Genomic DNA, 70556 nt, shown 5'->3' with positions numbered 1-70556 from the left:
ACAGGTACAGCACGGGGTTAGATACAGAGTAAAGCTCCCTCTACACTGTCCCCATCAAACACACTCAGCAGGTACAGTATGGGGTTAGATACAGAGGAAAGCACCTACACTGTCCTGTCAAACACTCTCAGGGCAGGTTTAGTATGAGGTTGGCTGCTGCCTGATTGGGACTGCTGAGCGCAGCAATGAGATTCAACTGATTGTGTGCTGAGGCTGTGCAACTGTTGCAAGGAGGGAGGGATTGAGACTGGAAGGAGGTTTTTTCCACTTATTTTAACAACAAAGGAAGGCAACACAAAGCCGTAAGAACTGAAAGCTCTTCTGTGAGTTTGGTTTTGAAGTATTTTTCATTAATAATTGGGGAGGGGGAAAGAAGAGGCCAGAACACCTAGTGTTTGGCTGCTTATTTCAATAGGGGGTTCTGTGTTGTTTGACACCGTTGAACAAGGAGCTCTCTCCCCATGCCAACTCTCTGACCTGGGACAACTGAGGCTGCCTGGGTGAAGAGACTTTTTCTCTCCTACCATCGGAGGAGGAGTATGCCTGGGCAGCTTCAGTGGACTCTCTGGGGGCCTTTGCACAGCAGATTCTATTGTCCAACTTCTCTCCCTTCATTCCCAGTGAGCTCCTCCCCCACTTGCACCATCTGGGGAAGGTGAGGTCTGGGATCACCCCAGTCCTGCTTGGTCTTTGGGAGAACAGCTGATCTGATTGGAACTTCAACTCCACATTTCCAGCTACCCCCGATAACCTTTCACCCCCTTGCTTATCATAATCTATCTACCTCTGCTTTAAAAATATTTAAAGACTCTGTTTCTGCTGCCTTTTGAGGAAGAGAGTTCCAAAGACTCATGATCCTCTGAGAAACATTTCTCCTCATCTGTCTTAAATGGTTGATTCCTTATTTTTAAAGTGACCCCTAGTTCTTGATTCTCCCACAAGAGGAAACATCCTTTCCACGTCCACCCTGTCAAGACCCCTCAGGATCTTTTATGTTTCAATCAAGTTGCCTATTACTCTTCTAAACTCCACCCATTAGAACAAAGAACAGCACAGGAACAGGCCATTTGGCCCTCCAAGCCTGCGCCGATCTTGATGCCTGCCTAAACTAAAACCTTCTGCACTTCCGGAGACCGTATCCCTCTATTCCCATCCTATTCATGTATTTGTCAAGATGCCTCTTAAACGTCGCTATCGTACCTGCTTCCACCACCTCCCCCGGCAGCAAGTTCCAGGCACTCACCACCCTCTGTGTAAAGAACTTGCCTCGCACATCCCCTCTAAACTTTGCCCCTCTCACCTTAAACCTATGTCCCCTAGTAACTGACTCTTCCACCCTGGGAAAAAGCTTCTGACTATCCACTCTGTCCATGCCACTCATAACTTTGTAAACCTCGATTATGTCGCCTCTCCACCTCCGTCGTTCCAGTGAAAACAAGCCGGGTTTATTCAACCTCTCCTCATAGCTAATGCCCTCCAGACCAGGCAACATCCTGGTAAACCTCTTCTGTACCCTCTCCAAAGCCGACCAGGTCCTTCTGGTAGTGTGGCGATCCGATCCTCATCACTATCTGCAACTCCACCAACCTTTATAATGCACGCTGAAGGGCAGCTTAGATGAATCTAGTCAGGACAGCTGGAATTCGCAGGTGGTCTTGATGCCTAAACCTTGTGGGTTGTCTCAAACTTGCAAAGACTATAGAGAAGTAACTGCAGTAAAGAAGGCAGACTCCTACCCAAATTCTCATTTGGAAGATTGTATGAACAGAGTGGCCAATACCACGTGTCTTAAAGAGACATGTGTTGGAAGGATACTGATAAGAAAAAGTCAGCCTCTGTTACACCGGACAGGGTTTTCCAGTATCAAGTGATGCCACGCAGGTTAAAGGGTACTCGAGAAACTTCTCAGAGAATAGTGAACCCAGTAGTGGTCAGTGCTCCTAGCTGTGCAGTTCACCTGGCTGAGGTGATGGACAATAGGGACACTTGGAAGGAAAACATGAAACAATTGGAAGACTATGCTTGGAAATTTGAAATGGGTTAATTGGGACATCCTTTTGAAAATTTAAAGCCGAAAATGTTCTGGTGGAATCTCAACATTTTAAAAAAAGTTAGTATTTATAAATGCGAGGAAAAAATATGTTAGCATTTTTGCAATTTGTATTTTTTTTGCATTGTAATGAAACACATTTCGGGAATGAGCCGCACAGTTCCGGTACCAGCCTTTGCTGAGTAATCGGAGTACCCCTGAGACAGGGAGGAAAGGATCAGCTTCATGGTTTCTGCTCCTGATTTCAACACCAACTTGTATTTCTATAGCACCTTTAACATAGTAAAATGCACCAGGGAGCTTCACAGGAGAGTTAGCGAACAGAATTTGACATCGAGCCACATGAGGAGATATCAGGACAAATGACCATAAGAATGGTCAAAGAGGTAGGTTTTAAGGAGCATCTTAAAGGAGGAAAGAGAAGTAGAGAAGCAGACAGGTTTAAGGAGGATATTCCAGAGCTTAGGGACCAGGCAGCTGAAGGCATGGCAACAATGATGGAGCAATTAAAATAAGGGATGCGTAAGAGGCCAGAATTGGAGCGTGGAGATCTTGGAGGGTTATAGAGCTGGTGGAGATTCCCGAGATAGGAAGGGGCAATGCCATGGAGGTATTTTGAAAGCAAGTTTGAGAACTTTTAAATTGAGGCCAGACCAGAAGCCATTCTAAGTATCGAGCACAGGGTGATGGGTGAATGGGTCTTGGTGTGCATTAGGATTTGGGCAGCAGAGTTTTGGATGTGCTGTAGTTCATGGAGGTTGGAAGATGGGAGGTTGGCCAGGAGCACATTGGAATAGCCAAGACGAGAGATAAAAAGGCATGGATGAGTGTTTGAGCACCAGATGAGCTGAGGAAAGGGCAGAGTCAGGTGATCTTATGGAAGTTTCCTATGGTTGATATTGAAGACAACATGGATCCCAGCAAGGTCCATCCCTTGACTGTACTGATTGCGTTCATCTTGGCTAAAGCAGCTTTACCTTCCTTGCTCCAAGGTTAGGAGGATCAAAAGCAGCCAGGGTTCCCATTCCAAATAATTACATAGCAACTCTTTTTCTTTTCCCCCACCTCCTCCGTCCTCTGGAAGTGTATGTATGTGGGTGCTGAGTGTTACAGGATTGGATTTAGCTGTGGATATCTAGCTGATGTTTGCTGTCCAAGTTTACATGTAACTAACGGCAGCTTGGGAACAGTTCTGTATGGTGACTATCAGCTGCAGAACCATACATATCCCGGTGAGAGTCATTTCCTTCAGGGCAGGAGAGAAAAACAAATGGATTGTTCTGTAGACTACATATTACTGGGAAATCTGGAGCCTTTAAATTAAAGGGGGTGGCACTATCCCTTCTTTATGAGGTGCTATGGTAAAGACTCAGAGGGTGCAATTATGATCATTTGAGGTTATGCAAGCCCTATATGCAGTGGCATGATATGTTTGATTATTGTAGTCACGTTCTCTGCTCTTAAATGCTGATTCATCCAGAAAGGGTAGGAAGGAATGTTGCTAACTGGGATTCTGGTGGTTTATTGCTTAGATTTGTAATTAGCATGACTTGTGACTGCTGATGCACACGGCTGTGGTCTAAGAGCCATGAATGTAACCACCTGCTGCTTTTTGCATTAATCCATAGAACAGAAATTCTGATAGAGCCAAGTTTTTACCGGCCATAATATTGTTTCGACATTCCACCTTTTCAGTGGATGCAATGTGTCGTGGTAGACGAGGAACCATTTTGACCTTGAATTCTCCTGCTGTGTGTTCACCCTCCTTTTTGAAAGCACTCTTATATTGGGTTTCACAGGAAGTGCCTCTAGAAAGTTCTGGATTTCGATACAGCCCCTTTTACAACCCAAAGCACTTAACAGCTAATGAAGTACTTTTTGAAGGGTTGCACTGTATGGAAATATAACAACTAATTTGTGCACAGCAAGTTTTCACAAACACCAATGTGATAAGATAATCTTTTTTGTGATGTTGGTTGAGGAATAAATATTGGCTGGGATACCTGGGAGAAGTCTCCTGCTCTTCTTCAAATAGTACCATGGGATCTTTTATATCTGACAGGGCAGGCGGTAAAACCTGGCTCGGGTATAAAATTAAAACCCGACCCAGGCCCCACCTGACAACAGTCAACCCGAACCCAAACCCAGCCCGAGTCCTTTTAATTTTTTTAAATGCCCGACCCGAGCCCGACATGTAGTCGGACTTTACTGCAGAGTGCGGAGTCTGGACTGCACGTTTCCTGAATGTTCATTTGAAGATTACTACCTGGAGCAAGGCAGCACTATCCACATCCGGCCCGACCTGACCTGAGCCCGAATGCTGGACCCAGAAGAGAGACCCGATCCGACCCGAACCCGACACGTCATCAGGTCTGGTCAGGTTCGGGTCGGGTAGCAACGCTTCAGCAGGCGGGCTTCAGTTTAACATTCCATCTGAAAGATGAAGCCTCAGATGGTGCAGCGTTCCCCTCTGTGGTCGGCCGACATTATGCGCTCAAGCCTCTCAAGTGGGACTTGAACCCGCAACCTGAAACCATTCTCCTTTGGCTGAGTTCGGTGATGCCGCAACTGCAGAGGGCACACTTCTCTCACATGTTAGTTGCAGCACCTGTCATAGTGATGTGCTAGGCAGCTGCCTGCATCATAGATGGTGCAGATCTGGGAAAAGCACAGTGGGCGGCGCAGTGGTTAGCACCGCAGCCTCTCAGCTCCAGGGACCTGGGTTCAATTCTGGGTACTGCCTGTGCGGAGTTTGCAAGTTCTCCCTGTGACCGCGTGGGTTTTCGCCGGGTGCTCTGGTTTCCTCCCACAGCCAAAGACTTGCAGGTTGGTAGGTAAATTGGCCACTGTAAATTGCCCCTAGTGTAGGTAGGGATTATGGGATTACTGCAGGGTTAGTATAAATGAGTGGTTGTTGGTCGGCACAGACTCGGTGGGCCGAAGGGCCTGTTTCAGTGCTGTATCTCTTAATAAAAAAAAAAAGGAGGGAAAATGCATCTGCCAGGTTAGAGAGCGAGGTGCCGAGTCCTGGGGGAGTGAGATGGCGCGTGGTAGACCGTGGCTGGAGACCAGAGCACAACAAGGAGTGCAGGAGAGGGGGCAAGCGAGAGGCGTCGGAGGGAGCAGGGCAGCAGCAGACAAGACAGCTTCCTGAGCAGCAGGCAGTGAGAGGCAGAGGTGGAGGACTAACCGGCACGCTGTGCAATGATGTCACCACTCGCAACGCAGACCAGTCCAGGCACTGACTGACACACCAATGATTTCAGCGGTGGGAGAAACAACGCAAACGCTGGCAGACGCAGTGTGAGCTGAGTGCGCATGTGCAAAGATGCCTGGCTGAACGGCATCAGGAGATCGAGTGAATATAAAAACGAGAGAGACAGTGAAAAACTGCCAATGAGAGAGAGAAGCTGGCAAAACCTGCAATTGAGAGAATCAGATTCACTTTCTGATGGAGGGAAGGAGAGAATCTGAGAGAGGGGGAATCTGCTCTCTCTGTGTCTCTGTCTCCATGTCTCCTCTGGTTCTTGACCCTTACTCCATTGGAAACAGTTCTTCTTTATCTACTCTCTCTGACCCCTCATGATTTTGAACATTTCTATCAAATTTCTTCTTAACCTTCTCTAAGGAGAACAGACCCAGCTTCTCTAAACTGTCCGCATAACTGAAGTTCCTCATCCCTGGAACCATTCTCGTAATTCTTTTCTGCACCCTCTCTAATGCCCTCACATTCTTCCTAAAGTGTGGTGCCCAGAATTAGACACAGCATTCCAGTTGAGGCCAAATTAGTGTTTTATGGAGGTTCGCCATAACTTCCTTGTTTTTGTAGTCTATACCTCTACTTATAAAGCTCTGGATCCTGCATGACATAAATTGCTTTCTCAACCTGCCCTACCACCTTCAGTGATATCTGCACATGTACCCCAAGTTCCCTCTGCTTCTGCATCCCTTTTAGAATTGTAGCCTCTATTTTATATTGCCTTTCATCATTCTTCCTGCCAAAATGAGTCACTTCACACTTCTTTGCATTAAATTTAACGTGACAAGTGTCCACGCATTCTGCCAGTCTGTAGCTTAAGGGCATATTTACACACCGGAAAGCCTTCTATTTGATATGCGATCAGCCGAGTCTGCTGGAACTAACAATTATCCCTGTGTTACTCTGCTGGAGCCGGGGTTTAACTGTGGGTTATTCTGTTTGTGCCCCTTTAGTAGAGGCATTGCAAAAATAGAATAAAATCTATAAAGGGCAGTGATAACATTTCTCTGAAGTACCTTTTAAAGATAATTTACTATATTACTAATATTTACTGTTACTATGATAGTCAGCATGGATTTGTTAGGGGAAGGTCATGTCTTACTAACTTAATTGAGTTTTTTGAGGAAGTAACAAGAAGGATTGATAAGGGTAGTGCAGTGGATGTGGTCTACATGGACTTTAAGGCATTTGACAAGGTCCCACATGGCAGACTGGTCAGTAAAATGAAAGCCCATGGGATACAGGGGAAAGTGGCAGGTTGGATTCAGAATTGGCTAAGGGCCAGGAAACAAAGGGTAGTAGTTGACAGATGTTTTTGTGAATACAGAACAAAGAAAATTACAGCACAGGAACAGGCCCTTCAGCCCTCCAAGCCTACGCCGATCCAAATCCTCTATCTAAACCTGTCGCCCATTTTCTAAGGGTCTGTATCTCTTTACTTCCTGCCCATTCATGTATCTGTCTGGATACATCTTAAAAGACGCTATCGTGCCCGCGTCTACCACCTCTGCTGGTAATGCGTTCCATGCACCCACCACCCTCTGCGTAAAGAACTTTCCACGCATATCCCCCCTAAACCTTTCCCCTTTCACTTTGAACTTGTGTCCCCTTGTAATTGAATCCCCCACTCTGGGGGAAAAAGCTTCTTGCTATCCACCCTGTCTATACCTCTCATGATTTTGTACACCTCAATCAGGTCCCCCCTCAACCTCCGTCTTTCTAATGAAAATGATCCTAATCTACTCAACCTCTCTTCATAGCTAGCGCCCTCCATACCAGGCAACATCCTGGTGAACCTCCTCTGCACCCTCTCCAAAGCATCCACATCCTTTTGGTAATGTGGCGACCAGAACTGCACGCAGTATTCCAAATGTGGCCGAACCAAAGTCCTATACAACTGTAACATGACCTGCCAACTCTTGTACTCAATACCCCGTCCGATGAAGGAAAGCATGCCGTATGCCTTCTTGACCACTCTATTGACCTGCGTTGCCACCTTCAGGGAACAATGGACCTGAACACCCAAATCTCTCTGTACATCAATTTTCCCCAGGACTTTTCCATTTACTGTATAGTTCACTCTTGAATTGGATCTTCCAAAATGCATCGCCTCGCATTTGCCCTGATTGAACTCCATCTGCCATTTCTCTGCCCAACTCTCCAATCTATCTATATTCTGCTGTATTCTCTGACAGTCCCCTTCACTATCTGCTACTCCACCAATCTTAGTGTCGTCTGCAAACTTGCTAATCAGACCACCTATACTTTCCTCCAAATCATTTATGTATATCACAAACAATATCCTGGGACTGAGATGATTGACCTCCAACAACCACAACCATCGCCCTTTGTGCTAGGCATGACTCTAACCAGTGGAGAGTTCCATCTCCAACCTCCCCTTTCCTCCCCAAACAAAACTCGTTTTCACAGCCACATCTCCTTCCTCAGTGACTGTCTCCGGCTCCGACTTATTCCACGTGGATTCCAACAGCAGTTTCACCCATCATGCTTTGAATCCACCCAGGATCACAGGTATCTCTAAGAAATACAACGTTCCTCGGACTGCTACTCTCGCCGCATCCTGAGATCCACACTCAGTGCTATGCGCCGCCACATGCACACACTGGACCTCTCTCTCCAGCAGCACCGCCTCACCTTATCTCAAAGCTGTTCTACTCCGCAGTTTCATTTCATCTTTCGTCTCATCCGACGCATTAACAAAAAACTTTTTTTCTTCCTTTCAGGTGTCAAGGAATGCAAGCTCCAGCAGCTGATGGGGACTAATGCCCCTCCAGATCCTCCTCCCGCTTCACTTCCCTCTGACCCCACCCCTTCTGATCTGACCCCTTGCCGTGTATTCACTATACCCTCTGACCTCCCCCTCTCTGATGCTGAGCGTTCTGTACTCAGCAGAAGTCTCAGTTTTATCCCCTTATGCCTCCACCTCAATGAATTTCGCGCTCGGCATGACTTTGAGCTCTTCTTCCGTCGCCTCCGCCTCCGGGCTCACTTCTTTGACCAGGAGTCCTCCCCCCGACCAGCAGAACCATTCACCCGCCTCCAGCATTCTCCCTCTACCTGGACCCCTCCCCCTGGCTTCTTACCCACTCTTGATCTCTTCATTGAGAACTGTAGGCGAGACATTGGTCATCTCAATTTCTCTGCCCCCCTCACTCACTCTAACCTGTCCGACTCTGAACTTGAGGCACTCCGTTCTCTCAGGTCTAGCCCCGACATGGTCATCAAACCTGCAGACAAGGGTGGTGCTGTTGTCGTATGGCGTACCGACCTCTACCTTGCAGAAGCTCAACACCACCGAACATCAAGCCACCGTCCAAAGGACTGTCACTGACCTCATCTCCTCTGGAGATCTTCCCTCTACAGCTTCCAACCTCATAGTCCCACAACCCCGGACAGCCCGCTTCTACCTCCTTCCCAAAATCCACAAACGGGACTGTCCCGGCAGACCCATTGTGTCAGCCTGCTCCTGCCCCACTGAACATATTTCTTCCTATCTTGACTGTATCTTTTCTCTGCTGGTCCAGTCTCTTCCCACCTACATCCGTGACTCGTCTGACGCCCTATGTCATTTTGACAATTTCCAGTTTCCTGGTCCCAACCACCTCCTCTTCACTATGGACGTCCAATCGCTCTACACCTCCATCCCCCACCAGGATGGTTTGAGGGCTCTCCGCTTCTTCCTGGAACAGAGGCCCAACCAGTCCCCATCCACCACCACCCTCCTCCGCCTGGCTGAACTTGTTCTCACATTGAACAACTTCTCCTTCAACTCCACGCACTTCCTTCAGGTAAAAGGTGTCGCTATGGGTACCTGCATGGGTCCCAGTTATGCCTGTCTTTTTGTGGGATATGTCGAGCATTCTTTGTTCCAGTCCTACTCAGGCCCCCTTCCCCAACTCTTTTTCCGGTACATTGATGACTGTATCGGTGCCGTTTCCTGCTCCCGCCCCGAACTGGAAAACTTTATCAACTTTGCTTCCAATTTCCACCCTTCTCTCACCTTTACATGGTCCATCTCTGACACTTCCCTTCCCTTCCTCAACTTCTCTGTCTCCATCTCTGGGGATAGGTTGTCTACTAATATCCATTATAAGCCCACCGACTCCCACAGCTACCTCAACTACACTTCTTCACACCCTACCTCCTGTAAGGACTCCATTCCATTCTCCCAGTTTCTCCGTCTCCGACGCATCTGCTCTGATGATGCTACCTTCCATGACGGTGCTTCTGATATGACCTTTTTCCTCAACCGAGGATTTCCCCCCACTGTGGTTGACAGGGCCCTCGACCGTGTCCGGCCCATTCCCCGCACCTCTACCCTCCCCCCTTCCCCTCCCTCCCAGAACCGTGACAGGGTTCCCCTTGTCCTCACTTTTCCCCCCATCAGCCTCCATATCCAAAGGATCTTCCTCTGCCATTTCCGCCACCTCCAGCATGATGCCACGATCAGTTGCATCTTCCCCTCCCTTCCTCTGCCAGCATTCCGAAGGGATCATTCCCTCCGCGACACCCTGGTCCACTCCTCCATTACCCCCACCACCTCGTCCCCGTCCCATGGCACCTTGCCCTGCAATCGCAGGAGGTGTAATACCTGCCCATTTACCTCCTCTCTCCTCACTATCCCAGGCCCCAAACACTCCTTTCAGGTGAAGCAGCGATTTACTTGTACTACTTTCAATGTAGTATACTGTATTCGCTGCTCACAGCGAATACTCTACATTGGGGAGACCAAGCGCAGACTGGGTGACTGCTTTGCGGAACATCTCCGCTCAGTCTGCAAGCAGGACCTTGAGCTTCCGGTTGCTTGCCATTTCAACACTTCCCCCCCCCCCCCCCTCCCCCCCCCCTGCTCACATCTCTGTCCTGGGATTGCTGCAGTGTTCCAGTGAACATCAACGCAAGCTCGAGGAACAGCATCTCATCTACCGATTAGGCACACAACAGCCTGCCGGACTGAACATTGAGTTCATTAATTTCAGAGCATGACAGCCCTCCATTTTACTTTCGTTTTTAGTTATTTTTTCTTCCTTGTTTTTACAATCTTTTTTTCTATTTATTTCATTTCATCTTAGTTTGTTCAGTTTGCTTACCCACTCTTTTTTTTTCAGGTTTGCACTTGCTGCTGTTCAATATTCAGTGTATTAACACCTAATCTGTACTAATGCTTTGTCTTTCAACACACCATTAACATATTGTTTGCCTTTGCTCCGTGACCTTTTGGTCAGCTATGTGGCCTTGTCCAATCTAGACCGCTTTTGTTATCCCCCGCTTTTGCCCCACCCCCACCTCACTTGCTTTTCACCTGTGACTTTTCTAATATGTGTCAGTTCCGAGGAAGGGTCACTGACCCGAAACGTTAACTCTGCTTCTCTTTTCACAGATGCTGCCAGACCTGCTGAGTGGTTCCAGCATTTCTTGTTTTTATTTCAGATTTCCAGCATCCGCAGTATTTTGCTTTTAATTTAGGTGAGGGGCTGGTTGAATGCCCAGTGCTGTCTAATTATTATGCAAATTACCAGATTCTCCTGTAATAGTTTCCAATCTTGAGATCATAAGATCATAAGAACTAGGAGCAGGAGTAGGCCGTCCGGATCCTCGAGCCTGCTGCGCCATTCAATAAGATCATGGCTGATCTTTTCGTGGACTCAGATCCACTTACCCGCGCTCCCACCGTATCCCTTAATTCCTTTATTGTTCAAAAAGATATCTACCTTAGCTTTAAAAACGTTTACTGACGAAGCGTCAGCTACTTCACTGGGCAAGGAATTCCATAGATTAACAACCCTCTGGGTGAAGAAGTTCCTTCTTAATTCAGTCCTAAATCTGCTCCCTCTAATCTTGAGGCTATGCCCTCTTGTCCGAGCTTCACCTGCCAGTGGAAACATCCTCTCTACTTGTATCTTATCTATTCCCATCATGATTTTATATGTTTCTATAAGATCCCCCCTCATTCTTCTGAACTCCAATGAATATAATCCCAATCTACTCAGTCTCTCCTCATAAGCCAACCCCCTCAACTCCGGAATCAACCCAGTGAACCACCTCTGCACCCTCTCCAGTGCCAGTATATCCTTTCTCAAGTAAGGAGACCAAAACTGCACACAGTACTCCAGGTGCGGCCTCACCAGTACCTTATAGAGATGCAACATAACCTCTCTGCTTTTAAACTCAATCCCTTTCGCAATGAAGGACAAAATTCCATTTGCCTTCCTAATTACTTGCTGTACCTGCAGACCAACCTTCTGCGATTCATGCACAAGGACACCCAAGTCCCTCTGCATAGCAGCATGCTGCAACTTTTTACCATTCAAGTAATAATCCTTTTTACTGTTATTCCTACCGAAATGAATGACTTCACATTTATTAACATTGTATTCCATCTGCCAGACCTTTGCCAACTCACTCAATGTATCTATGTTCCTCTGCAAAGTTTCACAGTCATCTGCACACTTTGCTCTGCCACTCATCTTAGTGTCATCTGCAAACTTTGACACCCTACACGTGGAACCCAACTCCAAATCATCTATATAAATTGTAAATAATTGCGGTCCCAACACCGATCCCTGAGGCACACCACTAGTGACTGATTGCCAGCCAGAATAGTACTCATTTATCCCCACTCTCTGCTTCCTGTTAGTCAACCAATCGTCTATCCATGCTAATACTTTACCCCTAACGCCATGCATCCTTATCTTATGCAGCAGCCTCTTGTGCGGCACCTTGTCGAAGGCCTTTTGGAAATCTAGGTGCACCACATCCACTGGGTCCCCATTGTCCACCTTGCTCGTAATGTCATCATAGAATTCCAACAGACCTGTCAAGCATGACCTGCCCTTCATGAACCCATGCTGCGTCTGCCCAACGGGACAATTTCTATCGAGATGCCCTGCTATTTCGTCCTTGATAATAGACTCCAGCATCTTCCCCACTACAGAGGTTAAGCTAACCGGTCTATAATTCCCCATCTTTTGTCTACCTCCCTTTTTAAACAGTGGCGTCACATCTGCTGTTTTCCAATCAGCTGTGACTACCCCAGAGTCCAGCGAATTTTGGAAAATTACTGCTAGTGCACCTGCTATTTCTCCCGCCATCTCTTTTAGTACCCTGGGATGCATTCCATCAGGGCCAGGAGACTTATCAATCCTTAGCTCCATTAGCTTGCCCAACACTACCTCTTCCGTAATAATGATTGTTTCCAGGTCCTCACCTACGTTCGTCTCTTTGTCAATTACTGGCATGTTATTAATGTCCTCAACTGTGAAGACCGATACAAAATACCTGTTCAATGCCTCGGCCATTTCATCATATCCCATAACTAAATTCCCCTTCTCATCCTCTAAAGGACCAACGTTTACTTTAGCCACTCTTTTTCGTTTTATATATTTATAGAAACTTTTGCTATCAGTCTTTATATTCTGTGCTAGTTTTTTCTCATGTTCTATCTTACTTTTCTTTATAGCTCTTTTTGTGGCTTTCTGTTGACCTTTAAAGTTTTCCCAATCTTCGAGTTTCATGCTGCTTTTGGCCAATTTGTATGCCTTCTCTTTCAATTTGATAGCCTCCCTTATTTCCTTCGACACCCATGGCAGATTACCCCTTTTCTTCCAGTCCTTCCTTTTCACTGGAATATACTTTTGCTGAGCACTTTGAAAAATTGCTTTGAAAGTCCTCCTCTGCTCGTCAACTGTCCCACCGTAAAATCTTTGTTTCCGGTCCACTTTAGCCAAGTCCTCCCTCATTCTATTGTAGTCCCCCTTGTTCAAGCGCAGGACCCTGGTATTGGATTTTATCTTCATACTCTCCATCTGTATTCTAAATTCAACCATACTGTGATCACTCCTTCCAAGAGGATCCCTAACTATGAGGTCATTAATTATTCCTGTCTCATTACACAGGACTAGATCTAGGATAGCTTGCTCCCTCGTCGGTTCCATTACATACTGTTCAAGAAAACGATCACGGATACACTCAACGAACTCCTCCTCAAGGCTACCCTGACTGAGCTGGTTCAACCAATCTACATGTAGATTAAAATCCCCCATGATAATTGCCGTACCATTTTTACAAGCATTAGTTATTTCTTTGTTTATTGCCCGCCCCAATGTAATGATAATGAATACTCCAAGTCTTTCACACGTCAAACACTGGCACCTGCATGTGTTTACCAAATCATTCAGTAAAGTGTTAGACCAAAAATATATTACATTTAGGATGGCTGGCATCAGCTACATCATAAGAAATAGGAGTAGAAGTAGGCCGTTCGGCCCCTCGAGCCTACTCCGCCATTCAATAGGATAATGGTTGATCTGATTGTGGCCTTAACTCCATTTTCCTGCCTGTCCCCATAATCCTTGACTCCCTTGTAGATCAAAAATCTGTCTGACTCGGCCTTGAATATATTCAATGAACCAGACTCCACTGCTATCTGGGGAAGAGGGAGACCCCTTATTTTGAAACTGTGCCTCCTAGTCCTAGATTCCTCCACGAGGGAAACATCCTCTCAACATCTACCCTGTTAAGCCCCCTCAGAATGATTTATGTTTCAATAAGATCACCTCCTCATTCATCTAAACTCCAATGAGTATAGGCCAAACCTGCTCAACCTTTTCTTATGTTCATCCCAAGAATCAGCCTACTCTCTGAACTGCTTCCAATGCAAAGAGATCCCTCCTCATGTAAGGAGACTAAAACTGTCCACAGCACAATAGGTGCCGTCTCACCAATGCCCTGTACAGTTGTAGCAAGACTTCTCTACTTTTATACTCTAACCCCCTTGCAATAAATGCCAACGTTCCATTTACTTTCCTAATTTCTGCTGTCTTTTTGTGATTCATGTATGAGGACACCCAGATCCCTCTGTACTGCAGCATTCTGCAGTGTCTCTCCATGTAAATAATAATCAGCTTTTCTGTTCTTCCCGCCAAAGTGGACAACCTCACGTTTTCCCACATTATACTCCATCTGCCAAATTATCGAGATATCTTTGCAGACACTTTGTGTCTTCCTCACAACTTGCTTTCCTACCTAAAGTTCTAGAAATAATCATTTGGGATAACATTAATATATTGTTCATTGGACAAATGCTTGTTCAAGAAAGCCAGCACGAATTTGTTAAGGGAAAATCGTGTTTAACTAATTTGCTGGAGTTTTTTGAAGAGGTAATGGAGAAGGTTGATGAGGGTAATGCAGTTGATGTGGTGTACATGGACTTCCAAAAGGCATTTGATAAAGTGCCACACAACAGACTTGTGAGCAAGTTATAGTTCATGTAATAAAAGTTGCAGTAGCAATATGGATACAAAGTTGGCTGAGTGATAGGAAACAGAGAGTAGGGGTTAATGGATGTTTTTCAGACTGGAGGAAGATTTGTAGTGGAGTTCCCCAGGTCAGTGTTGGGACCCTTGCTCTTCCTGATAACCTAGACCTTGGTATATAGGGCACAAATTCAAAATTTGTGGACGATACGAAACTTGGAAGCTTTCTGAACTGTGGGGAGGATACTGTGGATCTTCAGAAGGAGATAGACAAATTGGTTCAATGGGTGGACAAGTGGCAGATGAAGTTCAATGTGGAGAAGCGTGAAGTGATTCATTTTGGTAGGAAGAACACAGAGACAATCTAAATTAAAGGGAACAACTCTAAAGGGGGTGCAGGAGCAGAGGGACCTGGGTGTATATATGCATAAATCTTTGAAGGTGGCAGGACAGGTTGAGTGATTAGTAAAGCATACAGTATCCTAGGATTTATAAATAGGGGAATAGAGTACAAGAGCAAGGAGGTTATGTTAAGTTGGGACTGTTTTTCTTGGAGAAGAAGGGGCTGAGAGGAGATTTAATGGAAGTATTCAAATTCATGAGGAGTCTGGGCAGAGTAGATAGGGCAAACTGTCCCCACTCGTGAAAGGATTGAGAACAAGAGGGCACAGATTTAAGATGATTGGCAAAAGAAACAATGGCAACATGAGGAAAAACTTTTTTCACTGAGTGGTTGGGATCTGGAATGCACTGCCAGAGAATGTGTTGTAGGCAGGTTCAATCAAAGCATTCAAAAGGGAATTAGATAGTTATCTGACAAGGAAGAATTGCAGGGTTACGGGGAGTAGGCAGGGGAATGGCACGAAGTGAATTGCTCATTCGGAGAGCTGGTGCATACATGATGGGCCGAATGGCCGCCTTCTGTGCTGCAATGATTCATATCGTCTACAAATTTGGCTACAATACACTTGTTCCCTATATCCATGTCATCAATATAGATCATAAATAGTTGAGGCCCCAGCACTGATCCCTGTGTGTGGTTACAGTTGGCCAACCTGAAAATGCTCCATTTCTCCTAACCTTTTTCTCTGTTACTTAGCCAATCTTCTATCCATTACCCCCAACACTATGAGCTCTTATCTTGTGTAGTAACCTTTTTATATGGCACCTTATTGAATGTCTTTTGGAAATCCAAATACACAATATTTGCTGGTTCTCTATCCTGCTTGTTACATCCTCAAAGAACTCATAAATTTGTCAAACACGATTTCCCTTTCATAAAGCCATGTTGACTCTGCCTGAGTCCATCTTCATTTCTTTTTATTGACCTCGTAGCAGTTAGATACAACTGAGTGACTTGTTAGGCCATTTCAGAGTGAACCACATTGCTGTGGGTCTGGTGTCACATGTAGGCCAGACCTGGTAAGGACAGCAGATTTCCTTCCCTAAAGGATCTTAGTGAACCAGGTGGGTTTTTATAACAATCGACAATGGCTTCATGGCCATCATTAGACTAGCTTTTAATTCCAGATTTATTATTTGAATTCAAATTCCACCTTCTGCTGTGGAGGGATTTGAACCCATGTCCCCAGAGCAATACCCTGGGTCTCTGGGTTCCTAGTCCAGTGACAATACCACTATGTCACCACCTCCCCTATGTTTGGACCAAGGTTGTGAAGAGGTCTGGAGCCAAGTGTCCAGGGCAGAATCCAACTGAACATTGGTGAGCAGATTGTTGCTGAGTAAGAGCTGCTTGATAGCACTGTCAATGACCCCTTACATCACTTTACTGATGATTGAGAGTAAACTGATGGGCAGTAATTGGCTGGACAGGACTTGTCCTGCTTTTTGGGGACAGGACATACCTGGGCAATTTTCCACATTGTTGGGTAGATGCCAGTGTTGTAGCTGCACTGGAACAGTTTGACTAGGTGTGCAGCTAGTTCTGGAACACAAGTCTTCAGTACCACAGCCAGGATGTTGTCGGGGCCCATAGCCTTTGCCATGTATTTATTTGCCTTTGCTTATATTTCAGAATGATCTGAGGCTAAGGAAATGTAAATTTTTATAGGTGTTCTTCAAGAAGACTGAAGGGGCCGGTGTCCAAGTCATTAACCTGCCTTTTCTCTTCAGATACTGCTGGAATGTGCTGTTTTTCCAGAGGAATTCTGTTTGTACTTTTAATTCTCAACATTTGGTGAATTTTTTGTTGCTTTGAAATTATTGTTCTCGCTCACGGCTGATGACCTTGTCTTCTGTGTAACAAACGTTCAGAGTTCAGGCACATTTTAATGGAATATTACCAAGCACATTTTCCCATATTGACTCTCGTTGTTTCCATGTTTTTTGCTTGACTGTGGGGTGGTGTCTTGTGGGGGTAAGGGGTAAGGGAGGGATGAAGTGTTTAGCTATAATGCTCGAGCCTTCGTGGAATGGGGTGGGTTTGATGGACCATCTGGTCTCTTCCTGCTCATCATTTTGGTGGGACATATTGCTCGGGGTGCAGGGAACCCTTAACATCTGGGTCAAGGCACTGCTCTTTACTGTGAGCCCAGAGCATCCGTGCAGCACACAGGAGGTTTGTATTAAGATTCACAGCTTATCAGGATCCTGCCAGATGTGTGTAAGATTTCAGAAATAATAATGATCAGCAGCTGGATTAAGTGAAATACAATGTTCACATATTTACAGGATATGACAGAAATCATATGAATTGTAACTTGAATCTATGCCGAATAATTGAGAATTGACAACAAATCCAAACGATGTTCAATCTTGTTTCTCCAGCCTTTGATTTTCTGATTCCCAGATTCTGTCAATCTCTTAAACAAACGGCTACAGTCAATCATTCTGATTCTCGGAAGTGAAATAAACAGTTTGAAATCTCCATGTCATCACTTACATGCCTGCCAGGACCGAATACCCTGCTGATCCTCATGGCCTGGTTTGCACCTAAAAAAAAAATTGGTGGTTGAGAGAGGTGTTGCTGGGGCCCAGAACGAGTCAGCAGCTTCAGCAGTCAGGAATAAAACCCAATGGAACTGAGAACAAATGGACCTAACCCCCACCCCCCATTTTCTGGGTGCCCAGTATAAGCCAGTGTATGGGGGAGGAGTCAGAAGAGAGAAACCAAGGATTAAAATAAATGAAAGGCTGAGCAGGAGTGGGCTGGGCTGTTTGGAGAAAGCACTGATAGATGTCTCTGGAGTCCCACAGGAACCAAACAAACAACGGCACTGCTGAGAGGAGGGCAGAGCCAGTCACACACAGCAGAAATAAATGTGAAAATTACAAGGGAGAGTCTCAGGGCTAGTAAACAACTGAGCAGGTTGGAGTGTATGAACACAGACACATGCAGACAGACAGGCACACAGAGACAGAGATACTTGCAGAGAGACAGACACTGACCCATACACAGACGCATACGCATATACAAACCCACACACAGGCACAGGAGAGACAGTGATACATACTTTCTTTTTTTCTTTCTTTCTTTCTTTGGCCTCCTTGTCTCAAGAGACAATGGGTAAGCGCCTGGAGGTTGTCAGTGGTTGTGAAGTAGTGCCTGGAGTGGCTATAAAGGCCTATACTAGAGTGACAGACTCTTCCACAGGTGCTGCAGATAAAATTGGTTGTCAGGGCTGTTACACAATTGACTCTCCCCTTGCACTTCTGTCTTTTTTTCTGCCCAGCTGCTAAGTCTCTTCGACTAGCCACTCTTTAGCCCCGCCTTTCTGGCTGCCCGCCAGCTCTGGCGATCACTGGCAATTGACTCCCACAACTTGTGATCAATGTCACGAGACTTCATGCTGCGTTTGCAGACGTCTTTGAAGCGGAGACATGGACGGCCGGTGGGTCTGGTACCAGTGACGAGCTCGCTGTACAATGTGTCCTTGGGGATCCTGCCATCTTCCATGCGGCTCACATGGCCAAACCATCTCAAGCGCCGCTGACTCAGTAGTGTGTATAAGCTGGGGATGTTGGCCGCCTCGAGGACTTCTGTGTTGGAGATACGATCCTGGTGCCAAGGATTCACCGGAGGCAGCGAAGATGGAATGAATTGAGATGTCACTCTTGGCTGACAACGTTGTCCAGGCCTTGTTGCCGTAGAGCAAGGTACTGAGGACACAGGCTTGATACACATGGACTTTTGTGTTCCGTGTCAGTGCGCCATTTTCCCACACTCTCTTGGCCAGTCTGGACATAGCAGTGGATGCCTTTCCCATGCGCTTGTTGATTTCTGCATTGCGAGACAGGTTACTGGTCATAGTTGGGCCTAGGTAGGTGAACTCTTGAACCACTTCCAGAGCGTGGTCGCCAATATTGATGGATGGAGCATTTCTGACGTCCTGTCCCATGATATTCATTTTCTTGAGGCTGATGGTTAGGCCAAATTTGTTGCAGGCAGCCGCAGTCCTGTCGATGAGTCTCTGCAGACACTCTTCTGTGTGGGATGTTAATGCAGCATCGTCAGCAAAGAGGAGTTCCCTGATGAGGACTTTCCGTACTTTGGTCTTCGCTCTTAGACGGACAAGGTTGAACAACTTGCCATCTGATCTTGTGTGGAGGAAAATTCCCTCTTCTGAAGACTTGAACGCATGTGAGAGCAGCAGTGAGAAGAGATCCCAAACAGTGTAGGTGCGAGAAAACAGCACTGTTTCATGCCACTCAGGATAGGAAAGGGGTCTGATGAGGTGCCGCTATGCTGAATTGTGCCTTTCATATTGTCATGGAATGAGGTGATACTTCGTAGCTTTGGTGGACATCCGATCTTGCTAGTAGTCTGAAGAGACCACGTCTGCTGACGAGGTCAAAGGCTTTGGTGAGATCTAGGAAAGCAACGTAGAGGGGCATGTTGTTTGCGGCATTTCTCCTGTAACTGGCGAAGGGAGAACAGCATGCCAATGGTGGATCTCTCTGCTCGAAAGCCACACTGTGCCTCAGGGTAGACACACTCAGCCAGTTGCTGAAGCCTGTTTAAAACAACTCGAGCGACGACTTTCCCCACTATTGTGAGCAGGGAGATTCCACGGTAGTTGTTGCAGTCACCGCGGTCACCCTTGTTCTTATAGAGGGTGATGAGATTAGCATTGTGCATGTCCTGTGGTACTGCTCCCTCATCCCAGCACAGGCAAAGCAGTTCATGGAGCGCTGAGAGTATAGCAGACTTGGCACGCTTGGTTATTTCAGGGGTAATGCCGTCCTTCCCAGGGGCTTTTCCACTGGCTAGAGAATCAATGGCATCACTGAGTTCCGATTTGTTGGCTGTTCGTCCAGCTCACCCATGATTGGTAGAAACTGGGCTGCATTGAGGGCGGTCTCAGTGACAACATTTTCCCTGGAGTTCAGATCTAGGTAGTGCTCCACCCAGCGGTCCATTTGCTTGCTTAGTGATTGTGTTCCCTGATTTAGACTTGGGGTGGGGTGGGGGGGGGGGGTGGCGATGTTCCTGATGGTTGGTGCTTAGAAAAAGAGGAGGAATCTCGGTCCTTTCTTTAACTATCAATTTACTTTATTCACGTTGTTGTACAATGTAAGAGTAAGGCTTATACACTAGGTTAGACAAAAGCACGCAACTCAAACTGGGTTATACAGTTAATAACAAAGCTAGCTAGAATTGATAAGCACACCCACTAGGTTCCTCTGACCTTTCCCTGACCTAGTCACAGAAAACAAAGGATAATACCCGAAAAAGGGGAGAGCTGACGCTGGCCAGGCATTCCGTTCTCTCTCTCTTTTACGTCGTCGCCGCGTTGCTCATGCAGGGTCTTCCACTTCCACAATGGTTGGTCTCCGGAGTGTCTCGCTGCTCTGTGCCCGAGATTCTCCAAACTTATTCTCTTTCTTATCTCTTCGAGTTGTGCTGTTTCTTTCCGGTTGGTTTAGGCCTGCTCACCTCGTTCGTATCTTCTCCTTATTGGCCCAGGCCCAAAGACCCCGGTATCACACCGTGTCCAAATAAGGTTTATTCCTGTGATCTCTCCCTTGTCTTGTCACATTAATTAGTTCAAACTGGTTTTTACCAGCACAGGCCAGTGTCTGAGCTAAGGTTACTTTAGTTCACAAACAATCCAACAGTGTCTGAGCTCCGGTTACTTTAGTTCATGAACTATCCAGCAGTTGTAACAGATTCTGTACTTCTTGCAGCCCCTGGCCAAAACTATTCCACAAACCCATGATACTTTACATCAAGACACTGGTCATACAACACAAATGTAGCCTCTTAAATAAGTGGGACAGTTACCCTTAAACATTATGAATTCATAACAATTAGAAATTTCATAGAACCCGTTTTGTTCAAAATGACCAGACTCAACACGTTTAGCAACACATCAATCACAATGGTGACAGTTTGATTACAGAGGGATTAGCGTAGGCCCTGGGTCAGTGGGGCGGGATTTTGATATCCTGCCCTCTCTGGAGTCTCTTCTCACACTCGATTAAATAGTTGACTCCATCAATCACCAACTGAACCAGCTCCACCTGCAGAAGGGAACAGGACAGGACATTCAGGTTTCGATATCTACAAGGGGAATTGGAGGGATTGTTCGTTTGTTGGCTGGAAAGAAAACCCTCCGCATCCCCCTGCCCCTCTGTTTTCCCTCTCTTTTTCCCCCCCCCCCTCTGTTTTCCCTCTCTTTCCCCCCCCCTCTGTTTTCCCTCTCTTTCCCCCCCCCCCTGTTTTCCCCTCTCTTTCCCCCCCCCCTCTGTTTTCCCTCTCTTTCCCCCCCCCCTCTGTTTTCCCTCTCTTCCCCCCCCCCTCTGTTTTCCTCTCTTTCCCCCCCCCCCCCTCTGTTTTCCCTCTCTTTCCCCCCCCCCCCTCTGTTTTCCCTCTCTTTCCCCCCCCCCCCCTCTGTTTTCCCTCTCTTCCCCCCCCCCCTCTGTTTTCCCTCTCTTCCCCCCCCCCTCTGTTTTCCCTCTCTTCCCCCCCCCCCCTCTGTTTTCCCTCCCCCCCCCCTCTGTTTTCCCTCTTCCCCCCCCCTCTGTTTCCTCTCTTCCCCCCCCCCTCTGTTTTCCCTCTCTTCCCCCCCCCCTCTGTTTTCCCTCTCTTCCCCCCCCCCCCTCTGTTTTCCCTCTCTTCCCCCCCCCCCTCTGTTTTCCCTCTCTTCCCCCCCCCCCTCTGTTTTCCCTCTCTTCCCCCCCCCCTCGTTTTCCCTCTCTTCCCCCCCCCTCTGTTTTCCCTCTCTTCCCCCCCCCTCTGTTTTCCCTCTCTTCCCCCCCCTCTGTTTTCCCTCTCTTCCCCCCCCCCCTCTGTTTTCCCTCTCTTCCCCCCCCCCCTCTGTTTTCCCTCTCTTCCCCCCCCCTCTGTTTTCCCTCTCTTCCCCCCCCCTCTGTTTTCCCTCTCTTCCCCCCCCCTCTGTTTTCCCTCTTCTCTCCCCCCCCCCTCTGTTTTTCCCTCTCTTCCCCCCCTCTGTTTTCCCTCTCTCCCCCCCCCCCCTCTGTTTTCCCTCTCTCCCCCCCCCCTCTGTTTTCCCTCTCTCCCCCCCCCCTCTGTTTTCCCTCTCTTCCCCCCCCCTGTTTTCCTCCCCCCCCCCTGTTTTCCCTCCCCCCCCTGTTTTCCCTCCCCCCCCCTGTTTTCCCTCCCCCCCCCTGTTTTCCCTCCCCCCCCCCTGTTTTCCCTCCCCCCCCCCTGGTTTTCCCTCCCCCCCCCTGTTTTCCCCCCCCCCCCTGTTTTCCCTCCCCCCCCCTGTTTTCCCTCCCCCCCCCCTGTTTTTCCCTCCCCCCCACCCCCTGTTTTCCCTCCCCCCCCCCCTGTTTTCTCCCCCCCCCCCCCCTGTTTTCCCTCCCCCCCCCCTGTTTTCCCTCCCCCCCCCTGTTTTCCCTCCCCCCCCCCCTGTTTTCCCTCCCCCCCCCCTGTTTTCCCTCCCCCCCCCTGTTTTCCCTCCCCCCCCCCTGTTTTCCCTCCCCCCCCCCTGTTTTCCCTCCCCCCCCCCTGTTTTCCCTCCCTCCCCCCCCTGTTTTCCCTCCCTCCCCCCCCTGTTTTCCCTCCCTCCCCCCCCTGTTTTCCCTCCCTCCCCCCCCTGTTTTCCCTCCCTCCCCCCCCTGTTTTCCCTCCCTCCCCCCCCTGTTTTCCCTCCCCCCCCCCCCTGTTTTCCCTCCCCCCCCCCCTGTTTTCCCTCCCCCAAAGATAGCCCTCCCCATTCCTTTGCAGTTCCCTCTCCCCTCATCCGCTCCCTCTCACCTTGCCCCCATGGCCCCTCCCTGACCATCCCCCTGCCCCTCCTCTCCTCTCCATCCCCCACCAGGCTCTGCCTCCCTTGACCCTTCCCTTACCAACGCCCCTCCCCATCCCCTCTCCTCCCCAAGGAAGCTGGTCACCTCACTGTCCCTTGATCTGGTTCCCCTCTCCCTATACTCACCCAACACTCCTTCCCCGACCTCTCTCCCATCTCCTCCTCCTGCCGTCCTGTCTTCCATCCCCTCCCACTGCCTCATTCCTGCACTCTTCCCTCCCAGCCCATCACACAGGGATGCTGTATGTAGCTGAGTAACTACAGTAACCGACCTCTGATTTCCCCAGCCGGTCCAGATTGGAGATGTCGAAGACACTGTCTACAGCTGGAGTGTCCTCTCCCCCAGTCCCACGTTTCTGCAAACGCAGGTTCTCCAGGACTTCTGAGAAGTGAGGATCCTGAATCAGAAATAGAATTTACATGCCTGATAGTTCCCATGGTTTCGATCTCCTTGGGGCAAAGGAGATTAAGGGGAGATTTAATAGAAGTGTACAAGATTATGACAGGCTTAGATAAGTTAGACATTAACAAATAGTTCAAGGACTGGGGGGAGGTGGGGGGGGGCACAGTTTGAAAATTTTGGGCAAAGATGCAGGAGTAATACGAGGAAGCACTTTTTTTACACAGCGAGTGGTATTGACCTGGAACACTCTGCCCACAAGGGCAGTGGAAGTGGAGACAATCAATGACTTCAAGAGGAAGTTGGATGGCCACCTGAGAGAAATAGACATTCAGGGCCCCAGGGATCGAATGGGGAAGTGGGACTGACTGCATAGCTCCATGGAGAGCTGGCATGGACACAATAGGCCGAATGGCATCTTTCTGTGCTGTAAATTACTCTATGATGCTATCTAACAAACGGCTGTCTGTTAAACTCCAAACAATACATGTTTCCCACTTTTTGGGTAAGAGATGAAGGGTAGGAGTCGGAATGGGCTCCTTCATATTGGCGATTAAAGGCACTTAGGAAAAGAGAATGAGGTCATTGTAGAACAGTTTACATTCAACACTCAACTCACAAATGCAAGATGTCTTTCCTACTCTTTGAGCAGTTAGTGCTGAGAAATCAGCCATTTGAAGGTAGGGTTGCCAATTCTGCTTGGGCATATTCCTGGAGATTTATCACATGACGTCGTGCCTCCAACCTCCCCGCCCAGACACACTCACCATCGGTCGCTCAACACAACCATGCTCACCCTGGCATTTCATGACCAATCGGAAAGCATATAGACTCTTCCAACCAAATGTAAACATCATATCCTGTCTAGTTTCAGTACCAACATAGATCATTCACACAAGGACACGATGGCACGAGTGAGCTATGCTGTGCCAGAGCTCAGATGATTGGCTTACCAGAAAACAAAGGGCGTTACAAATGATCTGTGGCCCGGAGGGAACCTCAAATTCTCCTAGATTTTGAGAATTATTTTTCTCTGGATTTTGTGTTCATGAAAGCAAGAGACCCTGCTACTGGGAATGAAAGATTCCCATCTCAAGAACTGTCAGGGCGGTATGCACAGATTAGATACAGAGTAAAGCTCCCTCAACACTGACCCATCAAACACTCCCAGGACAGGTCCAGCACAGGGTTGGCTGCTCTGTGATTGGGAATGCTGAGTGCTTCAACGAGGTGCAGCTGACAGTGCTACAGTCAATTGCTGGAGGTGCTGCTGGAGAGGGAGTGCTGAGGACAGACTGCAAAACTCTGAACAACTTTTGCTGCAGAGGAGGAAAGACTTCGACAAAAAGGCTGTATTTCGAGGTGGGTGCCGAGCACCAAACTTTCATTTCATTTGGACTGTTGTGGGAGGTGGAAGAGGCCGGAACAACAAGGGGTGGGGGCTATACAATTCCACAGGGAACAGTGCAATTGCACTGAATACACAATGAAGCTCCCTCCCCACCCTAATTGTCCAGCCTGGGACAGCTGAAGCTGCCTGGTTATAGAGACAGAAGGATCGAACTAGTGCCTGGGCAGCTTTCGGCTGACCCAGGTGAAGACCCCTCCCACAACCAGAAGACCAGGAGCGTTTAGAGTGCTCTGAGTACCACCCTTTTAGGAGAAAAAAAAAGCAAAGTCATTGCTTGCAGCCTATCTTTCCCCTTTCCTGTATACCCTCAGCCTCTCCCCAAACCTCCCAGTTAGTTTCTTTGTTTGTTTGTTTTTGTTTGTTTGTTTGCTTGCAATTTGGGGGTGTGTTTGGCTCTTGAACCATGGCTAGCCCATCATCACTGGTGGAGGGGCCCTCTCATACCTATGCGGCTGTAGCCTCTGTGGCCGTGGGGTAAAGAGCTATCCCCACCCCAATATGTCTATAGAGGCCTGTGTAAAGGCAATGGCCGAGGTTGTCGGCCCCTCGGCCATTGTGGCAGCCTCAAAAATGTACGGGAAGGCTGTGTTCTTCCTGAAGACCGAGCGGGCCGTGTCCCTGGCCCTGAATAAAGGGCTCACTGTGGGTGGGACTTTCCTGCCGGTGGACCCTCTAGGGGCCACTGCGCAGCGGATAATGTTATCAAACGTCCTGCCCTTTATTCCCAGTGAGCTCCTCCTTCCCTACCTGCACCAACTGGGGGAGGTGAGGTCGGGGATCACCCCAGTCCGGCTTGGTCTTCGGGAGCACAGCCTCCAACATGTCTACTCTTTCCGCCGCCAGTTATTTATGCAGCTGGCGCGGGAGGAGGACTCGGAGGGCCAATTTAATTTGGAGTTCCAAGGGACGGCCGACCGCGTCTTTTGGACCTCGGACGGGGCGTGGTGCCACGTCTGCGAGGGGGTGGGGCATGTTCGTAAGAACTGCCCCAACCTGCTGGCCGACAGCTCCACCTCGGCGGCCCATGGTGGCTCCACAGCTCCTCCTCCCACTTCCCCCCCACACATCCAACAGACATCGCTCAGTCGGTTCCGGAGGCTGTGGGGAGTGCCCGTCCAAGTGGAAGGAAGACGCGGAGGAAAAAGAAACATCAAGGGGCGCGTCCCCTGGACACATTGACACAACCCGAGCCTGAGCTCAGCCCAAAGCCCATTCCCACGGAATCCACCTGTCCCAGGGCTGGGCTCAGGCCCAGGGTGACTTAAAAAAAAAGGAAAGTGCGGAGGCCTCTGCTGACATGGAGGTCTCTGAGCCTCTGTACCCTGGTGGGAAAAAGATGAGAAGGCAACCCTCCACAGAGGTAACAAGGGGCCCTGAGGTGCAGGGTCCATCTGTTGGAGGGGAGTTGTCTTCTGTTTCGGGTCCCCAGGTTTCTCCTACCGCCACTGCAAAGGCTACAAAGTCTGGGCAGGAGCTCCCTATTCCTCAGGATGGAGGGGAGGGGAAGGTCCCGGTACATGCGGCCCCTCCTGAAGGAGTAAGTGGGGCCCTGCTTGTGGTGAGGGAGCCTGAGGACGCCGCCCATTCTGCCACTGCCACTGGGTCGGGTGCCCTGAATAGAGGGGAGGGCGGGGCCCCAAAGGGTCGGCCCTCCCAGCCGGAGTCCACCACCAACCAGGAGACACCCGACCCGGTTATAACCGAGAATGCTGCCCCATCTGCTGGGCCTGTGGGTGCTGGCGGAGCGGGAGATGGCCTCCTCTCTCCGCCTCCGGTCTCGGTTCCGGCTGTATTTCCGGTGTCGGGAACTTCTGTCTCCCGTGGACCACTCATTTGGCCTGGGGACGGAGGTGGAGGGGGGTCCTGAACTGTTGGCACCCACAGGGTCCAGTTTCACAGTAGAACCCAGAGAGGACTCCTCCACCATCGATCCTGGGGGTGGGATCATGACGGAGGCAGGATCAGCTGACGCGTCTGGGACGTCCGCCCCACAGTGTGTGGTGGATGTGTCGGCCGCTGGCGGTGATGACCCGGAGGAGGATGGGGATTCGGTGTGGGGCACGGAGGATGACCTTGATTCCATCGCCAGTGAGGTGGTGGATTGCTTCGTGCCTCCCACCGAAACGCCTCTCATCCCCACTGCGGAACTCCGGGATTTCCACGCGGCTTGCGGGGGTTGCTGCAATAAAGTTCAGCTGGCCCTCGGCCGTTGGTCGAATCTGGCGCTGATCATCTAGTCTGTCCGTGCCGCCCTTAAGAAAGCGGGCAAGCGCGCGACCGTGAAACTGGTTGAGAGGCGCTGTTTTAATGTGTTCCTCAATGGGTTGCTGGGGGAGTGAAGGGCCAGGTGCACTTCCGCTCCCACCTCACAGCGAGGTGTTGGTGACTGTTTTTAAGTATCCTTGACATGAAGATAACTATAGCCAGCCTCAACATCAACGGCAGCAGGGGGTCTCACCACAGATTTCACCATCTCTCAGTCCTCAGGGAAGGGAGATACACGGTGAGCTTTCTGCAGGAAACCCACACCGTTCCGGGAGACGAAGCCACCTGGCTCCTGGAGTGGCAGGGTGGGGTCTACATGAGTCACCTCGCCCCTATTTCTGGTGGGGTGACTATCTTGTTGGCCCCGACTTTTCAGCCGGAGATCTTGGGGGTCAAGGAGCTAGTGCCGGGCCACATGTTCCAACTCGCCGTTCGCCTGGGTAGCGTGCCGCTCCACTTTGTGAATGTGTATGTGCCCAGGCCCGGCGCGTTGCAAGCGCGCTTCTTTGAAGAAGTGTCCGCTCTCTTGAGCTCCATCGATAGCGGCGAGTGCATCATCCTCGGTGGGGGGGGGGATTTTAACTGCACCCTTGAGGTGGGGGATCGTTCCGGTCCCCAGCACGGCCAAGCGTCGGTGGAGAAGTTGAGGGGACTTATCAGCTCCCTTAACTTGGTGGACGTCTGGCGGAATCTCCATCCCGACTCCAGCGCCTTCACGTGGAGGTCTGGAGGAGGAGGGTCCCGAATCGACCGCCTCTACTTTTTGCAGGCGTACAGTTTCATTTCATCTTTCGTCTCATCCGACGCATTAACAAAAAACTTTTTTTCTTCCTTTCAGGTGTCAAGGAATGCAAGCTCTAGCAGCTGATGGGGACGAATGCTCCTCCAGATCCTCCTTCCGCTTCACTTCCCTCTGACCCCACCCCTTCTGATCTGACCCCTTGCCGTGTATTCACTATACCCTCTGACCTCCCCCTCTCTGATGCTGAACGTTCTGTACTAAGCACAGGTCTCAGTTTTATCCCCTTACGCCCCCACCTCAATGAATTTCGCGCTCGGCATGACGTTGAGCTCTTCTTCCGTCGCCTCCACCTGCGGGCTCACTTCTTTGACCAGGAGTTCTCCTCCCGACCAGCAGACCCATTCACCCGCCTCCAGCATTCTCCCTCGACCTGGACCCCTCACCCTGGCCACTTACCCGCTCTTGATCTCTTCATTGAAAACTGTCGGCGAGACATTGGTCATCTCAATTTCTCTGCCCCCCTCACTCACTCTAACCTGTCCCCCTCTGAACTTGAGGCACTCCGTTCTCTCAGGTCTAACCCCGACATGGTCATCAAACCTGCAGACAAGGGTGGTGCTGTTGTTGTATGGCGTACCGACCTCTACCTTGCAGAAGCTCAACGCCAAGTCACAGACGCTTCCTACCTCCCTCTGGACTATAACCCCACCACCGAACATCAAGCCACCGTCCAGAGGACTATCATTGACCTCATCTCCTCTGGAGATCTTCCCCCTACAGCTTCCAACCTCATAGTCCCGCAACCCCGGACAGCCTGCTTCTACCTCCTTCCCAAAATCCACAAACGGGACTGTCCCGGCAGACCCATTGTGTGAGCCTGCTCCTGCCCCACTGAACTTATTTCTTCCAATCTTGACTCTATCTTTTCTCCGCTGGTCCAGTCTCTTCCCACCTACATCCGTGACTCTTCTGATGCCCTACATCATTTTGACAATTTCCAGTTTCCTGGTCCCAACCGCCTCCTCTTCACTATGGATGTCCAATCGCTCTACATCTCCATCCCCCACCAGGATGGTTTGAGGGCTCTCCGCTTCTTCCTGGAACAGAGGCCCAACCAGTCCCCATCCACCACCACCCTCCTCCGCCTGGCTGAACTTGTTCTCACATTGAACAACTTCTCCTTCAACTCCACGCACTTCCTTCAAGTAAAAGGTGTCGCTATGGGTACCCGCATGGGTCCTAGTTATGCCTGTCTTTTTGTGGGCTATGTCGAGCATTCTTTGTTCCAGTCCTACTCAGGCCCCCTCTCCCAACTCTTTTTCCGGTACATTGATGACTGGATCAGTGCCGTTTCCATCTCTGACACTTCCCTTCCCTTCCTCGACTTCTCTGTCTCCATCTCTGGGGATAGGTTGTCTACTAATATCCATTATAAGCCCACCGACTCCCACAGCTACCTCGACTACACTTCTTCACACCCTACCTCCTGTAAGGACTCCATTCCATTCTCCCAGTTTCTCCGTCTCCGACGCATCTGCTCTGATGATGCTACCTTCCATGACGGTGCTTCTGATATGACCTCCTTTTTCCTCAACCGAGGATTTCCCCCCACTGTGGTTGACAGGGCTCTCAACCGTGTCCGACCCATTCCCCGCACCTCTACCCTCAACCCTTCCCCTCCCTCCCAGAACCGTGACAGGGTTCCCCTTGTCCTCACATTCCACCCCATCAGCCTCCATATCCAAAGGATCATCCTCCGCCAATATCCGCCACATCCAGCGTGATGCCACTACCAAACGCATCTTCCCCTCCCATCCCCTGTCAGCATTCCGAAGGGATCGTTCCCTCCGCGACACCCTGGTCCACTCCTCCATTACCCCCACCACCTCGTCCCCGTCCCATGGCACCTTGCCCTGCAATCGCAGGAGGTGTAATACCTGCCCATTTACCTCCTCTCTCCTCACTATCCCAGGCCCCAAACACTCCTTTCAGGTGAAGCAGCGATTTACTTGTACTTCTTTCAATGTAGTATACTGTATTCACGGCTCACAATGTGGTCTCCTCTACATTGGGGAGACCAAACGCAGACTGGGTGACCGCTTTGCGGAACACCTCCGCTCAGTCCGTAAGCAGGACCCTGAGCTTCCAGTTGCTTGCCATTTCAACACTCCCCCCTGCTCTCATGCTCACAGCTCTGTCCTGGGATTGCTGCAGTGTTCCAGTGAACATCAACGCAAGCTCGAGGAACAGCATCTCATCCACCGATTAGGCACGCTACATTGAGTTCAATAATTTCAGAGCATGACAGCCCCCCATTTTACTTTCATTTTTAGTTGTTTTTTCTTTTTTCTTTTTTACTTTTTTTACAACCCTTTTTTTTGCATTTATTTCATTTCATCTTAGTTTGTTCAGTTTGCTTACCCACTGTTTTTTTTCATGTTTGCACTTGCTGCTGTTCAATATTCAGTCTGTTAACACCTTTTCAGTACTAATGCTTTGTCTTTCAACGCACCATTAACATATTGTTTGCCTTTGTTCCATGACCTTTTGGTCAGCTATGTGGCCTTGTCCAATCTACACCTTCTCCTTTGTTATCTCTTGCCCCACCCCCACCTCACTTGCTTATAATCTGTGACATTTTAAATATTTGTTAGTTCCGAAGAAGAGTCACTGACCCGAAAATTTAACTCTGCTTCTCTTTCCACAGATGCTGCCAGACCTGCTGAGTGGTTCCAGCATTTCTTGTTTTTATTTCAGATTTCCAGCATCCGCAGTATTTTGCTTTTATTATCCATTCTAGTCCATCACACGATGTGAAACACAGCTGGTAAATATGATTGAAATGGTACCTTGCTGAGCATGGGTAGTTTGATGTGTACCCCAGCTCGGAGTCCAGTGCCCAGGTTTGATGGGCAAGTCAGGATGTAGCCAAGTCTCTCGTTCCACATAAACTCCCAGCCTTTCTCAGCAATCAGTTTCTCAACCTAAAAGAATCATTGTTTATATCAAAACTCAGCGTGTGTAACTAGCTTTCCCAAAGTTGTCAAAAATAAATGGACAATGATAGAATTACATTAAATGTACAACACGGAAACAGGCCATTCAGCCCAATGGGTCCATGCTGGCATTTATTGTCCATACCAGCTTCCTCCCACCCTACTTCATCCCAACCCATCAACATATCTTTCTATTCCTTTCTCTTTCATGTGTTTATCTAGCTTCCTCTTAAATGTATCTAGGCCGTTTGCTTAAACTACTCCATGTGGTAGTGAATGTTCTACATTCTCACCACTCTCTGGGCAAAGAAGTTGAGCTCTCGTAAAATGTAGTAATGGTTCCTAGAAAGTCAAGAGTAAGGTTTCAACTTCGCTCAGTCAGTAACATCCTCACCTCTGAATCCCACAGTAAGGGGCTTGACAGTCCAGTGCAATACTGAGGGAGTGAATTGTCAGATATTCTCCTTTTGTCATTTAGATGGATGTTAAAGATCCCATGGCACTGTTGGGAGATGAGCATGGAATTCTCCTCGTGTCCCGGTCAACATTTCTCTTTAAAGCCAACCCACTGGCTGGTGAGTCACCTCATGGCTGTTTAGGGGTTTGCAGAAAGATTGCTATGTTTGCTTGGATAGCAACAGCTTCAAAGTAATTCATTCTATGTGAAGCTCTTTGAGATAGTTCTGAGAGATGTGATAAGATGCTGTATTAGTACAAGACTTCTACCGAAAGGATAAAGATTCCATTAATTTGCTAAAGGTTGGTGGGCTTATTGAATGGGATAGGTTCCCCGCCTTATGTCACTCCAATTGTTGGGATCTCCTCCCGAGAGCAAAACCTTTAGGCCAATGGATGACCCATATACCAGTGACACCACATAACAACAACCTGCATTTATATAGTACCTTTATGCTTAACAATAACTTACATTTATTTAGTACCTTTGATATAAAATGTCACAGATTGCATCACTGCATAATAATCAGAGAAAATTAGACACTGAGCCACACAAGGAGATGTTTGGGCAGGTGACCAAAAGTTTGGTCCAAGAGGAATGTTTTAGTTTAGTTTAGAGAGAAGCTGGCCGAGCGCGTCTACCCTGAGGCACAGTGTGGCTCTCGTGCAGAGAGATTGACCATTGACATGCTGTTCTCCCTTCGTCAGATACAGGAGAAATGCCGTGAACAACAGATGCCCCTCTACATTGCTTTCATTGATCTCACCAAAGCCTTTGACCTCGTCAGCAGACGTGGTCTCTTCAGACTACTAGAAAAGATTGGATGTCCACCAAAGCTACTAAGTATCATCACCTCATTCCATGACAATATGAAAGGCACAATTCAACATGGTGGTTCCTCATCAGAGCCCTTTCCTATCCTGAGTGGTGTGAAACAGGGCTGTGTTCTCGCACCCACACTTTTTGGGATTTTCTTCTCCCTGCTGCACTCACATGCGTTCAAATCCTCTGAAGAAGGAATTTTCCTCCACACAAGATCAGGGGGCAGGTTGTTCAACCTTGCCCGTCTAAGAGCGAAGTCCAAAGTACGGAAAGTCCTCATCAGAGAACTCCTCTTTGCTGAAGATGCTGCTTTAACATCTCACACTGAAGAGTGCCTGCAGAGTCTCATCGACAGGTTTGCGGCTGCCTGCAATGAATTTGGCCTAACCATCAGCCTCAAGAAAACGAACATCATGGGGCAGGACGTCAGAAATGCTCCATCCATCAATATTGGCGACCACGCTCTGGAAGTGGTTCAAGAGTTCACCTACCTAGGCTCAACTATCACCAGTAACCTGTCTCTAGATGCAGAAATCAACAAGCGCATGGGTAAGGCTTCCACTGCTATGTCCAGACTGGCCAAGAGAGTGTGGGAAAATGGCGCACTGACACGGAACACAAAAGTCCAAATGTATCAGGCCTGTGTCCTCAGTACCTTGCTCTATGGCAGCGAGGCCTGGACAACGTATGCCAGCCAAGAGCGACGTCTCAATTCATTCCATCTTCGCTGCCTCCGGAGAATACTTGGCATCAGGTGGCAGGACTATATCTCCAACACAGAAGTCCTTGAAGCGGCCAACACCCCCAGCTTATACACGCTACTGAGTCAGCGGCGCTTGAGATGGCTTGGCCATGTGAGCCGCATGGAAGATGGCAGGATCCCCAAAGACACATTGTAAAGCGATCTCGCCACTGGTATCAGACCCACCGGCCGTCCATGTCTCCGCTATAAAGACGTCTGCAAACGCGACATGAAATCGTGTGACATTGATCACAAGTCGTGGGAGTCAGTTGCCAGCATTCGCCAGAGCTGGCGGGCATCCATAAAGACAGGGCTAAATTGTGGCGAGTCGAAGAGACTTAGTAGTTGGCAGGAAAAAAGACAGAGGCGCAAGGGGAGAGCCAACTGTGCAACAGCCCCGACAAACAAATTTCTCTGCAGCACCTGTGGAAGAGCCTGTCACTCCAGAATTGGCCTTTATAGCCACTCCAGGCGCTGCTTCACAAACCACTGACCACCTCCAGGCGCGTATCCATTGTCTCTCGAGATAAGGAGGCCCAAAAGAAAGAAGAAAGAGAGATACAGCACTGAAACAGGCCCTTCGGCCCACCGAGTCTGTGCCGACCATCAACCACCCATTTATACTAATCCTGCACTAATCCCATATCCCTATCACATCCCCACCTGTCCCTATATATTTCCCTACCACCTACCTATACTAGGGGCAATTTATAATGGCCAATTAACCTATCAACCTGCAAGTCTTTGGCATGTGGGAGGAAACCGGAGCACCCGGAGGAAACCCACGCAGACACAGGGAGAACTTGCAAACTCCGCACAGGCAGTACCCAGAATCGAACCTGGGTCCCTGGAGCTGTGAGGCTGCGGTGCTAACCACTGCGCCACTGTGCCGCCCTTGAGGAGGATGTTAAAGGAAGAGAGAGAAGTAGAGTGGCAGAGAGGTTTAGGGAGGGAATTCCAGAGTTTAAGGCCTAGATGGCTGAAGGTAGGGCCATCAGTGGTGGAGCAATTAAAATTGGGGATGTGCAAGAGGCCACAATTGGCAGAGTGCAGAGATCTCGGAGGGTTGTAGGGCTGGAGGAGATTGCAGAGGTACGGAGGCGAGAGGCTGTGGAGGGATTTGAAACCAAAATGAAAATTTTAAAATGTAGGCATTACGGACTGGGAGCCAGTGTCAGTCAGCAAGCACAGGTGTGATGGGTGATTGGAACCTGGTGTGAGTAAGGACATCGGCAGGGGAGTTTTGGATGAGTTCAAGTTTACGGAGGGTGGAAGATGGGAGAGCAGTGTTGGAATAGTCGAGTATGGAGGTAAGAAAGGCATGAATGAATTGTCACTTTGTAAGGGAGCACAGGGATGTCCGGTACCTGTGGAACAGTACCCCAGTATGAGTCATCACCTTCAATATGTGGGGTAGTAAAGTGAAGGGGCAATTACTCCGAATGATGTTTGTCATCCTCTTGCTATAAGGAAGGCTGGATGGATTCATGACAAAAATCCATTGACTGACGTAGAAATTCCCAAAACACAATGCCGTGTCTAATGCTTCTTGCTGTTGTCTCACAGTGTTTACAAAACCAGGTGATGGAAAAGTCAATGTTGCAAAAGGCCAAGATTAATGGCAGGCGTCACTGTAAGTGTTTGCCTCGGAGGGAACTGTGGTGACTAGAGTTTTGTTCAACGATGCAAATCCCACTGAGTTGCCTTTGATGCAATAGTTTAACTGCATTTAAATTCATGGGAGGTTGTGGAAAGTGAAATGCATTGCAGTCTTTAGTGTTTCCCCACACCACGGCCTGTTCAACAACGAAATGTACAAACACCAGGAATGACTGGAAAGCTGAACAATTCTGATCAAAGGCGGGAGTGGGGAGGTGGGGGAACAGGGGAATCTGTAATTTGAAGAGGAAGTGATGGAAATAAAAGGCAGCTTCTGAAAGTGAAGAGGAGGCAAGCTATCCAGAGGGAAATTTTCAGTCCTGGGAATGTTACTTCCCAAAACAAGTTAAATAGAATCACAGAGCACATATCCTGCCTGTACCAGCTCTTGGATGACCTATCCAATTATTCCCACCTCTCCTGCTCTTTCCTGATAGCCCTGTAAATTCCCCTTTTGAAAGATACTATTGAATCTGCTTCTACTGCCCTTTGAGGGAGCACATTCCAGATCACATCAACTCCCTGTGTAATAAACTATTCTGCTCCTCTCTGTCAATTATCTTAAATCTGTGCCCTCTGGTTACCAGTGGAAACAGTTTCTCCCTATTTATCAAAATTGGATATATGCTTGATGGGGGAAGATTTGCAGGGCTACGGGGAGAAAGTGGTGGGTAGTGGGACCAATGGGATAGCTGTTTCAAAGAGCCAGCACAGGAACAATGGCCTCCTCCTGTGCTGTAAGATACTATGAGAGTGGAGAGGGTATGCTGATGGACTGGTTGTTGCTTGGAACAGTTTACCTCTTTGAGGCCCCGACAGAATTTCTCAAACACCCTCTTCATGTTGCCTCCTTTCTCCATGGAGATGATTCGAATGTGATCCTCCTCATTGACCCAGATTAAGAAAGTCTTCTCGTTATTGTGCCTGTAGAGCAGGTGGGAACACAGCATAGAGTCATAGAGAGATACAGCACTGAAACAAGCCCCTTGGCCCACCAAGTCTGTGCCGACCAACAACTACCCATTTACACTAATCCTATATTAATTCCATATTCCCTACCACATCCCCACCATTCTCCTATCACCTACACTAGGGGCAATTTACAATGACCAATTTACCTATCAGCCTGCAAGTCTTTGGCTATGGGAGGAAACCGGAGCACCCGGAGGAAACCCACGCAGACACAGGGAGAACTTGGCAGCACCCAGAACAGAACCCAGGTCACTGGAGCTGTGAGGCTGAGGTGTTAACCATTGTGCCGCCCCAGTTTAAGTAGTTAAACAAAAATAGGCTGTATTTTAGGCGTATTTATACCCAGAAACACTCACCTTAATCACCTATTGCACCACCTTATCCCTGCTGACCTACATTACTTCCAGGTGACCAGATTTAGATTTATCATCCGTGTATTTACTGTAATCTCCTGCAACCCCAAAATCTTTGTTCCTCTGACTCTGACTTTGTCCATTTTCCCCCCTTCACTATTGCAGATGCTGACTTCAGTCACTTGAGCCCCAAGCTCTGGAATTCTGTCCACCTCTCTCTCTTTTTAAGGACCTTTTTAAAACCTCCTTCATTGACTCGGCTTGTTGTTACCCCTTTTCATGGTTCTTTGGTTTGAGTTACATATTTATTAATTATGCTTCTAAGAAGTGCCTTGGGAACTTTTTTCTACGTCAGAGACTCTATATAAAAACTAGCTGTTGTTGAATGGAATAGGTTACTTTTAGAATCCTACAGTCTGTCGGGTGCCCATTCGGCTCATTGTGCCCATGCCAGCTCTTTGAAAGAGCTATCCAATTAGTCCCACTGCCCCGTTCCTTCCACATAGCTCTGCAAATGTTTCTCCTTCAAGTATTCATGCAATTCTCGTTTGAAAGTTATAATTAAATCTGCTTCCACCGTCCTTTCAGATCAGAACAATTTGCTGGGTAAAAAGGATTTCATCATCTCCTCTGGTTCTTTTGCCAATTATCTGGAATATTACTTTAAATTAACAGGTAAGAGCAGAACAAAGGGCTCAAAACTGATAAAAGGTAAAATCTAGAATTGGTATCAGAAAATTTTTGTTTGAGTTCAGATAGGCAGTGAAGGATAGAACTGGAGCCTAATCTTTACACACAATATATGCTTTTATTTACAGAGGTACAGATTACAAACATACACCTCCTAACCCAGCAATCATTGTTTCAGTCTGCTCCCCAGTTAATGCCCATCACATGAGTACAATTAAATCCTCATTTTTACAGACAAGTGGGAAATGATAGGGATGGTTTCCACTTTTTACCTTTCAACTGACCAAAGACGGTGGTTTTATTAGAATTGTGTTTTAACCCTGTCTATTAAACAGTACCTGAAAACATTCAAAACTTCACCCACTCTCACATCGACACACACAAGAAAAGATATAGATTAAATGATAGCATGCATTTAGGTCTGATGGTTTTTTAAAAAATGTTTGTCGTGAAACCTTGTTTGTTTCCCCGGGAGGAAGATTTAAAAATGGTGCAGGCCTGTTTTTCTTTTTTCCTGGTTCCCTGACATTAAACTTGGAAAGTTTCAAGTGAACAGATGCTTTGTTGCAGATTTCTTTGGTTAAATCGATTACAGTTCAATGGCAAAAATCCTGTTACAATTTCTCAGGTAGGAAATTTCAAGGTCACCTTTTGGCTCTGTGTCTAGGTAGTTTAAAGATGGTATTCTGGTAGGGTCCTTCTTGCTGGTATGGGACTTTCTTCCTTCTAGCTTCTGGCTTTCTGCACAGAAAACTTCTTGTTAAAGCACCTTATCAGAGACTTGCTTTCTGTCAGCTGACCAAAGTTTCCTTCCCATTGTGTATTCATAAATAGTGTTTGATAGTGTGGCCATTGTTCAACAATGGAGTTTGGATGTTTCTCATTGCTATGCACTCTTGATAAAGTGGTGTTTTTCATATACCTTATCCTGTGTTTGAGTCTGGAGTCTCCAGGTCTACAAAGCCATTGTTAGCCCAACTTGTTGAAGAGAGGTAGCTATTAAAATTGAATGGGCCATTTACATTACTAATGCTTTCTTCAACACTTGACCAGACATGATGATTGGTTCAGTGTCCAGCAGTTAGCATGTGTATTCACATTACAGGAGAGGTCACCTGACCCCTTACTCCATCTTGTTTTCCAGCAAAAGGTGTCCGTTTGAGCTCAATTCATCAGTTCATTTTATAGTTTATAATTTCTCCTTGTGTAAACGTGACATACTCATGTACTATACAATTATCAACACAGAGTCACCAGTACATGAACATGCAGAGTGACCAGTATATGGAAGAAGCTCCCAAATAGAATAATGCAGATTAAAATCCTGGAATTATTTAAAAAACAAATGGTTGTTGCATTGCAGGGGTTACAGTGGAGATTAGTAGGGGCTTTCTTACTGGCGCCTGTGCCTCAGCTCATCTGCTGCTGAAACATTCATTCATGCCTTTATTACCTCCAGACTTGACTATTCCAATGCATTCCTGGCTGGTCTCCCATATCCCACCCTCCATAAACTTGAGCTCATCCAAAACTCTGCTGCCCATGTCTTAACTCGCACCAATTCCTGTTCACCGATCACCCCTGTGCTCGCTGACCTACATTGGCTCCCAGTTGAGGAATTACTTGATTTAAAATTCTCATCTTTGTTATCAAATCCCTCCATGGTCTTGCCCCTCCCTATCTCTGGAAACTCCTCTAGCCCCTTCAAGATCCCTGCACTCATCTAATTCAGATCAGTTTAGCATCTCCAATTTTAATCACTCCACTGTTGGCGGCCGTGCCTTCAGTTCCCAGAGCCCGAAGCTTTGGAATTCTCTCCCTAAACGTATCTGCCTCTCTACCTCTCCTTTTAACATGTTTTGAGACATTCCTCACCTATCTCTTTAACCAAGCTTTTGGCCATCTGTCTTAAAAACTCTTTCTGAGGCTCATTGCCAAATTGTTTGTTAAAGTATTGTCTTCTTAATTCACCATTAAAGGCCAGCCTGATTTCTCTTGCTGTGTGTTTCCTACATTTTTCTATTGTTTGAAACTTTATTTTTTTTGGCTTTGGGTTTGTGTGTATCCTGTCGCTTTGCTTCTTGACTATAAAGATAAATCAGACAGATTCCCCTCTACTCCTCTTCTTAGGCAGTCCCTTGGGAACAAGGATGACTTACTTCCACTGCAGGGTTCTGGGTCCTTCAGTGACTGAATAGACTAATTCTGAAACCGCACACTCTTCCCCAGGTGGGGCAGGTGGTGAGGCGAGTGAATGGGATGCTCGAATTTCCGATGCTCCTTCCGCTGTTTGCGCTTGGTCGCTGCCTGAGGATGTTGACATTGTTCAAACTGGCTGGCAACTTCGCGGATGCTTCTTCTCCATTTTGGGCCGTCTTGGGCAAGAGATTCCCATGAATCAGTGGAGATGTCACATTTGGTGATGCTTCCTGTTCAGGAATGCCTTGCGCTTGCGATTTAGTAGCTCCTGGATCTCCTGTTTGTTCTCATCAAACCAGTCTTGATGTTTCCTGTTCGAGAAACCAAGAGTATCTTTGCAAGTGATCAAGCCTAGAGTAGAATTCCTCTTTGGCCTCATCTGTTGCTTCTTGGGTTGGGGCGTACACGCTGATGACTGTGGCATGCTGTTTCTGGGTTTGGGTGAGCCAGAGGGTCATGAAATGATCGTTTAGTCCACAAGGGGTCTCGCTGAGGCGGTCGGCTAGTTTAGTTTTTACTGAGAAGCCAACCCCATGGAGTCAGAGCACTTCTTCCAGTTTACCTTTCCAGAAGAAGGTGTATCCATTACCTTGTTTCTTGAGCTGACCGTCTCCTGCTCGCCGTGTCTCACTCAGGGCAGCGATATCAATGTTCTAGTGGTGGAGTTCTCGGACTGTGATAACGGTGCGACGTTCAGGTCTGTCGCTGCTGGGGTGGTCCATGAGAGTCCTGATGTTCCAGGTCCCGAAGTTCATTTTGAGGGGGTGGAAGATACCAATGTGTGGGATCTTTTAACGTGGGGTGGCCTTTGCACACCAGACCAGGTTCTGCTACAGGGACGAGACTAATACATACACGTGGCCAACATGTCCAGGCTGTGTGGATCTGCATCAGGGTGTTCTTGAACGTTTATCAGTGGCCATCTGCAGCCATCCATTGCTCTTTCTCCCCATTAACTTCTCTCTTCTGCTGTTTAAGTTCCCCGATTCTAACAGTTGGTGCATTTCTAGCCCAAACTTCAACCTCTACTAGCCTGATACTGAACCCCCGCTAATCCACTTAGAGAATGGCTGGCTTGGAGAATAATAGACCTACAGCCCGGGCTTGATCTGCATAGTTCTGCAGTCTGTTATCATGTCACCAGGAAAGAATACCCTGTCACTATGGAAATTGGGATGAGAAACTATGCAAATAAATAAGTTAAATTTGGGGCTCTGACTTGAGATTAATACACAGATATTCAGTGAAACCCCCTTGCTCACAGTTTTGATGAGTAATGCCCTTCCAATGGAAAAATTTGCATGTCAATTTATGCAGATGTCCGGTGCATCGGTGCTGCTAATGTAGATAAGGTTGCCCACTCTGGTTGGAGGCAGATCTGGAAGTTTGATCACATAATGTTCTGACCATGAAATGTGACCATGTGACTCAGAATCATGTGACATCTGATCAGATGAGCATACGATCACGTGACTTCTGCAAATGTTGCATTTACAAAATAAAGATTGGATACCTTTGCCCTTGAGTACTTTTGCTCGTGCTTTCGCACTAACAGCTATTTTACAAAAAGCTTACCAGAACTAGGAGGTCTCCTGCGAGCAGGTGAATAGGGAAATCCGGAAGGAAATACTGAGCCCTACATCCACACTATTCTTCCAACCTTTGCTTGTGTCCCAGTTTCCCAACTCCCAGACCCTTCTATCTCCATCTACCTGCATTAGATCTGTAATCCTTAATACCTTGCCGAACAAAAATCTATCACTGTCACTTTTGTAACATTCAATTTACCTCCAGCTTCAACAGTTTTTTGGGGCAAGTATTCCAGATTTCCACCACCCTTTGTCTGAAGAAATGCTTCCTGACATCACCCCCAAATGGATGAAATTTCTGGAGGCCCAGTGCAGCCCTTTTGAGCATGAATGGAATTTGAAGGCGGGATAGTTATACTGAGGAACTCACCAAATGCCCCGGGCATCAGGCCAATCTCTGGCCATCCTTGAGGACATCAGGAAAGGTGACACCGGTTTATCGAACAAAAAGTGATCCTATGGAAAGAAATGGTTATATTATTTGAGGGACAGTGATCGTTGTATCATAAGGTTTAGGTTGGCTATGGAAAAGGACAAGGAACAATCCAGAGTAATAATAATTAACTGGGGGAAGGCCAACTTCAATAGGGTAATGCCTACCTTGAAGAAGTTCTGCTCTTCTCTCCAACGGGATTTTCGTTTGTCTCTTTTACCTTGTTCACCTTCATTGCTTTCTGTTTCCCTCCTGGTGTTTGACCTCCTTTGTTACCTCTTGCCCCACCCCCACCTCACTTGCCTCTAACCTGTGACTTTTCTAATATTTGTCAGTTCCGATGAAGGGTCACTGACCCGAAACATTAACTCTGCTTCTCTTTCCACAGATGCTGCCAGACCTGCTGAGTGGTTCCAGCATTTCTTGTTTTTATTTCAATAGGGTAAGAATGGATCTGACCCAGATAAATTGGAATCAAAGGTTGGCAGGCAAAACTGTAACTGAACAATGGGCTGTCTTTAAAGAAGAGATAGTTTGTACACAGTCAAGGTATATTCCCATGGAAAGGAAAGGTAGGCAAACAGATCCAGAGCTCCCTGGATGACAAAAGAGATAGAGATTAAGATGAAGAAGAAAAAGTGTGCTTATGACAAATGTCAGGTGGATAATACAACTGAGAACAAGGCTGAATATAGAAGGTTCAAAGGGGAATTGAATAAACCAAATAAGAAGCAAAGAGAGAGTATGTGAAGAGACTGGCTGCCAACATAAAAGGGAATCCAAAAGTCTTCTATTGGCATATAAATAGTAAAAGGCGGAGTGGGACCGATTATGGACCAAATTGGGGATTTACGCATGGAGGCAGGGGTTCTAGCTGAGGTATTAAATGAATACTTTGCATCTGTCTTTACCAAGGAAGAAGGTGCTGTTCAGGTCATGGGAAAGAAAAGGTAGTTCAGACACTTGAAAGGTTTAACATTTATAAGGAGGAGGTATTGGATAGGCTGTCTGTACTTAAAGTTGATTCGACACCAGGACCGGATGAGATGCATCCAAGGATACTGAGGGAAATGAGAGTAAAAATTGCAGAGGCACTGGCCATAATTTTCCAATCTTCCTTAGACTCGGGTGGTACCGGAGGACAGCAGAATTGTAAACTGTTCAAAAAAATGTATAAAGATAAGCCCAACAACTACAGACCGGTCAATTTAACCTTGTTGGCGGAGAAACATTTAGAAAATATAATTCAGGACAAAATTAATAGTCAATTGGACACTTGTGGGTTAATTGAGGAAAGCCAAGATGGATTTGTTAAGGGCAAATCACATTTAACTAACTTGGTTGAGTTTTTGATGAAGTAACAGAGAAGGTTGATGAGGGTAATGTAGTTGGTGTGGTGGACATGGACTTCCAAAAGGCATTTGATAAAGTGCTGCACAACAGACTTGTGGGCAAAGTTAGAGGTCATGGAATATTAGGGACAGTAGCAACATGGATACGAAATTGGCTGAGTGACAGGAAACAGTTGTGGTTAACGGTTGTTTTTTGGACTGGAGGAAGATTTACAGGGAAGTTCTGCAGGGGTTGGTGTTAGGAACATAGAAGCAGGAGTAGGCCGTTCAGCCCATCGAGCCTGCCCTGCCATTCAATGCGATCATGGCTGATCATCCACTTTAATTCCTTTTTCCCACACTATCCTCATATCCCCTTATGTCATTGGTCTTTAGAAATTTGTCAATGTCTGCTTTAAACATACTCAATGACTGAGCTTCCACAGCCCTCTGGGTAGAGAATTCCAAAGATTCACAACCCTCTGAGTAAAGACATTTCACCTCATCTCTGTCCTAAGTGGCTTCCCCCTTATTTTAAAATTGTGTCCCCTATTTCGAGACTAGGGTTCTGTTATGACCCCCTTGCTTTTCCTGATATATATTCATGACCTAGACCTTGGTGTACAGGGCACAATTTCAAAACTTGCAGATGATACAAAACTTGGAAGTAATGTGAACTGAGGAGGATAGCGCAGAACTTCAAAAGGACAGAGGCAGGTTGGTGGAATGGGCGGACAAGTGACAGATGAAATTTAATGCAGAGAAGTGTGAAATGATTCATTTGGTAGAAAGAACATGGAGAGAGAATATTTAAAAAAATGTACAATTCTAAAGTGGGTGCTGGACCAGAGGGACCTGGGTCTATATGTGGTGGTTGGACAAGTTTAGAGATTGGATAGTAAAGCATTCAGAATCCATTTCTCAAAGTACAAAATCAACGGAGTTATGTTAAACTTGTATAAAACGCTAGTTTGGCCTCAGCTGGAGTATTGCGTCCAGTTCTAGGCTCCATACTTTAGGAAGGATGTGAAGGCGTTAGAGAGGGTGTAGAAAAGATTCATGAGAATGATTCTAGGGATGAAGAACATTAGTTACATAGATAGATTGGAGAAGTTAGGACTGTTTTCCTTGGAGAAGAGAAGATTGAGAGGAGATTTGATAGAGGTATTCAAAATCATGAGGGGTCTGGACAGAGTAGATAGAGAGAAACTGTTCTCACTCGTGAAAGGATTGAGAACGAGAGAACACAAATTTAAGGGAATTGACAAAAGAAGCAATGGTGACATGAGGAAAATCTTGTTCACGCAACAAATGGTTAGTATCTCGAATGCAGTGTGGTGGAGGCAGGTTCAATTCAGGCATTCAAGAGGGAATCGGATTATTATGTAAAAAGGAAGACTGTGCAGGACAACTGTGTTTAACACCATTGAATAGGGAGCTCCCTCCCCACCCCAACTACCTAGCCTGGGGTAGCTGGAGTTGCCGGGGTGAAGAGATTTTCTGTTTTCTGTCAACATCGGAAGCAAAGTGTGCCAGACAGCTTACAGCTGTCCCAGGTGAAGACATCATCCCCCCCCCCCCCCCAACCACCTGGAAGACCAGCGGAAAGGCTGCCTTTAGCTAACATCTGTAAAGAGACTGATTCCTCCTGGCCTTCCTCTCCTTCAGCCTCTCTCCCCTTGCCTAACCCCCATAAAAGTATTTGAGGAACAAATTTATTATTTTTTTCAACTTTATTTTGTTCAACGGTGGGTGTGACTCTTCTGTCCCATGGCTTCACAGTTCTCTCCGGTGGCATGGCCTTCCTATGCTGTAGCAGCTACTACAGCCACTCCTATATCCCTGCCACCATTTAAAATCCTAACAACAAAGCATGGGGTGAAGAGTTACACCCACCCAACCATGACTATTGAGGCTTGCGTAAAGGCAATGGCCGAGGTTGTCGGACCCTCAGCCATTGTCGCAGCCTCAAAGATGTACAGGAAGGCTGTGTGTGTTCTGAAGACCAAGTGGGTGGTGGCCCTGGCCCTTCGTAGGGGGCTCACCATGGGCAGGACTTTCCTGACTGGACCCTCTAGGGGCAACAGCACTGCGCATGAATATAACAAACGTTCTGCCCTTTATTCCCGGTGACCACCTTCTCTCCCACCTGTACCATCTAGGGGAGATGAGGTCGGGGATCATCCCAGTCCCACTCGGTTTTCGGGAAAGCAGCCTCTGGCATGTGTACTCCTTCTGCCGCCAGCTATTTATGCAGCTGGCGTGGGACAAGGTCTCGGAGGGCTGTTTTATTGTCGGACTCCAGGGGGTGGCCTACCGTGTCTTCTGGACCTCGGATGGAGCACAGTGCCATGCTTGCAAGTGGGTGGGGCATGTTCGGAAGAGCTGCCCCAACCTCTGGGCTGCCAACTCGGCGGTCCAGGGTCGCGCCCCTGCAGCTCCCCCTACTCCACCGACACCTGCAACAACCACCGCTCAGGTGGTTCCGGAGGCTGTGGTTTTCACGGCCTTTGGTGGGGAGGGGAAGACCCGTCCGGGTGGAAGGAAGGTATGGCACAAGTCGAAACACCGGAAGGCACGACCCTTGGACACAAAGCGACAACCTGAGCATGAGCTCAGCCCTAAGCCTGGTTCAGAGGTACCCACCTGTCCCGCGGCTGAGCTCAGGCCCAAGGGATCTGGGGAGGGGGGTACGGAGGTAGAAACAGAGACATCTCCTGATGTGGAAATCTCTTAGCCTCCACATCCCTCCCGGAATAAGAGAAGGAGGCGACCCTCCTCTGAAGAGGGCCATGAGTTTCGGGGCCCATCTCCTGGTGCTGGTCCTCGGGCTCCCCCCACCACCAGCACCATTAGGGCCTTGAGCTGAAGTGAACTGGGTTGCTTGGCTAGGAGATAGATCAATAGAGAAGTAGTGGCAGACATTCAAAGGGATATTTCAGAATACTCTGGATAAGTATATTTCTACTATAAAGAAAAATTCTGAGGGGAGAACCCACCATCTGTGGTTAACTAACAAAGTTAAAGAAAGCATCAAACTTAAGGAAAAGACATATAATTGCACAAAGAGGAGTGGCAGGTCAGATGATTGGTCAGAATATAAAGAGCAGCAGAGAATGACGAAAAGGTTAATCAGGAGAAAGAAACTAGAGTATGAGAGGAAGCGAGCTAGAATGTAAAAACAGATAGCAAGAGTTTCTACCTGCATTTAAAACGGGAAATAGCAAGTAAAGTGAGTATAGGTCCTCTGGAGAGTGAGAATGGGGAGTTAATAGATAATAAGGAAATGGCAGCTGCAATGAACAAATATTTTGCTTCTGACTTCACTATAGAGGATACAAAAAAGATTCCAGCAAAAGCTGTAAATCAGGAGGTGGATTACAATGAAATTTCAATCATCAGGGAAGTGGTACTGACCAAACTGATGGAGCTGCGGGCTGATAAGTCCCTGGGTCCTGATGGACTTCATCCTAGGGTCTTAAAAGAGGTGGCTAATGAGGTAGTTTATAAGTTGGTGTTAATTTTTCAAAATTTGCTAGTTTCTGGAAGGTTCCATCAGACTGGAAAATAGCAAATATAACACCTCTATTCAAGAAAGGGGGGAGGGGGAGGCAGAAAACAGCCAACTATAGGCCAGTTAGCTTGACGGAAGGTGTTAGAATCAATCATTAAGGAGGCTATATATAGCTGGGCATGTAGAAAAACTCAATGTGCTCGGGAATAGTCAGAATGGCTTTGTGAAAGGGAGATCGTGTTTAACCAATTTATTGGAGTTCTTTGAAGGTGTAACATGTGCCGTGGATAAAGGGGAGCCCGTTGATGTACTGTACTTGGATTTCCAGAAGGCATTTGACAAGGTGTCACGTAAAAGGGTATTGCACAAAGTAGGAGCTCATGGTGTAGAGGGGAACATATTAGCATGGATAGAAGATTGGCTGGCTGGCAGAAAACGGAGAGTATGCATAAATGGGTCCTTTTCTGATTGGCAGGATGTGACAAGTGGAGTCACCTCACCCCTATTTCTAGTGGGGTGGCTGTCATGTTGGTCCCGACTTTTCAGCCAGAGATCTTGGGGGTCAAGGAGCTAGTGCCAGGTCGCTTGCTCCACCTCGCCGTTCGCCTGGGTAGCATGCCACTCCACTTTGTGAACGTGTACGTGCCCAGACCTGGCGCGTTGCAAGCGCGCTTCTTTGAAGAAGTATCTGCTCTCTTGAGCTCCATCGATAGCGGCAAGTGCATTATCCTTGGGGGGGTGGTGTTTTAACTGTACTCTCGAGGTGGAGGATCGCTCCAGTCCCCAGCGCGGCCAAGCGTCGGTGGAGAAGTTGAGGGAACTGATCAGCTCCCTCAACTTGGTGGACGTCTGGCGGAATCTCCATCCTGACTCCAGCGCCTTCACGTGGAGGTCTGGAGGAGGAGGGTCCCGAATCAACCGCCTCTACTTTTCACAGGCGTACGTCTCCCGCTTCTCGGCGGCCTCCATGCAGCTTGTGCCGTGCTCGGACCACCACCTGTTGTGGGCGGAGTTCATTGCGCACCGCACGTAGGCAGGGTCTGCGGACTGGCACTTTAACAACCGGCTGCAGGAGGACGTGCGATTCTGGGGCTTGATCCGTCGATTCTGAGCCGACTGGAGAAGGAAGGAGGGGGGCTTCCCCTCCCTGAGGCTGTGGTGGGATGTGGGCAAGACTCACATCCGCGTCTTCTGTCAGGAGTATGCGAAGGGGTTGACCAAGAGACAGGAGGCCGAGATCGGGCGTCTAGAGAGGGAGTTGCTCGACTTGGAGTCCTGCCTCGGTGATGCCGTTGCGGACCCGGCCCTGTGGCAGGCGTCCAAAGAGAAGAAGGGTGTGCTGAGGGACCTGCAGCTCATAGGGTCCTGAGGCCCTTACGTGAGGTCGTGGATCCAGATCCTGGAAGATTTGGGCCGCGCCTCACCCTTCTTCTACTTGCTGGAAAAATGGCGGGGGGTCCGTAAGCAGCTCGTTGAGCTGCTGGCCGACGACAGATCATCCATCACGGATCCAGAGGGAATGGACCTCCTGGTCCGTACTTATTACAGTGCGTTGTTCTCTCCGGATCCGTCCAGCGAGGGCATGCGCAGAGTTTTGTTGGAGGACCTGCCGCAGGTCAGCCCAGAGGGCGCCGAACGATTGGATGCTCCACTCACTTTGGCGGAGCTGACCAGCGCCCTCCACCAGCTCTCGAGGAGCAAATCCCCAGGGCTGGACGGCCTGACCGTGGAGTTCCTCAGGGCATTCTGGGACGTCTTGGGGGAGGATTACGCGCGGGTCCTGGGGGAAAGCCTGGCGACTGGGATATGCCCCTCTCGTGGCGCAGGGCAGTCATCGTCCTGCTGTTGAAATGGGGCGATCTCCGCCTGCTTAAAAACTGGCGTCCGGTCTCCCTCCTCAGCACGGATTAGAAGATCTTTGCCCGGGCTATGTCTACCCCCCTGGCTCCGTGCTGGCCCACATGATCCACCCCGACCAGTCCTACATGGTCCCGAGCCGATCCATCCAGGACAACATCCACCTGGTCCGGGACCTGATCCATCTTTCCCAGAGGGCTGGTCAGTCGGTCGCCTTTCTCTCCCTCGATCAGGAGGTGTTCGACAGTGTGGATCACGAATACCTTTTCGGGACTCTGCGTGCTTTCGGACTCGGGCCGCATTTTGTGGCCCAGGTCCGACTTTTATACGCCGCCGCAGAGTGTCTAGTCAAGCTTAACGGGTCCTCGACAGCGCCCCTTCGCTTTGGGAGAGGAGTGCGTCAGGGATGCCCCATGTCCGGCCAATTGTACACCATCTGCGTGGAGCTGTTCCTGTGCCTGCTTCGCAGGAGGTTGACGGGATTGGCTCTGCGCGAGCCTGCCATGCGGGTCGTCCTCTCGGCTTACGCCGATGACGTGCTCCTTGCGGTCGCAGATCCCGTTGACTGGCGGAGGATGCATGACTGCCAGCAGACCTTTTCTGCTGCCTCCTCTGCGAGGATCAATTGGGAGAAATGTTCCGGTCTCCTGGTGAGTCAGTGGCGGGTAGATTCCCTGCCAGAGGAGATAACACCTTTTGCATGGAGCACCACATGTCTCCTCTATCTGGGAGTCTACCTTAGCCCCACTGAGGAAGCCTGGCCAGCAAACTGGCAGGAGTTGGGGGTGAAAGTCACCATTTGGCTGGGGCGCTGGACAGGACTGCTCCAAGTGCTTTCCTACAGGGGCCGAGCGCTGGTCATAAACCAACTGGTGGCCTCCATGCTGTGGTACCGGTTGGTCACTTTGGCCCCACCCCCTGCATTTGCCACCAAGATCCAGAAGAAGCTCGTCGATTTCTTCTGGGGCAAGAGGAAACTCTGGGTCTCTTCCGTGGTCCTCAGTCTCCCGATTGAGGAGGGCGGCCAGTCGCTGGTGTGCGTCCGCACCCAGGCTGCGACTCTCCATCTTTGAACCCTGCAGAGATACCTGTACGTCAAGTGTCCTACCAGATGGTGTGCGCTGACGACGTATTTTTTCCGTCAGTGTCACTGCCTTCAAGACAACACGCAGCTCCCTGCGGAGACCGTTAGCCGAGCCTCTCTGACGGAGTTGCCTGTCTGTTACCGGGATCTATTCTGAGTCTGGAACACGGTGAAACCCCGATGGAGGTCTCTTTACGCGGGAGTCCTCCCCCTTTACATCGGGGACCTGGGGTGGAGGGTGCTGCACAGGGCAGTCCCGTGCAATAGACTTTTATGTAGGTTCACGGACTCCCAGGCCGCCTGTACTTTCTGCGGCCTGGACGAGTCCGTGTTTCATCTATGCATGGAGTGTGCGAGGTTGCAGCCCCTCTTTGAGTATCTGAAGGGGCTGCTCCTCAAGTTCTGGCTGCACTTCAGTCCCACGCTCCTGACCTTTGGGCACCCGGTGCGGAGGGGCGTGGGCCGGGAGGAGGATCTCCTCGTCGGTCTGCTCCTGGGCCTGGCCAAGGTGGCAATTCACAGGTCCAGGCTGCGGGCCGTCGGGGGGTCCGTCCTCCCTGATTGCCTGCCCCTCTTCCATGGTTACGTTCGCGCCCGGGTGTCCCTGGAGAAGGAGCATGTGGTGTCCGCCGGTACGCTTGAGGCCTTCCGCGACCGGTGGCACCACAGGGACTGGAGTGCATCGTCGACGCCAAGAATGGCATTTTAATTTGAGTTTTTGGTTTCTGTTTTTTTAAATAAAGTTATTTTAACAATATGTATATAAAAGGGGCCTGGGGTATAAAGGCCACCTTTAAAAAAAAAAAGAGAAAAAAACGGGGGTTAGATACAGAGTAAAGCTCCCTCTACACTGTCACCATCAAACACTCCCAGGACAGGTACAGCACAGAGTTAGATACAGAGTAAAGCTTCCTCTACACTGTCACCATCAAACACTCCCAGGACAGGTACAGCACGGAGTTAGATACAGAGTAAAGCTTCCTCTGGCCAACAATGTGCCTCAATCTCAAACTGAGATGAGAACCCCCTCCCCCTTCCCCCAACCCCCATCACAAAAGATGGCAACCTGTGCCCTCTGAATATCGTTATCAATGACCATGGAATGAAGGACAGTGTGATGTTGTGGCTCCCTGCCCATTAGGAACTTGGTTGAGTCTTTCAAAATTGAATTCTTACTTTCATTTCAGAATCTGGACTAAATTTGATTCCCGTGTTAGATGCTAGTGTCCAATGCACTGCACCAACCAGTCCCCTATAACTAAGGTTAATTGTTTCAATGTCATACGTCAATAAGTTGCTGCTGTTGCTTGTCGGTCATGCTGGTCAGACTGTAGTATGTTCCAGCTAGGTCTCCCTTTAATCCAGCCAATGCCTCGACAGTCACCCTCTCCACCTCTCTCCTCTCAGCTCGAGTGCAGGCGGGAGGCATACTGAGTCCTCGGATACTGCGACCGGTCCTCACACGTGAGGAAAGGACATAATTTTCATCAAACTGTCCATTCCTAATCTGAAAAAAGAACAAAAACAGCGAACTAATTCAAAGTTTGTGCTTGGCTGAGTCAGTTTGTGGTAGCAGTGTCCCTCACAGCGCTGGCCTGGGATCATCATAAACTCTCTTAGTACTGGGTCTAAACTCATTGAGCTAGATTTTGACTTTGTGCATTGATGTAGGACAAGCAATAGCGAGTCAGCAGCTCACTTTATACCCGGAGTTTTATTTCCATTTGTTACCCATTTAATCCCCTCCCACAGCCCCTGTCCACTCTCCCCTATCACTGACTCTACCCACCCATTTAATCCCCTCCCGCAGCCCCTGTCCACTCTCCCCTATTACTGGCTGTACCCACCCATTTAATCCCCCTCCCACAGTCCACGTACACTCTCCGCTATCACTGACTCTGTCCACCCATTTAATCCCCCTCCCTCAGCCTATTTGATCACTGCCCTTCTGAAGGGTGCCCTGTCTTCAGACACATATTACAAGGAGGTGGAGAAGTTTAACAAACATTGACTATGGGCTAAATTGTCTTGTGACAACAGCAGTGTGAGAAATGGTCTGTCTTCCTATTGCTGATTTTTCTACAGCCTCACCTCAATGACCACAATAACAATCCTCTCCTTGAATTTCATGGTTTATTGGATGAATTTGCATTCCTGACACAGTATGACCATCTACCACCCCTTGATATGGTTTAGCTAGCTCTATTCTGTCAACAAAAGTAATTCACATTGGCAATGCATACTATTTTACTTGCTAGCTAGCTAATACAGTTGTACTGCTCTCTGTTGACATTTATATTCTTGGCTCCTTTATCGGGAGAAATGTGTTTTAAATCAGATAGTGTTTTGATGGCATTCGATTGGATATATACTTTACATACAGATTAATTGCCCCCATGTCCATGGCTGAATCAATAATTTTGTCAAATGTCCATTGTGTAACATGTCAGTGCCTATTCCTAGGTAGAGGGGGACCACCGCACAGTCCTTGTGGAGACAAAGTCCCGTCTTCATACTGAGGATACCATCCATCGTGTTACGTGGCATTACCACCATGCTAAATAGGATACATTCAGAACAGACCTAGCAGCTCAAAACTGGGCATCCATGAGGCGCTGTGGGCCATCAGCAGCAGCAGAATTGTATTCAACCACAATCTATTACCTCATGGCTCAGCACATCCCTCACTCTACTATTGCCATCAAGTCAGGGGATCAATTCTGGGTCAATGAGGATTGCAGGACAGCATGCTAGGAGTGGCACCAAGCATACCTAAAATGAAATGTCAACCTGATGAAGCTTCAACACATGACTACATGCATGCTGAACAGCGCAAGCAGCATGCAATAGATAGAACAAAGTGATCCCATAACCAATGACCCATAACCTCTGCAGTCCTGTCACATCCAGTCACAAATGGTTGTGGACAATTAAACAACTAACAGCAGGAGGATGAGGCTCCAAAAACATCCCCAGCCTCGATGAGGGAGCCCAGCATGTCAGTTCAAAATACAAGGCTGAAGCATTTGCAACCATCTTTAGCCAGAAGTGCTGAGTGGATGATCCATCTTGGCCTCCTCCTGAGGTCCCCAGCATCACAGATGCCAGTCTTCAAACAATTCAGTTCACTCCACATGACATCGAGGAATGGCTAAAGGCACTGGATATAGCAAAGGCTATGGGCCCTGATGACATCCCCAATATAGTACTGAAGACGTGCTCCAGAACTAGCAAGCCTCTAACTACAACACTGGCATCTACTCAATAATGTGGAAAATTGCCCAGATATGTCCCGTCCACATAAAGCAGGACAAATCCAATCCAGCCAAATACCGCTCCATCAGTCTACATTCAATCATAAGCAACGTGATGGAAGGAGTCGTTGACAGTACTATCAAGCGGCACTTATTCAGCAATAAGCTGCTCACCAATGCTCAATTTGGGTTCCACCAGGACCACTCGGCTCCAGTCCCCATTACAGCCTTGGTCCAAAAATGGACGCTAGAGCTGAATTCAAGAGGCGAGGTGAGAGTGATTGCCCTGGATATCAAGGCAGCATTTGATATAGTATAGTATCAAGGAGCCCCAGCAAAATTGAAGTCAATGGGAATTAAAGGAAAAACTCTCTACTGGTTGGAGTCATACCTAGCACAAAAAAAGTTATTTGTGGTTGTTGGAGGCCAATCATCTCAGCCCCAGGATATCACTGCAGGAGTTCCTCAGGGTAGTGTTCTAGGCCCAACCATCTTCGGCTGCTCCATCAATGACCTTCTCTCCACCGTAAGGTCAGAAGTGAGGATGGTCGTTGATGATTGCAGAGTGTTCAGTACCATTCACAACTCCGCAGATAGTGAAGCAGTCTGTGCGTGCATGCAGCAAGACCTGGACAACATTCAGGCTTGTGCTGAAAATCAGCAAGTAAATATTTGCACCACATAAGTGTGAGGCAATGACCATCTTCAACAAGAGAGAATCTAACCATTTCCCCTTGATGTTCAATGGCATTACCATCACTGAATCCCCCACTATCAACATCCTAGGGGTCACCAATGGCCAGAAGCTTAACTGACCAGCCATATAAATACTCCCCAAAGCCTGTCCATCATCTGCAGACACAAGTCAGGAGTGTGATGGAATATTCTCCACTTGTCTGGATGGGTGCAGCTCCAACAACACTCAAGAAGTTCAACACCATCCAGGACAAAGGAGCCCGCTTGATTGGCACCCAATTCACCACCTTAAACATCCAAACCCTCCAACACCGGCGCACAGTGGCAGCAGTGTGTACCATCTACAAGACAGCACCTTCCAAACCTGCAACCTCTACCAACTGGAAGGACAAGAGCTGTAGAACACCACCACCTAGCTGCAAGATCCCCTCCAAGCCAGACACCATCCTGACATGGAAATATATCGTCGTTCCTTCATTGTCACTGGGTCAGAGTCCTATAACTCCTTTTCTAACAGTACTGTGGATGTAGCTAAACCACGTGGAATGCAGCGGTTCAAGAATGTGGCTCACCATCGGCTTCTCAGGGTCACTTTGGGGTGGACAATAAATGCTGTCATTGCCTGCAATACTCACATCCCATGAATGAATATTTTTTTTAGAAATTACGTCTCCTACTCACTTTGGTTGCATCCAGATCCGTGGGTTGTTTCATGGTTTTCGGGTCATATCCATTGTGCCTTTCCTTAATCACAGGGTCAAATATGTCAGCAAAGATCTGCATGGTTGGAGGAGGTATCGTTAGGTAGAGTTCCATTAAGGTAGTGTCAGGCAACATCAATGAACTCCGCACAGTAAATGGAGTAAGATACAGTCACACACAGAACATTATGAAAAGTCCCAGGTTAACGCATCAACAAGAGGTTTGAGAGGGAATACAAAGAAAACTCTTCTCCTTCACAACTGCATACAATTTGCTGATTGTTCTAAACAAAATTGCTGAACAGAATTGAGACTTTTGGTTTCTGTGCTCATCAAGGCAAGGTATCTTAATGCAGAGAAATAGAAAACTTTGGCAGTGCAGTGCTTCCAAGGTAAATAAAGCATAGGTTAGATATAGAGTAAAGCTCCCTCTACACTGTCCCCATCAAACACTCCCAAAGGCAGGTACAGCATGGGATTTGCTGGGCAATTTGGAGCACTTCCTGCCTGCAATCAGGGGGAGCAGCTGCACCTCTGCTGCTGCCACTGCAGAGTGGAGAGAGGAGATTGGAGAAACTGGAGAGAGGTGAATGCAGAGTGGAGAGAAACCATCAAGAAAGGCTGCAATTGCTTTGGAGAAGTGGGTGGCAGAGCACCTGAAAGACTCTAAGTTTGAACTGTTTGGGGGGGGAGAAGAGGCCGGAAGACTCAGGGGTAGGGCTGCCAAATCCAGTAAGTGGCCCCTGTATTTGTATTGGTGCTTGCACACAGGGACAGCTGGAGTTGCCCGGGTGAAGACTTTTTGTGAAAATCAGAAGAGGAGAGTACTGGGCCGTTCCAGCAGTCCCGGGTGAAAAAGCCTTCCCCAACTGGAAGACAACAAATAGTTTTGGACTAATTGTTATGAAGGTGCTCCAACTGGCAGTTGGAGCAAACATCCGTTTCAGCCTTTCTCTCCCTTCCTCCACTCAGTCACCTATCCTCCCCTTTATCTTCATACCCCTATCCTCCTCTACTCCCACACCGCTTTGTTTAAAGTTTTTTTTTGTTTCAACTGTGTAAATTTGCTTTGTTTCTTGAGGGTGGACGTGGCTGTTCGACCCCATGGCAAGCCCTCCTTCACCGGTGGCGGGGCCCTCCCATACATATGCTGCTGCGGCTGCTGCAGCTACACCTGTTGCCCCGTCAACGTTTGCACTAATAACATCTAAGCATGGGGTCAAGAGCTACGTCCACCAGCAACCAGGAGACACCCGACCCAGTTATAACCGAAAATGCTGCCCCATCTGCTGGGTCTGTGGGTGCTGGCGGAGCGGGAGATGGCCTCCTCTCTCCGCCTCTGGTCTCGGCTCCGGCTGGATTTCCAGAGTCGGGAACAGGCTCTAGTTTCACAATAGAACCCAGAGAGGACTCCACCATCGATCCTGGGGGTGGGATCGTGACGGAGGCGAGACCATCTGACGCGGCCGGGACGTCCGCCCCACAGTGTGTGGTGGGTGTGTCGGCCGCTGGCGGTGACAACCCGGAGGAGGATGGGGACTCGGTGTGGGGCATGGAGGACGATCTTGATTCCATCGCCAGTGAGGTGGTGGAGTCCCTCGTGCCTCCCGCCGAGTCTCCTCTCATCCCCACGGCGGAACTCTGGGATTTCCTCGCGGCTTGCAGGGGTTGCCGTGATAAAGTTCAGCTGGCCCTCGGCCGTTGGTCGAGTCTGGCACTGATCATTCAGTCCGTCCATGCCATCGTTAAGAAAGTGGGCAAGGGTGCGGGCGTAAAACTAGTTGAGAGACGCCGTTTTAATGTGTTCCTCAATGGGTTGCTGGGGGAGTGGAAGGCCAGGTGCACTTCCGCTCCCTCCTCACAGTGAGGTGTTGGTGATGTTCTTTAAGTACCTTTGACATGAAGATAACCATAGCCAGCCTCAACAACAACGGCAGCAGGGGGTCTCACCGCAGATTTCACAATCTCTCAGTCCTCAGGGAAGGGAGATACGCGGTGAGCTTTCTGCAGGAAACCCACACCGTTCCAGGAGATAAAGCCACCTGGCTCCTGGAGTGGCAGGGTGGGTTCTACATGAGTCACCTCACCCCTATTTCTAGTGGGGTGGCTATCTTGTTGGACCCGACTTTTCAGCTGGAGATCTTGGGGGTCAAGGAGCTAGTGCCGGGCCGCTTGCTCCACCTCGCGGTTTGCCTGGGTAGCATGTTGCTCCACTTTGTGAATGTGTACACGCCCAGACCCCGCGCGTGCAAGCGCGCTTCTTTGAAGAAGTGTCCGCTCTCTTGAGCGGTGTGTGCATGATCCTCGGGGGGATTTTAACTGTACACTCGAGGTGGGGGATCGATCTGGTCCCCAGCGCGGCCAGGCATCGGTGGAGAAGTTGAGGGAGCTGATCAGCTCCCTCAACGTGGTGGACGTCTGGCAGAATCTCCATCCCAACTCCAGCACCTTCACGTGGAGGTCTGGAGGAGGAGGATCCCGAATCGACCACCTCTACTTTTCACAGGCGTACGTCTCCTGCATCTCGGCGGCCTCCATGCACTTGGAGCCATGCACGGACCACCACCTGGTGTGGGCGGAGTTCATTCCACTCCACACGCGGGAGGTGTCCGCATACTTGCACTTTAACAACTGGCTGCTGGAGGACGAGCGATTCCGGGACTCGTTCCGTCGATTCTGGACCGAGTGAAGCAGGAAGCAGGGGGTTCCCCCTCCTTGAGGCTATGGTGGGATGTGGGCAAGACTCACATCCGCATGTTCTGTCAGGAGAGACGTGAAGGGGTCGACCAAGAGTTTGGAAGCCGAGATCGAGCACCTAGAGAGGGAGGTGCTCGACTTGGAGTCCCGCCTCGGTAATGCAGTCGCAGACCCGGCCCTGTGTCACGCGTATAAAGAGAAGGGTGTGCTGGGGGACCTGCAGCTCATAGGGTCCTGAGGCGCGTACGTGAGGTCGCAGATCCAGATCCTGGAAGATTTGGACCGCGCCTCACCCTTCTTCTACTTGCTGGAAAAATGGCAGGGGGTCCGTAAGCAGCTCATCGAGCTGCTGGCCGACGACAGATCCTCCATCATGGATCCGGAGGGAATGGGCCTCTTGGTCCATACTTATTACAGTGCGTTGTTCTCTCTGGATCCGTCCAGCGTTTTGTAGGAGGACTTATTGCAGGTCAGCTCGGAGGGCGCCGAAGGATTGGAGGCTCCGCTCACATTGGCGGAGCTGACCGGCATCCTCCACCAGCTCTCGAGGGGCAAATCCCCGGGGCTGGACGGGCTGACCATGGAGTTCCTCAGGGCGTTATGGGACGTCCTGGGGGACGATTACGCGCAGGTCCTGGGGGAAAGCCTGGCGAACGGGGAGATGTCCCTCTCGTGGCACAGGGTTAGAAAGGGTTAAATACAGAGTTTTAAAAAAGCGGGGTTCGATACAGAGTAAAGTTCCCTCTACACTGTCCCCGTCAAACACTCCCAGAGCAGGTACAGCACGGGGTTATATACAGAGTAAAACTCCCTCTACACAGTCCCGTCAAACACTCCCAGAGCAGGTACACCGTGGGTTAGATATGGAGTAAAGCTCCCTATACACTATCCCGTCAAATACTCAGAGCAGGTAGAGCAAGGGGTTAGAGACAGAGTAAAGCTCTTTAACACTGTCCTGATGAATATTGCTCAGATAAGTGTCCCTGACCCCATTCATCCATCAGACTTCCTGACTGAGAACACCAACGTAAGGCCAAATTCGCTGCAGGTTTTATGCTGTGTACCAATGTTCACTAGAGGTTGAGTTGGAGTTTACTCCGTGTCATTTCACACTGGACCCTTGTGCCGAATGTTACAGGACAGAGATCGGCCATTCAGTCCATCAAATCTGTGCTGGTGCTTTTCTGCACAAGATCCACCTGGTCCAATCTCGTCCTCCTGCTCAGACTCCACGTCCTTTAACATTCAGATGTTTCAAACAGTGATTCATTCCCTTTTACTTCTGGAACCTGTTGCATCACGTGACCCCCCCCCCCCAACCCCCCGCACCCCCCCCGCAGCCGTCACCCATCCATTGGGACTGGATCATCTTTTCCAATGGAATGTGATGTAGATTGGCTATGAGCTCTTTTCCTTTCCATCATTTTCCCATTGAATGACTCTTCAGAGAAAAGAAATGACCTGTATTCTGGCCATTATGGTGTTGGGCAGGTTTGATGGACCAGCTGTCAATTTTGGATGTTTGTATATTCCTTTAGCAACCCAGGTGAAAGGTTGGAAGCCATAGTTCAGGGCAGCGCTAAGGTCAGAAAGAGTAGGAGAGAAGTCAAGGTAAGTGCAACAGTGGTGGTTGGCTGACAACAAGCCTGGGTTTTAAGAGCTTGCAGATTCTAGATTAAATAATGCCAGTACTCCACTGATACTCATGCATGCTGCCCTGCATTAGATCATAACTCAAACTGATTTTGTTGTGCTTTAACTGAGTCTGTGTTTCATCTGTATCCATATTCACTGCACAGTTATTCTTACCTCATAGGATTCTTCATCCCCTGCTACAATGCCTATGGACTTGACAAAAGGTTGTCCAGGATTGTCCACTCCGGTCTGGATACATTGATCCAGTGTCCAGCCACTGGATGTAGCCTTATCCCGCAGTTTGGCATATGTACCAGGGGTCAGGTAAGACGACATGCTGTTGTAGTGCTTGCGAAGGTAAGGATAGTCCGCACTGAGAATATAAAGCCAATGAAGATACGACCATAATGACGCTTGCATTTCTATAGCAGCTTTAATAGAGTAAAAAGGGAGCTTCACAGAAATATAATCAGAACAAGAACTGAAATAGAGCCAAATAAGGAGACATTAGAAAGGGTGACGAAAAAACTTGGTCCAGGAGGTAGGTTTTAAGTTGGATCTGAAAAGATGATGTGGAACCTTACGAGACTGATTAATTGAATTCAATTATAAAAAATGCGCATTCAAGAAATAAAAAGCTGGGACTGGTAAAAGCCAGGTGAATAGGTTCACACTCTTTGCATTCAACATATAGAAAAATAGAAACATGGAAAATAGGAGCAGGAGTAGGCCATTTGGCCCTTCAAGCCTGCTCCGCCATTCATTATGATCATGGCTGATCATCCAACTCAGTAACCTGTTCCCGCTTTCGCCCCATTATCTTTGATCCCTTTAGACCCAAGAGCTATATCTAACTCCTTCTTGAAAACATTCAATGTTTTGGCCTCATCTGCTTTCTGTGGTAGCAAATTCCACAGGCTCACTACTCTCTGGGTGAAGACATTTCTCCTCATCTCAGTCCTGAAAGGTTTACCCCGTATCCTTGGACTACAACCCCTTTTTCTGGACTCCCCCACCATCGGGAACATCCTTCCTGCATCTACCCTGTCAAGTCCTGTTAGAATTTTATAGGTTTTTATGAGATCCCCCCCCCCCACTCACTCTTCTGAACTCCAGCAAATATAATCCCAACCAACTCAATCTCTCCTCATACGTCAGGCGGCGGCACAGTGGCGCAGTGGTTAGCACTGCAGCCTCACAGCTCCAGGGACCCGGGTTCGATTCTGGGTACTGCCTGTGCGGAGTTTGCAAGTTCTCCCTGTGTCTGCGTGGGTTTCCTCCGGGTGCTCCGGTTTCCTCCCACATGCCAAAGACTTGCAGGTTGATAGGTTAATTGGCCATTATAAATTGCCCCCAGTACAGGTAGGAAGGTGGTAAAGAAATATATAGGGACCGGTGGGGATGTTATTGCAATATGGGATTCGTGTAGGATTAGTATAAATGGGTGGTGGATGGTCGGCACAGACTCGGTGGGCCGAAGGGCCTGTTTCAGTGCTGTATCTCTAAACTAAACTAAACCATCCCAGGAATCAGTCTGGTAAACCTTCGCTGCACTCCCTCTGTAGCAAGAATATCCTTCCTCAGATAAGGAGACCAAAACTGCACACAATATTCCAGGTGTGGCCTCACTAAGGCCCTGTATAATTGCAGAAAGACATCCCTGCTCCTCTACTCGAATCCTCTCGTTATGAAGGCCAACATACCATTTGCCTTTTTTACCGCCTGTTGCACCTGCATGCTTACCTTCAGCGACTGGTGTATGAGAACACCCAGGTCTCGCTGCATATTCCCCTCTCTCACTTTATAGCTGTTCAGATAGTCTGCCTTCCTGTTTTTGCTACCAAAGTGGATAACCTCATAGACAATATATTCATTAACCCAATTAGAATTGTTGCACTAAAATTAAACACCCACTGCTGAAAAAAAAGTGGCAAATCTCTAAAATTATCCATTTATATATATTGAGAAGTATTGTTTTTGCTGAACCCAGTTATGAGGATTGACCCTACTGGGTAATAAGGTATTTTGCAGAATTTTTAATTTTTCCATATCTCACAGTATTGAAATCATCTCATCATCTATTCCGACTCGTTCTTTGCAGAGTCACATACTGTGGGACTCCTCACTTCCTTCCACCTTCCCGTATTCTCTGTAAAATCCAAGCTTGGTGTCTAATTTTACTTTATCTTTTCCTGTTTATTCCTTCAGTGAAGGCCTGAACTGTGAATCTTATCACTTTACCTGGAGTTCCCAATTTAAAAAAAATTGGAGCAGAGCAAAGTATACTTTGAGTAATACAATTATCTCTGGATGACCACCTGCCAATCTCATTCACTAATTTACGAACTAGTATATTTAAAGGAGAGATTGACAGATTTCTAAATACAAATGACATAAAGGGATATGGGGATAGTGCGGGAAAAAGGCATTGAAGTGGATGATCAGCCATGATTGTACTGAATGGTGGAGCAGGCTTGATGGGCTGAATGGCCTACTCCTGCTCCTATGTTCCAAACTGATATAATAGGTTCTAAAACTGAACATGAGGTCCAACTTAGGTTTCAGTAACATGGAGCGATGAAGCTGTAAAATGTCACAGTTTTCACTTAAATTGTGAAAAACACCCTGCAGTGCAATAATAGACCATGTTCTGCAAATCATAGGCTGTGTTTGGAGAAAGCATTATGATCTGTGTTATCATTGGGGTGAGAGACAGGTGTACTATTGGTGGTGGGAACATTTTGAAGTGACAAATTAAAAGTACCAAGTAATATTAGATCGCAATGGACTGTCATTTTCCCCATAGTGAATAATAGCATATGCAAAATAGACCCAAAGGCAACATATCAATATGTCCATTTTCTGCATCTGATTGACAGTTATAGCCATTAACCTGGCCCAAGATTTACTCCGGATTATGGAGTTTAATACCAGGTTAATGCTACCTAGACTGCAGATGTCAGATTTAACACCGGTTGTTTTATAAGGAAACAGATGGCCAGGATGTTAATAACCACCACTCGCGTTCCAACTCACTAATGTTTCTGTCTCTTGTTCTTTCTGACACTCAATATTGTAACATGATGTGAGGTATTCTTCACTTTTCCAGCGTTCCAAAAATAAAATTCCAGCTCTCCTTTTCATTATTGTTGATTCTTTAGTGTTTAATGATCACAGCACCTTGGATTGGTGAGTTGATGTTACCCACAGTTTGTTTCTGGTTCTATCCGACTCCCAGGCTGTATCTTAGCTCTACAAATAATGAAATTTCCAGACAGCGCATTTGGGACCGTTCTCCACAATAGCATTGGCATCCATGAAACAATTGACAGACAGTGAATAAAGGAAAGTTTCAGTGAGATAAATCCACACAGGGTATTTTTTTTAAAGCTTTTATTCAAAAGGCAACAGTGGCAAATGTTAACAGAATTTCTGGTTGGAGATGGGATTAGTGTTTGAATCAGTGTTTTAGTCAACATTCTGACACAATTCTTTGATACCGTTTGGAGATGTGTTAAACATGGATGTGTCCATCTGCCACCCAACCTTCATTTACTAATCCAGATGGACAGGTCATAAAGTTCACGTTTATGAAGTTAGATGAAGACTCTGGATGTTTTCAGGAGTTGAATCTTTACAGAGGGCCTGCAGTCCTGAGGTAATTAGCGGGGGAGGGTTGTGCAGCACAGACTGGGTTCGGTGCAGTATTTGAGAATTTAGAAAGAAGACAGACTGCAATGTTAAAAACAAGACAGGCAGAACAACTGAGCTAACACCTGTCCAATCATCAAATATTAACCAAGAGTAATTATTTTACCAATAACTTGTTGAGATGATTCTGAATTACCAATTTATTCATTCCATTGCAAGCCTGAGCTGCTCATTCTCTCTTTCCACTCTCTCCTCTCTCCCCCAGCTCCTGAAATGCCACATCAATTTATTTGGTTCTTGCTGTGGCTCAGTGGGTAGCACTCTCGCCTGAGTTATAAGGTTCTGGGTTCAAGTCACACTCCAGTGCCTGAGCACTAAAAGCAAGGCTGACACTCCAGTGTCGTACTGACGGAGTGCTGCTCTGTTGGAGATGCCATCTTTTGGATGAAACGTTAAGCAAGGCCTCATTTGCCTGCTTGGGTGGATGTAAAAGATCCCATGGTACTATTTAGAAGAAAAGCAGGGGAGTTCTCCCCAGTGTCCTGGCCAATATTGATCCCTCAACCAACATCACAAAAACAGATTGTCTGGTCAGTGTCCGACTGCTGTTTGTGGGAGTTTACAATTTGCTGTGTTTCCTACAGAATATCAGTGACTACACTTCAATGTACTTCATTGGCCTGGAGACATCCAGTGCTTGTGAAAAGCGCTATATAAATACAAGTGTTTCTTTTTCTTACCTGGCGGGGTACAGTTTCCTCTGTTCACTCCTTGCTTTCACATAATCCCTTGTGAGCAGGAACCCCGCAGCCAGAGAGCCGGCTCCCACCAGTGTGAGGATGCCGTTGGTCCTCCTGTTGGTCAAGATCCGAGAGAAAGCACTGGCCATTTTCAGAGCGAGCCCCAGGAACCTGCGAGAAGAACGGCAGCGAGAGGTTTGAGGTGAGGAAGGCAGCTGGCGCAGACATGATGGGCTGAATAGCCTCCTTCTGTGCCGTAACTTTTTTATGGTCTTGTGTGAAATCTGGAGTGAACGGCAGGCTACATGCGGTGAGTGCATTCCTGAGGCACTCACCAACCCAAAGCAGGCAGCACTGAGACACTGGATGGCAGGAATTCCCCTCAACAAACACTTTTATTTACCAGTCAACTATATCCAGGAAATCTTTATTTGTCCATCTCATTTGATGTTTTTATGTCCTGAGCTCGTTTTCCCTACACATTTTTCAACTAATGTCTCTAACCTCACTTTATCCTTTCATGACACTATGCACTCTGCCCCTCTTTGATTATTTATGCTCTGATTCACCTCCAGCAATCAATTCATTCACAGACTTCCACATATATATGATGTAACAAGCTATTGGCAGTGGGATGTTATTTGCAAACTCCCAATCTTTTAATTTTAATGTAGAACACAGTGCATTGTTTGCCCTCTAGATGGTGTTGGAAACACATTCCAAATCTGGTTTGTGCGGTGGGAGTTTAATGGTTTTAGCAGCTTACTGAGGGTGACGGTGAGCAGGGACTCGGCACACAGACTGCAGCCCCAGTTTCAGCACCACTGTGGATGGACAGCTCCCAATGCCCCCCCCCCAGTCTCTGGGACCAAGGCAGGAGATGCTGGGGACATTCCATGGGTGGGTAGATGTCGGTGGGCAGAATAGGAACATAGGAGCAGGAGTAGGCCATTCAGCCCATCGAGCCTGCTCCGCCATTCAATACGATCATGGCTGATCATCCACTTCAATGTCTTTTTCCCACACTATCCTCATATCCGCTTATGTCATTTGTATTTAGAAATCTGTTAATCTCTGCTTTAAACATACTCAATGACTGAGCTTCCACAGCCCTCTGGGATAGAGAATTCCAAAGATTCACAATCCTCTGAGTAAAGAAATTTCTCCTCATCTGGGTCCTAAGTGGCTTCCCCCTTATTTTGAAAATGTATCCCCTGGTTCTAGATTCCCCAACCAGGGGAAACATCTTAGATGCATCTACCCTGTCTATCCCTATTTTGCAGGTTTCAATGAGATTACCTCTCATTCTTCAAAACTCTAGAGAATACAGGCCCAGTTTCTCCAATCTCTCTTCACAGGACAGTTCTGCCATCCCGGGAACAAGTCTGGTGAACCTTAGTTGCACTCCCTCTATGGCAATAATATCCTTCCTAAGGTAAAGGGACCAAAACTGCACACAGTACTCCTGCTGCTGTCTAACCAAGCTTCTGTACAATTGAAGCAAGACTTTACTACTCCTGTATTCAAATCCTCTTGTGATAAAGGCTAGCATACCATTAGCCTTCTTAATTGCTTGCTGCACCTGCATGTTAGCTTTAAGTGACTTATTGACGAGGACACCCAGGTCCCTTTGTAGATCTACACTTTCTAATCACTTACCATTTAACAAATACTCTGCACATCTATTCCTCCTACCAAAGTACATAACCTCACATTTTTCCACATTCTATTCCATCTGCCACATTCTTGCCCACTCACTAAGTCTGTCCAAATCTCCTTTGAACTGCTTTGTAACTTCTTCCTAACACACATTCCCACCTGGTTTTGTGTCATCCACGAACTTGGAAATACTATATTTGGTCCCCACATCCAAATCATTGATATATATTGTGAACAGCTGGGGCCCAAACACTGATCCCTGCGGTACCCCACTAGTCACAGCCTGCCAATGCAAGAATGACCCATTTATTCCTACTCTCTGCTTTCTGCCTGTTAACCAATCCTTAATCCATGCCAGTATATTACCTCCTATCCCATGAGCTTTAATTTTGCTAAGCAACCTCCTGTGAGGGATTTTATCAAAAGACTTCTGAAAATCCAAGTATACCACGTCCACCGAGTCCCCTTTCTCAATTTTGTCAGTAAGATCCTCAAGAAACTCCAAAGGGTTCATCAAACATGATTTCTCATTCATAAATCCATGTTGACTATGCCCAATCAGAACATTATTATCCAAGTGTCCATTTATCACATCCTTTCGAATAAATTCCAGCATTTTTCCAATGACTGTTGTAAGGCTAACAGGTCTGTTATTCCCTGTTTACTCTCTCCCTCCCTTCTTAAATAGTGGGGTGACATTTGCTACCTTCCAATCTGCCGGAACCATTCCAGAATCTATAGAATTTTGGAAGATGGTCACCAATGCATCCACTATCTCCACAGCTACCTCTTTCAACACTCTGGCATGTAGAATATCAGGTCCTGGGGACTTATCAACCTTCAGCCACATTAATTTCTCCAATACAACCTTCTTGCTAATACTAATTTCCTTCAATTCCTCATTCCCCCTAATCCCTTGGATCTCTAATTCTGGGAGATTTCTTGTATCTTCCTTAGTGAAGACAGACACAAAGTAATCATTTAGTTTATCTGCCATTTCTCTATTCCCCATTATAAATTCTCCTTACTCTGCCTGTAATGGACCCACATTTGTCTTCGCCAAAAGCTTCCTTTTTGCGTACCTATAGAAGCTTTTACAGTCCATTTTTATGTTTTTTGCTGGTTTACATTTTGTTCTATTCTCCCTTTCTTTATCAGTCTCTTGCTCCTCTTTTGCTGCATTCTAAAATCCTCCCAATCCTCAGGTTTACCACTATTTCTGGCAACTTTATAGACCGTTTCTGAAAATCTTATACAATCCTTAACTTCCTTTGTTATCCACGGTTGACTGCCTTTACTTTTGGCGTTTTTACGCCTTGAAGGAATGTATAGTTACTGTAAACTATGCAATAATTCTTTGAAGACTATCCATGGTCTATGCACCGTCATACCTTTTAATGTATTTTCCCAATCCACCTCAGCCAATTTGCCCCTCATACCTTCATAATTTCCTTTTGCTCAAATTTAACATCGTGGCTTCAGATTGAACTACCTCATTTTCAAACATAATGTAAAATTCTAGTCAAGTTAACACTTGATGCTTCGCCAGGTTCGTTCAAGAATTCTGAGAGTGTCAGGAACCCCCAGGAACATTCCCAACCCTGCACAGATTTTTCTCCATCCCAAAACATGCTCATTCTTGGCTCCCAAAATCAAATAATCTGAACATTAATATAGCTGAAATCTGTTCAACGGCCTGTAAACCGAGATGGTGCCCCCTCCAAACTAACAACAGACAACTCCTTCAATCGCCAGTAATAATCTCCACTGAATGCAATGCAACAAACCACAAAAGTAGCTGCATCAAAACAGCTCCCCGCACACCACACTCTGCATTCAATCCCCAGGCCTCCCTCACAGTCACCATGGGATGTGTTAGCATATTTGCCACTTAATTCCAGGATAATACATCGGACACCCTCAATTCCAAAATGTAACACCTCACCAGCAGGCTTTCCTTCTGATTGCAGTGGTACTGCCGCCTTTCAATTCCTGTACAACATGGGCCTTATGTCCAAATGTCCTTCAACATACACGAATCTCTCCAGCTATTTAAAACTCTACAAATATACAATAGTGATTTTCCCCGAACAAATCACATCATTTACCAGCACTTCCTCTCTTTCTGAATGTCCTACAATACGCAATTATCCCTTCTCTCCAAATTTTGTTCAGTTTTTTTTCATTTGTTTGTGGGATGTGGGCGTCACTGGCTAGGCCAGCATTTATTGCCCATTCCTAATTGCCCTGGAACTGAGTGGCTTGCGAGGCCATTTAAGAGTCAACCACATTGCTGTGGGTCTGGAGTCACATGTAGGCCAGACCAGGTAAGGAGAATCTTCTTCACCCAGAGAGTGTTGAGAATGTGGAACTCACTATCATATGGAGTAGTTGATGCAAATAGTATAGCTACAGTTACACATCCTAACATCACTGTGGGTGTACCTACCTCACATGGACTGCAGCGGTTCAAGAAGGCAGCTCACCACCACCTTCTCAAGGGCAGTTAGGGATGGGCAATAAATGCTGGCTTAGCCAGCAATGCCCACATCCCATGATTGAAGAAAAAAAAGTTAAGAAGAAGCTGGATAAAAACATGAGGGAGAAACAAATAGGAGGATGTGCTGATAGGGTTAGATGGAAAAGGGTGGAGGAGGCTCATGTGGAGCATAAACACCGGCATATAGCAGTTGGGCTGAACATCCTGTTTCTGTGCTGTACATGCTATATAATTCTATGACTCGAAACACCTAGCTATATATGCAGGTCTCCCTCCACCCCACAATTACACAACATGGACCTTTCTTCAGCTAAACACCAACATAGAAATCCCTCAATCCAAACACAATACAAGATAGAGGGATTCTCCACACAGACTGTAATACTTACTCCATTCAATACTACAACTTGTTAGAACTTCATTCACCCCAAGCTATCCAATGGCCCACTATTTCTCCATTTCTCCTGTCCAGTCTTATTACAGCACACAATAGTCCCCCATCCAAATATTATAAACCACAACTGCAAGCTTTTCCCTGCTAAATGTCCAATAATCCCTTCTTCCAAATAATGACAATGCAATTCATCAATTCTACACCATACATCTTTCTTCACCCGAATACCTTCCAAGTACTCCCACTATTCAACCACCATATACTGACATACCCTGCAGTCAAATATAACTTGAACCTTTATTTATATAATGTATTTAATATAAGAAAGTGGCCCAAGGTACTTCATAGGAGCATTATAAAGCAACATTAGACACTGAGCCACGTAAGGCAATATTAGGGAAGATAGCCAAAAGCTTGGTCAAAGAGGTAGGTTTTAAGGAGTGTCTTAAAGGAAGAAGGAGAAGTAGAAAGGCGGAGAGACTTATGGAGGGAATTCCAGAGCCAGGGCCCAGGCAACTGAAGGCGCAGTAACCAATAATGGAGTGATTAAAATCAGGGATGCCCGAGATGCCAGAATTAGATGAGCGTAGATACCTCAGAGGGTAGTGGGGCTGGAGATTACATAGATAGAGAGGGGTGAGGCCATGGAGTGATGTGAAAACAAAGATGAGAATTTTAAAATCAAGACGTTGCTTATCCAGGAGATAATGTAGGTCAGTGAGCACTGGGGTGATGGGTTAACAAGACTTGGTATGAGTTAAAACATGGGCAGCAGAGTTTTGGATGACATCAAGTTTACAGAAGGTAGAACACTGGAGACCAGCCAGGAGTGTGTGGGAATAGTCAAGTTTAGAGGGAACAAAGGAAAGGATGAAGCCTTCACAGCAAATGAACTGAGGCAGAGGCGGAATCGAGTGATGTTATGGAGGTGGAGGCAGTCTTAGTGATGGTGAAGATGTGTGGTTGGAAGCTCATCTCAAGGCCAAATGTAACACTAAGTTCATAAACTGTCTGGTTCAGCCTCAGATAATTGCTAGGGAGAGGGATGGAGTCAGTAGCTAGGGAATAGAGTTTGTGACGGGGACCAAAGGCAATGGCTTCTGTCTTCCCAATATTTAATTGTATAAAATTTCTGATCATCCTGTACTGGATGTTGGACAAGTAGTCTGACAATTTAGAGACAGTTGAGGGTTCAAGAGAGGTGGTGGTGAAGCAGAGCTGGGTGTCATCAGCGTACAGGTGGAAACTGATGTCACCGAGTGGCAGCATGTAAATGAGAAATAGGCAGGGCCGAAGGATAGATCCCTGGGGGACACCAGTGTTAATGGTGTGGGGATGGAAAATAAGCCATTGCAGATGACTGTCTGTCTACAATTAGATAGATAAGAATGGAATCAGGGGAATGTAGTTCCACCAAGTCGGACGACAGTGGAAAGGCATTGGAGGCGGATGGTGTGATCGACCGTGTCAAAGGCTGAAGATATATTAGGAAGGACAAGGAGGGATAATTTACCTTTGTCATAGTTACATAGGATGTCATTTGTGACTTTGGTAAGAATTGTTTTTGGTATTGTGGCAGGGGAGGAAACCTGACAAGAGGGTCCAACATGGAATTTCGGGTAAGATGTGAATGGATTTGGGAAGTGATGACATATTCAAGGACTTGGAAGAGGAAGGGGAGAGGTGGTAGTTTGCAAGGATGGAGGGGTCAAGGGTTGATTTTTTGAGGACAGTGAGACAACGGCACAGTTAAAGTAAAGGAGGACAGTACATGAGGAGAGAGAACTGTTAATAATATTAGTTAACATGGGAGCCAGAAAGGGAAGTTGGACAGTCAGCAGTTTAGTGGAAATAGGGTCAAGGGAGCAGGAGGAGGGTCTCATGAACAAGATAAGCTTGGAGAGAGCATGAGGGGAGATAGGCAAGAAACTAGAGCAGTAGGATACAATGCACTGAAACCAATGGCTCTTTGTATTCTGATCTAGGACTAATTAATCAACAAAGCAATGGCACTAACAGTAACCCTTAGCAAACCCAGGCCTATAAAATTAAGACGAGGCAAAAGCAGCAAATGAGAAATATGGAACAGAAATAAAAAGAGGTTACCTGGGCATCAAGGGTGATATTGGAAAGGTAAGGACGCAGCATGTGACCAGTGGGCATTAGAGAATCATAGAATGATTACGGCACAGAAGGAGGCCATTCAGCCCATCAAGTCCATGCCAGCACTCTGCAGAGCATCCAGTCAGTTCCATTCCCCTGCTCTATCCCCGTAGCCCTGCAAGTTTATTTCCCTCAAGTGTCCAATCAATTTCTTTTTGGAATTATTGAATTATTCCTCATAGGTAGTGAGTTCCAGGTCATTATAACTCTCTGTGTAAAAAAAAGTTCTTCCTCATATCCCCCTGCATCTCGTGTCCAAACCTTCAATCTGTGTCCCATAATCCTAGTACCATCAGCTAATGGAAACAGCTTTTCTTTGTCTGTCTTATCTAACCCTGTCATAATCTTGTACACCTCTATCAAATCTCCCCTCAACCTCCTTTCATCAAGGAGAACAGCCCCCAACTTCTCCAACCTAACCTTGTAGCTAAATTTCCTCATCCATGGAATTATTCTGGTAAATCTCCTCTGCATCCTCTCAAGGACCTTCACATCTTTTCTCAAGTGTGGTGATGAGAACTGGACGCAATACTCTAGCTGGGGCCTAACTAGAGCTTTATAAGGTTCAGCGTATCTTCCCTGCTTTTGCACTCAATACCTCTATTTATGAAGCCCAAGATCCCATATGCATTGCTAACTCCCCTTTCTTTTGGGCCTCCTTATCTCGAGAGACAATGGATACGCGCCTGGAGGTGGTCAGTGGTTTGTGAAGCAGCGCCTGGAGTGGCTATAAAGGCCAATTCTGGAGTGACAGGCTCTTCCACAGGTGCTGCAGAGAAATTTGTTTGTTGGGGCTGTTGCACAGTTGGCTCTCCCCTTGCGCCTCTGTCTTTTTTCCTGCCAACTACTAAGTCTCTTCGACTCGCCACAATTTAGCCCTGTCTTTATGGCTGCCCGCCAGCTCTGGCGAATGCTGGCAACTGACTCCCACGACTTGTGATCAATGTCACACGATTTCATGTCGCGTTTGCAGACGTCTTTATAACGGAGACATGGACGGCCGGTGGGTCTGATACCAGTGGCGAGCTCGCTGTACAATGTGTCTTTGGGGATCCTGCCATCTTCCATGCGGCTCACATGGCCAAGCCATCTCAAGCGCCGCTGACTCAGTAGTGTGTATAAGCTGGGGATGTTGGCCGCTTCAAGGACTTCTGTGTTGGAGATATAGTCCTGCCACCTGATGCCAAGTATTCTCCGAAGGCAGCGAAGATGGAATGAATTGAGACGTCGCTCTTGGCTGGCATACGTTGTCCAGGCCTCGCTGCCGTAGAGCAAGGTACTGAGGACACAGGCCTGATACACTCGGACTTTTGTGTTCCGTGTCAGTGCGCCATTTTCCCACACTCTCTTGGCCAGTCTGAACATAGCAGTGGAAGCCTTACCCATGCGCTTGTTGATTTCTGCATCTAGAGACAGGTTACTGGTGATAGTTGAGCCTAGGTAGGTGAACTCTTGAACCACTTCCAGAGCGTGGTCGCCAATATTGATGGATGGAGCATTTCTGACATCCTGCCCCATGATGTTCGTTTTCTTGAGGCTGATGGTTAGGCCAAATTCATTGCAGGCAGACGCAAACCTGTCGATGAGACTCTGCAGGCATTCTTCAGTGTGAGATGTTAAAGCAGCATCGTCAGCAAAGAGGAGTTCTCTGATGAGGACTTTCCGTACTTTGGACTTCGCTCTTAGACGGGCAAGGTTGAACAACCTGCCCCCTGATCTTGTGTGGAGGAAAATTCCTTCTTCAGAGGATTTGAACGCATGTGAAAGCAGCAGGGAGAAGAAAATCCCAAAAAGTGTGGGTGCGAGAACACAGCCCTGTTTCACACCACTCAGGATAGGAAAGGGCTCTGATGAGGAGCCACCATGTTGAATTGTGCCTTTCATATTGTCATGGAATGAGGTGATGATACTTAGTAGCTTTGGTGGACATCCGATCTTTTCTAGTAGTCTGAAGAGACCACGTCTGCTGACGAGGTCAAAGGCTTTGGTGAGATCAATGAAAGCAATGTAGAGGGGCATCTGTTGTTCACGGCATTTCTCCTGTATCTGACGAAGGGAGAACAGCATGTCAATAGTCGATCTCTCTGCACGAAAGCCACACTGTGCCTCAGGGTAGACGCGCTCGGCCAGCT

At 47.7% G+C, this 70556-nt stretch overlaps 1 protein-coding gene across 1 annotated transcript; it reads right to left on the bottom strand.

Annotated features, from left to right (window-relative positions):
* Positions 1 to 20968: 20968 nt before the first annotated feature.
* LOC137350544 (creatine kinase U-type, mitochondrial-like) lies at positions 20969 to 61872 on the bottom strand. The gene is made up of 9 exons (XM_068015203.1): positions 61709 to 61872; positions 57492 to 57690; positions 52966 to 53061; positions 49620 to 49841; positions 40486 to 40571; positions 35113 to 35236; positions 30486 to 30620; positions 23091 to 23216; positions 20969 to 21067 (listed from the first exon to the last, which is right to left on the bottom strand). The coding sequence occupies exons 1-9, from the start codon at positions 61855 to 61857 to the stop codon at positions 20969 to 20971; spliced, it is 1236 nt and encodes a 411-aa protein (XP_067871304.1). The 5' UTR covers positions 61858 to 61872.
* Positions 61873 to 70556: the final 8684 nt, after the last annotated feature.

This window comes from Heterodontus francisci, chromosome 35 (assembly GCF_036365525.1).
Source record: "Heterodontus francisci isolate sHetFra1 chromosome 35, sHetFra1.hap1, whole genome shotgun sequence".
NCBI classification, from domain to species: domain Eukaryota; kingdom Metazoa; phylum Chordata; class Chondrichthyes; order Heterodontiformes; family Heterodontidae; genus Heterodontus; species Heterodontus francisci.
This window is presented reverse-complemented; position numbering and strand designations above follow the sequence as displayed.

Bases quoted from the DNA above. Each gene is read 5' to 3' on its own strand.
- LOC137350544 (XM_068015203.1), bottom strand. From the start codon at position 61,857: ATGGCCAGTGCTTTCTCTCGGATCTTGACCAACAGGAGGACCAACGGC. The intron at 23,217-30,485 runs GTACCATTTCAA...TTTCTGATTCAG, and splicing joins AACTACCCATGCTCAGCAAG to GATCCTCACTTCTCAGAAGT. The intron at 21,068-23,090 runs GTCGGTTACTGT...TCCCTTCTGCAG, and splicing joins ACCGGCTGGGGAAATCAGAG to GTGGAGCTGGTTCAGTTGGT.